At 46.6% G+C, this 57,618-nt stretch overlaps 1 protein-coding gene across 2 annotated transcripts; it reads left to right on the plus strand.

Annotated features, from left to right (window-relative positions):
* Positions 1–8,514: 8,514 nt before the first annotated feature.
* Positions 8,515–22,487, plus strand: DUSP5 (dual specificity phosphatase 5). Of its 2 annotated transcripts, XM_050804283.1 has the most exons (5): positions 8,650–9,093; positions 13,666–13,814; positions 17,874–18,093; positions 20,935–21,241; positions 21,280–22,487. In XM_050804283.1, exons 1-5 carry the CDS (start codon positions 8,715–8,717, stop codon positions 21,350–21,352), a joined length of 1,128 nt encoding a protein of 375 aa, XP_050660240.1. In that variant the 5' UTR covers positions 8,650–8,714; the 3' UTR covers positions 21,353–22,487. The 2 variants fall into 2 exon arrangements, with proteins under 2 accessions (XP_050660239.1, XP_050660240.1); XM_050804282.1 differs by having other exon boundaries at positions 8,515–9,093; positions 20,935–22,487.
* Positions 22,488–57,618: the final 35,131 nt, after the last annotated feature.

A 57,618-nucleotide genomic window follows, 5' to 3' on the forward strand; every position in this document is an offset into this window, starting at 1 on the left:
CTGTAATTTGGAAGCATTTAAGCCATATCTCCAAGGCTGGCTGCACTGTTGTTCATTTCTAGAGCCTTCTCCTTTACTCCAGAACCCACTTACTGTTTTCCCAGGCAGCCTTGGAGGCAGGAGAGGCAACTGCAAGTGGTGCATAGATAAAAGTCTCCCATTTGAATTGTCATATATTTTACTTTCCACTACAAAGCAAATAATAACAAAAACAAAAAACTGGACTAGATTATCAAACCACAGTTATTAGTACCTAAGACAGAATAAGGAGTTTGGGGCTTTTTTTTTTTTTTTTTTTTTTTTTTTTTTTTTTTGAGATGGAGTTTCGTTCTTGTTACACAGGCTGGAGTGCAATGGTGTGATCTCTGCTCAATACAACCTCCACCTCCCGGGTTCAAGTGATTCTCCTGCCTCAGCCTCCCCAGTAGCTGGGATTACAGGCATGCGCCAACACGCCCAGCTAATTTTGTATTTTTTAGTAGAGATGGGGTTTCTGCCTGCATGTTGGTCAGGCTGGTCTAGAACTCCTGACCTCAGGTGATTCGCCTGCCTCGGTCTCCCAAAGTGCTGGGATTACAGGTGTGAACCACCGTGCCTGGCGGCTGATTTTTTTTTTTCTTTTAATGAGTCTCTATAACGTCGATTTAGGGAATGATAAAGGAGGCCATAATACAATGGCAAAATCCGTGAGGGTGGTGAGAAACTGGAGTCTAGGAAATGCCTCCAGACACCATAGTAGAGAAAAGGAGAGAAATGAAAGGAAACAGCCAGGGGCTCTCTACCCAGAGGCTATTTACATTTAATATATAGTTTTCTCCCAGTGGCCCACCCAGGTTCTTACTATGGAGTAAATACAATGCTCACTTGATGGCACAGACTTCCCATTTAACAAATAAAGACCTTAAAAAAAAGAAAAAAAAAAAAGAAAAAAGAGGCCGCAACAGTGGCTCACACCTGTAATTCCAGCATTTCCAGAAGCCAAGACGGGAGGACCGCTTGAGGTCAGGAGTTTGAGACCAGCCTGGGCAACATAGGGAGACCTCATATCTACAAAAAACTTAAAAATTAGTGAAGCTGGCCAGGCGCGGTGGCTCAAGCCTGTAATCCCAGCACTTTGGGAGGCCGAGATGGGCGGATCACGAGGTCAGGAGATCGAGACCATCCTGGCTAACACGGTGAAACCCCGTCTCTACTAAGAAATACAAAAAATAGCCGGGCGAGGTGGCAGCGCCTGTAGTCCCAGCTACTCGGGAGGCTGAGGCCGGAGAATGGCGTGAACCCGGGAGGCGGAGCTTGCAGTGAGCTGAGATCCGGCCACTGCACTCCAGCCTGGGCTACAGAGCAAGACTCCGTCTCAAAAAAAAAAAAAAAAAAAAAAAATTAGTGAAGCTGTGGTCCCAGCTACTCAGGAGGCTGAGGTGAGAGGACTGCTTGAGCCTGGGAGGCTGCAGTGAGCCGCGATCATGCCACTGCACTCCAGCCTGGCCAACAGAACAAGACCCCGTCTCAAAAGAAGAAAAGAAAAAGGCAAAGTTGTACTAGCCATTTGTCTTTCTGGCCAGAATCTCTAGGGCAAAACAGAGAAGACAAATATTCCCCTAAACTCCTCCCACCCCAGCCTACTTCCTGTAAGCTTTCAAGGTTGCCTGAGCACCATCCAAATTGGAGTGAAACCACAGAAAGGAAGTGCTGCCTGGGGAGGCTGAAGCTGGGGGATAAAATCCTACTCCTATGCTCCAGGGATAGCCGGTGGCTACTCAAGGGAGAGGGAACACCCGCATCTCTTTCCTTTCAGGTGTTCGCACTCTTCCACCTCTTCCTTTCTCTAATGCTGTCCAGGACACTTAGCAGCCCCACTATTTTATATTTTATTTTATTTTATTTTATTTATTTTATTTTGAGATGTGGTCTTGCTTTGTCATCCAGGTCGGAGAGCAGTGGCGTGATCATGGCTCGCTGCAGCCTCAAACTCCTAACCTCAAGCAATCCTCTTGGCTCAGCCTCCCAGGTAGCTGGGACTACAGACTCATACCATCGTGCCAGGCTAATAACTCTTTTTTGTAGGACCTTTGAACTTTAAGTAAATGGACATGTTCTGCTATATCCTGGTGTCATTCAGGGATTACAAGTAAAGAGTTATGGAAAATAAGCAAAAAGTCTTCTAAGAATCTGGAAAACAGACATTGTAAGGAACAAGGACTGTTATTTTAGAAACCAGAAAGTGAGGAAGGGATAAGATCACCATCTTCAATATTTCAAAGAGGGTCTAGATTTACACTGCATTTTTCTAGACCTGAAAGCAAAAGGTAGAAGACACACGGAAGTCCGTTTCAGCGATGTGACCTTGGCCAACTGTAAAATAGGGACAAAAGATAGTACTTACATCATAGGGTAGTCGTGAGGATTAAGTCCTAAGGACATATCTAGCATCTCGTAAAATGCCAGGATACACTTGTTTCCTTTTTCGGCCTCATTCAAAAATGTCTCATGAGGTGGTCAGTTCCCCTTCTGGCAAATTTCAAGGTAGAATGATAATTCCTTACTGCCAAAATTCTGAGCTTTGGTGCTGCCCATGACTTTTCATTAAAAAACAAACAAACAAACAAAAAAAAACAAAAAAATTGTGGCTCACATGGAGCCTTCGCCATGCTCCAGGAGCGCAAAGAAGGGCTTTATGTAGGTACTTTCTGATCTTCTTATCAGCCCTATGAGGTAGGTATTATTATTATCCTCGTTGATTTGTTTCGTTTTGTTTTGTTTTGTTTTCCAGATGAGAGAATCATTGCTCACAGAGCTGAAGTAACTTTTCCAAGGTCACACAATCAGTAAGTGGCAGGCAAGGACTGAAATCCAAGTTGTTACCCTCCAAAGTCCCTGCTCTGAGAACTGGAGGGATTCTTTATCAAATCTAAAATCCTCTTTTAGGCCTGTCTGCTCTAATATTCCAGTCTTTATTGATCCTTCTCTTCTCTAAAACTTCAGCTGTCAGTATAAGAAGAAAGGAATTTAGCACTTACTATTGTGTGAACAGCTTCTTGTCTCTCCTGCACTGTAAGTGGGTCTAGGGATTTTTATTCTTTAAATATTCCCCCTGTACTCAGTAGATCTTCGGGAGAACAAGCTTATAGGCTTCTAATAATTCTTTCTCTGACTGCCAGCTGAATTAGACAGAAGGTAAGTCCTGCTGCCGTGTCGTGCCTAACCCCATCTTTATTTCCTGTACTGTTAGAGAACAGTCTTTTCTTGGCTGGAACAAATACTACAGCCTGCTCAACTAGCTAATATGTACTGAGTTCTTAATATGTTCCAAGGACTGCTCTAAGTATCTTATATGTATTAACTCACTGAATTTTAAGTACCCTATGAGCTAAGTCCTATTTTTATCCCCATTTTACAAAAGAGGAAACTGAATGTACCAGTGCATCAGTATTTGAGTAAATGAATGACTTCTTTGCTGATGGATAGTATTATTAGCAACAACCCTACAAATATGATGCTATGTTTGCATCATGCAATACAGCTTTATGTACCTTATGTCATTGTCACTCATCATTAGCAAATAGGGACGAACATCCTTATTTTATAGAAGAGGAAACCATGCCTCTAAGAGGGTGAGTGATTCTCAACAGTCACATGGCATGTGCTATCTGTACCCTTCAGTAAAGAAGGTATTTGTTAAATTCTAGGATCGGGGGCAAGACAGATGGGAGGGTCTCAGTGAGAAACACTCATATTCACAAAAGGTACTAGGTAGACAGATAGATAAATAAATAAACAAATAAATAAACAAACAAACAGAGATAAAAGCTAGTAATAGCAGAGATTTGATGGGAATCCAGATCTTTGATTCCTAGTCCAGTGCTCTTTCCTTTATGTAAGGTGGTGGGAAGCAAGTCTTAGGTCCAGATCTGGCAGCTGCTTTAATTTAGGATCTTAAGCCAGAAGCAGCAGCACCCTAAACAAAAAGCATCATTTTAACTTCTCTGCATTTCCCACATTTTCAACAATGAGCATGCCCCTACTTTCATAATCAAAAACAAACAGAGGGGGCAAAATGCATCCTTCTGAGTGGGCTGGGGCTTGTAGAGGGATCCTTGGATTTGCTCTGGGATGTCTTTGGGGCCCTGCACTTGTGGACACTCTGATTCATCCCCACAGGCCACCTGGTCCACCTTATGGGCTGGGGAGGGCTTGATGGGTGGAGGGAAGCAGAGCTGAGGAGCTGGGGAGGAGCTGGAGAGGACTGCTGGAAGGTTCCACTGAGGTTACAATGAGTAGAACCAGACATGGGAGTTTCCAGGATTCTGCAGACCCGTGAACTCCCTGAATTGTAAGCTGTATGGTGTGTGTGCAGTTTCCAAGGAGGGGGCCCATAACTTTTGCAAAAGGGCACCCCATGACCTTCCAAAAGGTAGCCCCGGATTATAACGATGACCCAAGACATGAGGGTTAGGATGACTGGTCAAATGAGGGCCAAGAACCCTAAAACACTTACTGCCCCTCTGAAAATAACTGGTGCGGGGCAAGATGAATGAATAGGACAAGGTCCTGCCTCATGGACTCACAATATTAATTTAGATCTTGCTTTTTTCCCTGAGCCCATTCTCACCCCCATTCCAAAGTATTTCGGAGACAGGCAAGAGATTAGTTGCTCCATTAAGCCCTTCCATTCTTAGACACTCTCCTCTTCCTCCTAGACCTGTGGCCGATGGACTCCAGGTCCTTCATCTATGGACTGTGCACCCCCAGTTTTCTATTTTGCCTTTTACCCAGTGTCTAGAGCCCTGATTTGTGCTGTTACCAACTTTCTCCCCAGGTGCCTCCTAAAAAGCTGGCCACTCTCATGTCTCAACAAGCACTGATTCCATTCCACCAACACTGATTCAGCCCTCACCGTGTGAGGGTGTTGTGAAGGAGACACAGATGGTTGGATAAGGCCCCTAAGTCTAGCCTGGGAGGCTGCAGGCTAATAGCAGGACAGATAACACTCACGTGCCAGGCTAGGGGGGAAGGGAAGTGAGAACCCCTTAAGAGGGTGACAGCTAACAGGCTGGGGGTTAAGGGGTGGCGTCCTGAACGTGCTCCAGAGCTGTGTGAAGGTGGAGAAGGATTGCTTTACAAAGGATGGGGGTGGTGGGGGGAGGGGTGATGAGAAGGAAGGTGAGAAACGTTAGAGGTGGGTTGTGACCAATTGGCCAGACCAAGGACCTTAGTGTTCCACTAAGGAATTTGGATTTTATCAAGACAGTGCATAGGTGGCATTGAAATTTTTTTAGCAGAGGAGGTGGGCTCTGTGCTTAGATGTAAGCTTAAGACCACATTGTAGAGGATGAGAGAGCAAGGAGGGGGCTTTGAGACTGGGATATGTGATGCTAACGTAGGGTCCAGTGGGGATGGCGGATAATGGGGCCCTTTCACTACAGCAATGGGCAGGACCAGCTACAGAGTTCGTGGGGCCCAGTGCAAAAGGAAAACGCAGGGTCTCCTGTACAAAATTAACAATTTAGTAACAACAGAGCATTAAAACAAGTGGGGGTCCCTTCTAAGTATGGGTCCGTTTGGCTGCGCAGGTCACATACCTGCAAAGCTGGCCTTGGCCGTGGGACTAGGCAGGATGAGTCAGACAAGAGCTCTGGGAAGCCGGGCCCCAGAATTTAGTAATCTGTTGGACATGGGACGTGAGGAAGCAATCCAGCTGACAGATAACCCTCCTACACCGGGTGCCAGGCCACCCTTCTGCTTTCTGGGCACCCTCCTTGGTGTGACCAACTCTAGCTTATTAACATGTATAAACTTCACCCACTCCTCCTTTTCCTGCTACCCTCACCCCAGACCTGCTCCTGTAGAGTTCCTATCTAAAGGTTAAAAACTATGGTGTGTCAGCTGGGCATGGTGGCTCACGGGTCACACCTATAATCCCAGCACGTTGGGGGCGGGCGGATCACAAGGTCAGGAGTTTGAGACCAGCCTGACCAACATGGTGAAACCCCATCTCTACTAAAAATACAAAAATTAGCCTGGCGTGGTGGTGTGCACCTGCAATCCCAGCTACTCAGGAGGCTGAGGCAGAAGAATTGCTTGAATCTGGGAGCCAAGATCGCACCACTGCACTCCCACCTGGGCGACAGAGGGAAACTCTGTCGGCCCCCCCCCCCAAAAAAAAAGAAAGTAAAAAGAAAAGAAAAATGCTAACTGGGTGTTGGGTGTGGTGGCTCATATCTATAATCCCAGCACTTTAGGAGGTTGAGGTGGGAGGATTACTTGAGGCCAGGAATTTGAGACCACACTGGCCGACATAGTGAGAACGTATCTTAAAAAAAAAAAAAAAAAAAAAAAAAAATCTTTGGTGTCAGTCTCCAGTTCTCTCTCCCCATCTCACCCCTCCCAGCATCTTACTTCCTCAATGTGCTCCCATTCTTATGGCCTCCCCATAGCTGCTTTTCTGGCAGGCCCATATCAGCTCAGCTCTAGATTACCCATGAAATCCTCCCATCCATCCCCCAGACTCCGGACTCCTCCCCCACTCTCAAATAAAACACTCATCCCGCACACAGCCGCCTCAGCGATGTTCCCAAATGCTATCCGGATCTGGTCACTGAGTAAGATCCCTCATTGGGGACTGTCCGGGCCAAAGACTAAGACCCAATTGAGTCAAACAGCACAAGGCCCTCTGTTGCCTGACCCTGCTTAATCTGCTAATAAATACCAGAAGGGCCTTAGTCTCCCACGTACCTCCAGTACGCACCATGCTGGGTTTTGTGTTTTTTTGTTTTCTTTACCTCAAGCAGTTTCCTCTGCCTGGAATCACCCCTCCTACTTCGTAGTCTGGCTTACAATTCCTCGGAATTGGCCTCAGCCCTCATCTCCTCTGGGAGGCCTTCTCCAGCCCACGCCCCACCCTGCCACACCCCTGCTGGGCGCTGTTCCCTACGGAATACAGGCCCTCCCCTCCCCTCTGGGCTGGGGGCAGCTGGAGCTGAGTACAAGTCTTACTCACGTTGGTGCCGCCAGCCCCAAAACAAAGCCTGGCCCACGTGGGTGCTCCACGTACGTGTGTGGCTCTGGGCTGAGATATCGGGGGTGGAAAGAGCCGGTAACAGAAACAGAACGTGCTGGAGGAAGAGCAGGTTGCAGGGAAGGCTGGCACAGATAACCACAAAGAGAAAGAAGGCCCCCGCATCACGTCTTCACCAAGACCCCACTGGCAAGGCGAGGACAGCGCCTTTTGGTGAATGCAGCCGTGACCCAGAGGCAATGCCGGCTGTTCTGGTGTCTGATTTGATTGCATCTGATTTCAGAATTTGATCTCTGCTTCCTTCTGAAAACCTCCTTCCCTTATGTCAGTTGTCAACAAGCCCTTGTCTAGTGCGGGCAGACTGTTTTCCATCAAGCAGTCCCAGCCAGGCTAACAATAAAATGGTTGGCAGTGAGCTTGGGGGCAGCAACCTGTTTCCATCCACTTGTCCCCACAGCTAGGGGAGCCCTGGCACACAGCTGACCCTCAATAAATGCTTACTGAATGGGTGAGTTGTGTCTGCTTCCCCAGGAATAGGGGTGGAAGGCCTGAAGCCCCTGGGAACCGGTGGGGGCAGACAGCCTGAGATTAAACTTGATCCACAGATAATCCCCCAAATCCAGAAGCCACCTGGACAACAGTTGGCTGAACTGAGCTCCACCGTGGGATACACGCTGATGCTACTGATGAGTTCACCACGGATTTCCCCGGGACCAGAAAACAGCTCCTCAAAATACAACTTATTATTCTAATCATTATTGGAGAGTGACAGAGAAAAGAGCGTCAATCCTTTGAGGGCAGAATCCATTTAGGGAGATTAAATGGCTTTTCTCACCGCCGATCCCCAACCCCCGTTTTTACTTTTAGAATCTTTATTATGAAAAATTTCAAACATACAGAAAAGTGGAGAAAACAATATAACGAATTCGGCCACCCATCACCCAGCCTCAGCGATGACCAACCCGCGCCCGACCCCTCCAGTCATCCATACCCCACCCCTCGAGGCAAATCTCCCACGTCCTCCCCTTACACGCGCAGACCTCAGTAGCGACAGGAATCCGTTCCGGACTCCTCTGCGGCCCTGGCCGGCTCCCTCGGCCCTGCTCAGGGCGGCACGGGCGGGTTCTCGGCCCACGTCCGTGAAGCCGAAGGCCGGATCGTGCGGCGCCGCCCCGCCTCCCACGGCGCTTCCTCCTCGGTCCGCACCGCGGGGGTCACTGTGGCCCGGAGCGCCTCGACACACGGCCGGCAGCCGCGGGTGATGCGCGAGTGAGTCCCTCAGCGCAGCGCAGAGGAGAAAACGAGGAGGCGCCTTCCACTTCCTCTTGCTCTAATGCCGGCACCCGCCCCGCAAGTCCCTCGCCCCCGCTGCCCCGCCCCCGGTAGGGCGTGGCCACGGCCCGAGGGGCGGGGAAACACCCATATTTGGCCTTATATGGGCAGCCGCGTCACGGACGGTACTCATTCACATAAAACGCTGCGCGGCCGGCGGAATCCCCGGCTTCTGTGGCGGCGAGCGGCCGGGGTGGGTATCGAGCGCGCGGGGCGAGAACGCGGAGTTGCGCCGCCGCTCGGGCGCCGGGCTCCGTCGCGGCCGTAGCCCCGCGGGTCGCCCTCCCGTGCCTCGCCCGCGGGCATCCTGGCCGTGGGCACCCGCGGGGCGCGCGGCGCGGGGCCGCTGGCCGGCGGCGGCGGCGGCATGAAGGTCACGTCGCTCGACGGGTGCCAGCTGCGCAAGATGCTCCGCAAGGAGGCGGCGGCGCGCTGCGTGGTGCTCGACTGCCGGCCCTACCTGGCTTTCGCCGCCTCGAATGTGCGCGGCTCGCTCAACGTCAACCTCAACTCGGTGGTGCTGCGGCGGGCCCGGGGCGGCGCGGTATCGGCGCGCTACGTGCTGCCCGACGAGGCGGCGCGCGCGCGGCTCCTGCAGGAGGGCGGCGGCGGCGTGGCGGCCGTGGTGGTGCTGGACCAGGGCAGCCGCCACTGGCAGAAGCTGCGGGAGGAGAGCGCCGCCCGTGTCGTGCTCACCTCGCTGCTCGCCTGTCTGCCCGCCGGCCCGCGGGTCTACTTCCTCAAAGGTGAGCGCGCGGGGTCCCTGCCACGCTCGCCCCTCCGGCGCCCCCGGGTCCCTTCCCTGTGCCGGGGCGCCATCCTACACCCTGGGACCGGGAGAGTCACCACCTGCCGGAGTCTGCACTCTGGGGCTTGTTGTGCGTTTGGGAGGGCACTGCAAATGTCAACACTCAGAGCTCCCCCTCTTCCCCACCCGAGTTCCTCGAAAGCGCCTGGCAGCCGGTTTGTCCGCCGGGCTGGGTGGAGTTGGTTATGCTGCGGGGTTGCTGCTGCTTAGCAGTTTGGGGACCGTCGGCCCGTGCTGGGCACGAGCCCCCTTTCAAGACCCGAGCTTCGCCGCTGTCGCTGGGGTCAGGGCTTGGGGCCTTCCTGATAGACTGATCTGGTGGGATCAGCAGGTCGCGACCCCTTCCCCCATGGTGTGGCGCCATGGTGCCCCCCTTCCTCCCGCCTAGCCACCTGTGTCTTCACCGACCCCTCTTGACTTTTTGACCTGGCGAGTCCCTTCCCTTTCCATTTCATTTTATTGCTTTTTATTGTTTCCCTCCGGCCTCTTCTCTCCTAGATCTTTCTCTAGCTCAGTTTGGAGCTCACATCCTTCCCACCCTTTTCACCTCCTCCCTCCTCCGCCCCAGGATTATCCTTGGGACCCATCCTGAGCCGAGCCTACAGCCGGCCAGCCAGGAAATAGAGGTGCGCGGGGGCAGGGTGGTGTGGAGATTCTGCGGCCTTTGATTTGACACCTCCCGGAGCTACCACCACAGGCCTGCCCATTTCACCTGCCGGGAAGATAACTTTGGCTTCTAGTGGTGGGTGGGTGATTGACTCTCAAAGTCCAAAGCACTGGTTTTTTCTGGGTCACTTCCTATGACTGCTCCTGCTTTGTATTTGAGTCCTTTGTAACCTCAAATGACACCCGGGGAGACCTGACCCACATGAAGAGATGAGGGCTCAGCCCCAGCAGGGCCCCAAGGCCGTGCCAGCCCTGGCGCAGGCACCTTGGAATGTAACAGTGATGGGGATCAGAGCTCGGTGCAGGGAGCCGGCGCCGAGAGTTAGGAGCCTGTTTTAAAGCCGTGCAACTTGAGTTTCACACACTCCGGGCCTGGAAGATTCTGGAGACAGTTCCCCTCTCTGCTAGCACCTCCTGCTGACTGGTCCCCTGTTGATTTCCTGTTGAAGAGATAACAGAGGTAGATGGTAATCGTCTTTCTTCTGGCAGCCTAGCCCCCAGGGGATAGAGGGATGGCCTTCTGGCTCTGCAGAGGTTTCAGCGCGGCTCCTGATTTCTTTCTCTTCCCAATATGGTTTTTGTCTCCTGTTCTTAGGAAAAGTTTATGCCTCCTAAGTAGCATGAAAGAGGTTCCAGGAGACCCTTCCTGGTCCCCGCTCTGCTCCCCATGCTTCTCTAAGCAGGCCCTGCTGACAGTTTAGAAGTTACCGCCACAAAGTAGGCAACTCTGTAGACTCACATCTCAGGAAAACTGTTCAAATGTTTTTTAAAAGAAGGTAACATATACACAGGTACAAATTTGAACAGCATGAAGGCCATATGATGAGAAGCGGGTCTTCTGCATATCTTAGAACCCAGTTCCACTCCCCAGAGACAGCCAACTATTTCTTGTTTACCTTTAGATAATTTTTCATAAGAATCTTAGAAATAGATTGATTTTGTATAGTTCCTGTCTTGCCTCTTGTAATCCTAGATCAGGGAGACTTGTCCATATCTGACCATACATGTCTGTTTCACATTGAACCGGTCTCCTGTAATGGCCATTAGGTTGCGTCCGGCCTCACTGTTGCAAGCAGTGGGGTAGATCTCCTTCTCCATGTGCTCTTGTGTGTGCAGTGCCTTTCAGTGAATCATGAGAATTGCCAGGTCAAGAATTATATGCATGTTAAATTTCAGTAGAAACTGCTTCATGCCTACCCTTATAACACTACTACTAAACTTTAAATTGTTGCCAGAGAAAATTTTTATTTCTTAACTCATGTGCAGATAGGAGTTCAGGTTTTAATCTGGTGGCATCTGAGATCTTGGCAGGGTCAATGCCTTTTTACACTTTCCATAATCCCCTGTCTCCCAAACAACCACTAAAATGAAATGGTGATGACTGAATTGCGTGGTCAGTGCTTATTTATATATAGTTTCTGTGCTGTCTCTGTTCCCTGGTAATGTGGTGGTGATTGAAAGCAGACTCATTCCAAAAGAAGGCTGAAGTAGCTCTAAGAATTGCCATGGCTTTTGCAACTTAAGTGAGGCACCAGAGAGGAATGTTCTGTCTCTCCACACCTCTGATGGGAGTGGGTGAAAGACTGAGACCATTTAATCTGTAGGATTCCTCTGAATCCCAGCTTGAAGAGGCAGGGCCCTGTTTATCTGTCCCTGGACTAAATTTTGTCAACAGCAGGCAGGATCCAACCCATACCCGAACCTCCTATCTGTCCTCCCGATAGCCAACTCTGAAGTAATCTATTTAAAGCCAGAAGATGGGGTAGCCTGAAAATTTCCTCTTCCCCAACCTTCATTCTGAAGTTTGGGAGGGCCCAGGTCATTCTTAACTCCAAATTCCCATCCAAATCCTTGTTTGTCTCCTGGAACCCATAATGTTGAGGTCTAGGCACAGGAAGTGATCAGGTGGTTTACTGACTAGGGATACCTCTTCCAAGGAAGCTGTGGGTCAGTGTGAGCCTGTGTCTTTCTCTCTTGACTGCTGGAAGGTAAGGGGCCCAGGGGCTGTGGCAGAGCATGGGAAGCTAAACTGCCTATAGCACCACCTTGCACCTCCGCAGTGGCCTCCCGTTATGGTGGGGAGCATGGTCATTGGGGAGGACCGAGAGCTCACGGGCAGGCGCAGTGGGCTGCTAGTGAGGTGACCACAGAGGAGATCTGGGTGTACTAAGTGGGGGCGGGGCAGTTCCAGCAAGCTGAGAGGAAGCAGTAATGGCAGGATGACTCATTCTAGGAATTGGCTGCAGCTTCTGGGAGGGAGTTGGAGACTGCCTTGTAATCCATTAACCATTTGTCTACTGCAGGGCTTTAAAAAAGCCAGCATCACAACACCCAAAGTCACAAAAGAAAAAGGGGGTTCTTTGGAAAATTTGTGGTCTCAGAATGCATGTTTAATGGATCTGACTTCAAGTGAATTCTCTAGGCCAGAAAAAGACAAGTGGGCTTTCTGGAGGCCCTGGGAAATGCCTCAGGTTGCTCTCTGGGTTACCAGCAAAGGAGTTTCCCAAGCAAGGGTGGCCTGTTGCACCTGGCAGCCCTTAGCATTCTGAGGGTTCTTCCCCACTCAGATGGGCCCAAGAAGGCTTACTTACATTTGCAAGTTTCTGTGACTTGCTCAGAGGGTTGTTTTTTTTGTTTTTGTTTTTGTTTTTTTTTGGTCGTTTGCTTTTTTGTTTTGTTTTGTTTTTGTTTGTTTTTTTTTTTTTTTTTTTTGAGACAGAGTCTCTCTCTGTTGCCCAGGCTGGAGTGCAGTGGCATGATCTCCGCTCACTGCAAGCTCCGCCTCCCGGATTCACGCCATTCTCCTGCCTCAGCCTCCTGAGTAGCTGGGACTACAGGCGCCCGCCACCACGCCCGGCTAGTTTTTTTGTATTTTTAGTAGAGACGGGGTTTCACTGTGTTAGCCAGGATGGTCTCGATCTCCTGACCTCGTGATCCGCCCACCTCAGCCTCCCAAAGTCCTGGGATTACAGGCGTGAGCCACCGCGCCCGGCCTCAGAGGGTCGTTTTTACCTTAAATCCATTTGGAGAGGTGTAAATGTAATATTAAGGATTCTGAGAGTCATACATGCTATAAGTTGACTTATTGATTGGTTGGGGGGGGCGTGCAGGAGGAGTAGAGGAGAAGTAGGAAAAGTGGGGATAAGAAGATAGGGTGGTCACGAAGGTGACAGAGACAGTTTTTGCTCAGGAGGGCTGAGAATTAAATCCAGAAGTCCTTATTCTTTCAGTTGATTTAGAAGGTAGTTAACTGGATTGATGACTTCAAATTGGACCTAGAAAGGATTGTCAGCAGTGTTCTTAGCACCTTGGGAGTGAGAAGCCAGGCTATTTTACTGCCCTGAGTTGAAACCTCATATCAGCCTCCATTTCCTTATGAATGGAGGAGGTACCAGCTAGAATCCTGCTTAGAGCAGATGGGCTGGGGAAGAAGGCACTTTAGGAGCCTATCTTCTCGCCAATTAATGAAATTTTGCATAATCACGCCTTCCTTTTAGATAAACAAGAGAGAAAATAGCCTTTGTTTTCTGGAGGGGTTTGGTTAATATTTGCCAGATGCTAGATACTTTCTTTCACAGTTTAAGCTGCTTCTGATAGACACAAAAAGTTAATCATTGCCTCTGAAGGAGTTCTTTTTAGAGGTTTGTGTGTGCGTAGAGTCCCTTTCTGTTCTAAATCTGTTTGCTGGTTTTGCTCAATTTTTAATGACCACAATCTGTATTGGCTTATTATTATTATTATTTAACTGTGTAACCCTCAGAGTATTGATTACCTATGGGTATTTTCTGACAGGGTGAGAAATTGATGCTAACCATCTGTCTCACCTTTTTGTTTTTTTTTGTAGGGGGATATGAGACCTTCTACTCAGAATATCCCGAGTGTTGCGTGGATGTAAAACCCATTTCACAAGAGAAGATTGAGAATGAGAGAGCCCTCATCAGCCAGTGTGGAAAACCAGTGGTAAACGTCAGCTACAGGCCAGCTTATGACCAGGTACATGATGGGGAAGAGGTATCCTGAGTGGTATTCTGGGCTCCTGTCTGCCTTCTTTCCTCAGCACCTGACTGTTCTCTCCCCACTCTGCAACGATGGTTGGTTCTTTTGTGGATCAGGGTGTTGGCAAAATCCCCTGGCTTTAGGGAGCCTCTGTTGCTTGCCAGCTTGAGTTTCCATCCAAGAGTAAATGGGCCTCCTTCCAGCAAACAAGCTGACAAGAGCAAACCAGCCACAGGATGCTTGGCAGCTTCTGCGGAAAAGGGGAAGTGAAAGCTACATTATTGTCATCTGGCTTCGGAGGTTCAGAGAAGCTTTGAAATACTGGTCTAGGTTTCCCTGAAGACATTTCAGAGTTGACTTTCAGGCTTCCTGTGTTGCTTTTCTCTGTAATTGTCCACGCTCTGCAGTTTCTGCAAAGCATCCCGGTACCTGTCAAGGTGTGTCTTGTTGGTATGTTTAACTGAAACTGGTGTTGGTGGGGGTTCTATAGAGGAAGTCCTGTTTGGGTGGCTAAGTAGGCTCCTCTAAGGGGTTCTAATGCTTACAGTTCCACAGATACTGAAACCAGAGGAAATCAAAAGATACTAGAGGGCTTCATGTTTCTGTAAACTAGTGAGTTTTTATGTTTCTTCTAAAAATGAGTGCTTTGTGATAACTCATTAAAGGGAAAAATAAAGTGGAAGGGGGTTACGTAGTACCATCCAGGAAAATGAAAAAGCAGATGAGAATCCAAATCTGGCAGAAACCAGAGGTAAAAACCTGCCTACTCATTTTATGGAAGGGAAGAGAAGTGTTCTGTGACAAGTGAGATTCTTGATTTTGCAGAGTCCTGCAGCTGGTTCAAGGCAGCATCAGGCTCAGAACCCCTTTCTCTCAGCAACCTGTTCTGATTATTTCAGGACCTTGTTCTGTTTTCCGCATGGCCTCTAATCTAGACACCTGACCTGGTGGGAGTAACCTTTCAAACTTTTCACGTAAACCAAGAACATATCCAAATCATAAGAAGAAAGATTGCTAGATGCTAAAATGCCAGCTCCCTGCCATGAGCAAAACCCTGTCCCTGGGGATAAACTTCGAAGCAAAGCCAGGCGACCTTTTCTTGAACGGGCTCCTTGGTCAGGAAGCCTATTAGCTTGTCCAGATGCCAGGGTTAGGATTTGTTTTCCTTTATTAAACACCCTTACAGTGTATGACGAACCCATGGCTTTCAAGCTGTGGACATCTGGCCTCGCTAGATTTCTACTTTTGTTTGTTTGTTCGGGTTATATTTTCCCCCCATTTCTCAGAAAGTGAAAGAGAAATAAGAATTGGCAGAATGTTGTGAAAGCATAGCACATCTCTGGCCAAGTGAGGGGTGAGAAGGCCCTGATGTGTCTTCAAGATTCATCTGGGGAACCCCCTAATGCTATTTCTTAGAAACGCTTCTGCATTTAGAGCAGCCAGGCGAGGTCATGTTAACTTTTGGGGTTTCTGAAGGCCTTTGGCTTCTTCCCTCTTGGTCTAAACAGAAGTTCAAAAAGGGAAAGAAATGTAGTTTCAGGGGTGTGTTCGGCTAAGCTCCAAAAGAAATTGGATAGATTCCAGGTCTGGTGTATCAGCAATTTCCAGGCACTCAGGAGAGGAGGAGATCTTGATTCAACCCTCCAGCCTGCTCCTTAAAGGGCGAGCCTGTTAGTGTCCATTGGTGGGGACCCGTAAGTCATCAGTGGCCACATGAATCTGGACTTGGAACTCTGACTCCTTTCCCAAGAACTTTGTACCACCTCTGCTGTTTTCCTGATTTCTAGCTGGTGAGGATGCTGTGCCCAGGGAGTGGGTCCAGCTCAGGTCAGGACTAGACCTGCTTGGATTGCCTAAAACCCTGTGTCTTCCCCGTGGAGAGAAGCCACGTTCTGTTCATTCTTCAATCCCAGTGACAGTGGCAGCTATGTAACGTGCCAGGTTTTAATGCATTCATTATCCCATTTACACCTTACCAATTATCCAGAGAGGATAGGTATTATCTCCTGTTTAGAGACAAAGGTCATAGGTTAAAGAAACTGTCCAAGATCACATCAGGTAGTAAGCATGGAGCTCTGGAACTTAACCCAAGAGCTCTGCTGTCTGACGCCCAAGCCCAGGTTCTTAACCGTTGCACCACTTTGCCACCAGGAAGGCTGCTCTGTATGCATGGAAGTTTGGAGAGGTTTTGAAGAGGGGATGCAGATGGACATTTTATCTCTAGAGGAAGAGAGGAAAGCAGGGAATTTTTTCCTTCCTGTCTTTACCTGAAATACTTTCTCATATTGATCACTATTGAAATGGAGTCAGACAAGGCCTTGCATCTCATGCTACACCATCAGTTTTGGGTTTCAGCCCAGCTCTATCACTGACTAGCTCTGACTTGGACAAGTTATTAAATGCATCTGAGCCTCAAGTTGCCCATCTGTAAAATGGGAATAATGTTACCTACCTCACAGATTTTGTGAAATTGGTATGATGTAGGCACATCTAAAGGATTAAGCCCCCAGAAGCCAGCCACAGTAGATGCTGATAAAAATACCAGTTGTTATTATTACCTTATGTAAAATCCTCTGTAATTTTCTTCCAAGTGACTGAACTGGCCTTTGCTTAAACACTTGAGTTCTTAGGAAACAAAAAGCTAACGCCGGGTGCGGGGTAAATTGAGAATTGCCTGTGGCTGGCCCCTGTCCCACGCACCCTTCCCTGTTATGGATCTGGCTGAGAGTTTCCATTCCGCTCTTATTCCAGGACAGGAAATGGAAACACAGGAAGCAGATGGTTGGCATGGGAAAGGCTCCCAAAGACATAGCCACTGTCACCCAGCCCCGTGTTTCCCTCTCAGCCTCTAAGGGCTCCCATTTTTCCAATCATCACTGACTTTTCTGCAACCTTTAGAGCCCTGTAAATGCTGAGACTGCCAGAGTCTAACCGGTGGTTCATTTTAGTTTTGCCTCAAGGTGGATGGTCTCTGGTTCCCCCTTGACTAGAAACCTGGGGTGTGGGTAGCCTCCCAAAAGGATGGCTCTGTAAGTAGGTCTCACCAGCACCCCCAACAAACCTCCGTGTGAAGAAGGTCAGAGGCGAGGAAGCCCCTCTGCTTGTGGCCTGACAGCATTTTTTATCTAAAGATTCTGAGTAGGTAGTGGTTATTTTCATTTCTAAAAAGCATACTTTTTTGTTGGGGGTGGAGGTGCATTTTAACATCTCTAAAACCTGGATGCATCTTAGGATCAACAGTGTCTTAGGTTTGATGAAATACACTATATAGGCTAGGCTTGGTAGCTCATGCCTATAATCCCAGCATTTTGGGAGGCTGAGGTAGGAAGATCGCTTGAGGCCAGGAGTTTAAGACCATTCTGGGCAACATAGCAAGAACTCAGCTCTACAAAAAACAATTATAAAATTAGCCATACGTGGTGGTGCATGCCTATAGGCCCAGCTACTTGGGAGGCTGAGACGGTGGGATCTCTTGAGCCTAGGAATTTAAGATTACAGTGAGCTATGATTGTGCCACTGCACTCTAGCCTGGGTGACAGAGCAAGACTCCGTCTTTCCAAAAAGGGGAAAAAAAAAAATACGCTATATAAAATGCCAAGGCTGTAAAGGAGGACACACACCATGTTGAGTCCTGGTCCATTTTAGCTGTAAAGAAAGTGAGACTGTCCCAAGGCAAAGAGGCTTGCCCTGGTACTCTCAGGGCAGCTGTAACTTCAACACAGCCCCATAGATATTTCCCATGATACCACATGGCTTCTCATCCTTGTCAGCACAGGAAGAATGCCATCATATCCTACCTCCTTGATGTGTGCAAAAATGTGAACTCTTTGCTGTGTGGATTTTGCTGTCATTGAGTCACAAGGCAGCCACGTAAGGTAGAGTTGGCCAGGAGATACCACCCACGCTCAGTTGAACTGCCCTGGCTCTGAACTCTACTGGGAAACCAGAAAGGGAACCACCCATCTTAAGCAGCAAATAGGTCAGAGTTGTTTTTTCCTCTCTCAAATGAACAAGCTAATCCAATATTTCCTGATTGTCCTTTGTCCCTGCTTCCAGGGTGGCCCAGTTGAAATCCTTCCCTTCCTCTACCTTGGAAGTGCCTACCATGCATCCAAGTGCGAGTTCCTCGCCAACCTGCACATCACAGCCCTGCTGAATGTCTCCCGACGGACCTCCGAGGCCTGCACAACCCACCTACACTACAAATGGATCCCTGTGGAAGACAGCCACACGGCTGACATTAGCTCCCACTTTCAAGAAGCAATAGACTTCATTGGTAGGTTTAGCCATTCCCCCTCAGTTATTTTGGGAGCCCGTTTGGGGCATGTGTTCTTGACTTTTGATGCCCTGATGGAAGCTACCTTCACTGAAAGAAAAGTGTCTTGTATATGCTACTGCTAAGAGTTGGAGCCAACATGGGATGCAGCTACCAAAAAGGTGGAAGGGAGGATTTAAGTTGCCATTAATAGGAGCTTTAATTTGCAAGATAAATGAATTAATATAATTTTATGGCAGTACTCACTGCCGATTTTGTTATTGTTTCTAGCTGGGCAGAAGCTGAGCGCATCCCTGCGTAATGCTCCACACAAGGAAAGCAGGGGAAAGAACCTCCCTAACTGTGCTTCTACGTAGATTGGGTTTATTTTTAAAAGCAAACAGAAGGATTCAGAGAGCACTACTTACGCACTGAGCCCCAAGGGCCCCCAGCAGCTTTCCATACTTTTGGCGAATGGCTTGGGGCAATTTGTTTTGCATTTTCAGCTAATTTTGGATTAAAGATAGCACTTGACTCAAGCTCCGTGCTGTATGCACAGAAAAGTTGGCATCTTTTGCCTTCTTTCTGCATTCTTGTTAGGCAGTTATGTATTCCATTGCATAGACCTAAAAACCAAGGCCTTGGCCTCTGATCCTTCCGCCAGGAAAGGGCTATGGCCTTAGGGTTTCCAGGTGCTCTGTGTTGCGTGGGTTGTTCTCCCATATGGCATCTTCTCCCCCATCCATCTTGCTAGGAGGCTGCCCTGACTTTTTTCTGTTTCAGATTTGCAAGTACCACTCTCTAACCTTGTGGTCATGCCCCGCTTTCCAGCGCCCATCTTCCTCTTTAACATACGTAGTTGTTGAAACTGACGCATGAATTTTCTATATCTTGTTCCAAGGGATGTTGGAGGAGGAAAGGCAGGTGTTAGCACAGCAATAATTACTTAGCGCAGGTAGCAATTAAAGGCCCCCCTTGAGCCACATGGTGGCTCTCTGTTCACCACACAATTTCTGCTCCCCAGGAAACCTGACGAGAAACTCATCAGAGGCAAAAGGCCGAGCCTGTCCTGCTTGTCCCCTGAGCCTCCGGGCTAAGATCATTCCTTTGGAGTCTGAAAGGCAGCCAAAATGATGCGTTCAGGGTGGGAAACCCTTGACTTGTTCTCCCTGTCCCTGGGAATGCCTTGCCCTTCTCAGCCTGTTGTTTAATTACCTGGGTAGCTACTTCATGAGGTCATGAAACACGCCCCCATCCAGTTCTCAGAACCTTCCTTCCCCATCCTGTGTGTGTATTGTGTCTGTGTACACACAATCCACAAACCCACAGCGTTTCGAAAGCACAGGATGCTTTTTCTTTTGGCCCTTCCATTGCCCTGCTAATGGAAGGAGAGACTGGGCCTCCCCAGTGAGCCATGTGCTGAATATACACTGACCCCTTCCAAGGGAAGAGGGCCATGTGGAAGGCAGGCCCCGAGGTGTCGAGCGGGCTCCAGAGACAATGCACTCTGGACCCTTTGCATTCTTGGATGTGGCACTAGGCCAGTTAAAAGCTAAACTTCGAAGGAGGCCAACAGAGGAGTGAAGGGAAATAGGAGTCTGACCCTATAATTCCAGGGACTTGGGGGTCAGACCCCTTTGAACTAATTTGAAGAGACTGTTTTGTTTGTTTTGAGTCAGACTGAATTGGAGGACACCCCTATTGAACTGCTTTGGGGTATCCTGTGGGGTTTTTGTTCAGATGGGGAAACTCTAGGATTCCTCCCTGATGCCTCAGAAATTTTACCTTTTAGATTTTGCAGATTGATTTGCATCCTTTGACCTTGGGGCAGGGAAGTGGAGGGTGGTAAGGGGAATGACTTTTTTTTTCTTTTGGCCCTTCAAAATCTTAAATGTGTTTGCTTACTGTAGCCTGCGTAGTGCCAGCTACATCTAACTTCCTGTGATGTAATTGTTTCCTCGCTAGCAAGAGAGGGAATTGGAAAGACTGTATTTTTTGTGGATTTGATGTGTATGTATCTTTAACCTTTCATCCCTTCCCATTTTTAATAGTTGTAGCTGGTTTTCTGGGGGCGGGGGCTGGGGGGTAGAGCAGGAAGGGAGGCATCCTCCCCTTTTTGTCATATTGAGCTAAAGAATGCTAACTGATGGTGGTAGCTTTATAGCAGCAACTCCCATTGTTGAGCAAGATGGAATTTGTGAAAGCCATTTATATCCTCCGTCTAGTAGGCGTCACTTAGCCAGGGCTATAATTAGTGGCCATGTGCTATTTATTGTGTGTTTGGTGGTGAGAACCCTGGGAGCTGAGCCAAGCATCCTGCCCTGGCACAGCAGGACAGGGTGCCTGGAGAGGCCGGAAGACCTCTACCAGGATTGGGGTTAGGTTATTACCCTTAGAATCAGACCTGGAGAGGCAAGAGTTGCTTCTCCAAGTCAGTCTTTGAGCCTGGGATGCTCTCCTTAGAAAAATGTGCGTGCCCAATAAAAATGTGCACAATTTCAAGGATGTTCCAGTGCCCTCTTGGAACCATCAGTGGAACCTAGGTTAAGATGGCATCCCCAGGAAGGGACTTCTCCAGGGCCATCGCCTCCAGAGGCAGAATCTGCAAGTATCCTGGGGAACTGTAAAGCCACTGTAAGGAACATAAAGATCCTACTTGGGGATAGTCTTTGCTGGGATCCCAAAAGCTCTGTCCTCACCAGTGGGGATTAAAGACTGGCAGAAGTGTAGTGTAGGGCCACGGCTCTTAACACAGGCACAACAGTTTCATATCTAGGTTACTCCAGTGTTTGATTCTTACGTTTTGCCATTGCCCTTAGATTCTAATCCCAACTGACTCCCACCATCTTTTCTTCCTTCCAGACTGTGTCAGGGAAAAGGGAGGCAAGGTCCTGGTCCACTGTGAGGCTGGGATCTCCCGTTCACCCACCATCTGCATGGCTTACCTCATGAAGACCAAGCAGTTCCGCCTGAAGGAGGCCTTCGATTACATCAAGCAGAGGAGGAGTATGGTCTCGCCCAACTTTGGCTTCATGGGCCAGCTCCTGCAGTACGAATCTGAGATCCTGCCCTCCACGCCCAACCCCCAGCCTCCCTCCTGCCAAGGGGAGGCAGCAGGCTCTTCACTGATAGGTCATTTGCAGACACTGAGCCCTGACATGCAGGGTGCCTACTGCACATTCCCTGCCTCGGTGCTGGCACCGGTGCCTACCCACTCAACAGTCTCAGAGCTCAGCAGAAGCCCTGTGGCAACGGCCACATCCTGCTAAAACTGGGATAGAGGAATCGGCCCGGCCCCAAGAGCAACTGTGATTTTTGGTTTTAAGACTCATGGACATTTCATACCTGTGCAATACTGAAGACCTCACTCTGTCATGCTGCTCCAGTGAGATAGTGAGTGGTCACCAGGCTTGCAAATGAACTTCAGACGGACCTCGGGGTAGGTTCTCGGGACTGAAGGAAGGCCAAGCCATTACGGGAGCACAGCATGTGCTGACTACTGTACTTCCAGACCCCTGCCCTTTCGGGACTGCCCAGTCCTTGCACCTCAAAGTTCGCCTTTTCATTTCAAGCATAAGGCAATAAATACCTGCAGCAACGTGGGAGAAAGAAGTTGCTGGACCAGGAGAAAAGGCAGTTATAAAGCCAATTCATTTTGAAGGAAGCACAATTTCCACCTTATTTTTTGAACTTTGGCAGTTTCAGTGTCTGTCTCTGTTGCTTCAGGGCATAAGCTGATCACCGTCTAGTTGGGAAAGTAGCCCCTAGCCCCACAGGGTTTGTAGGGACATGATCAGCATCCTGATTTGAACCCTGAAATGTTTTGTAGATACCCTCTTGGGTCCAGTGAGGCAGTTGGTTGAAGTAGCAAGATGTTGGCTTTTCTGGATTTTTTTTTTTTTTTTTTTTTTTTTTTTTTTTTGCCGTGGGTTCTTCACTGACCTTGGACTTTGGCGTGATTCTTATTCATACTTGAACTTGTCTCATTCCACCTCTTCTCAGAGCAACTATTCATTTGTGAAAAGAGTTTTTCAGATCATAGACCAAAAAAAGTCATACCTTCGAGGTGGTGGTAGTAAATTCCAGGAGGAAAAGGGTCCTTGCTGGGTATCCTGGGTCAGTGGTGTTGAAAACTGGTTTCCTCAGCTTCCTGTCCTTCTGTGTGCTTATGTCTCTTGTGACAATTGTTTTCCTCCCTGCCCCTGGAGTTGTCTTCAAGCTGTGGACTTCTGGGATTTGCAGATTTTGCAATGTGGTACTACTATTTTTTCTTTTTGTCTGTTGGTTATTTCTCCAGGGGAAAAGGCAATAATTTTCTAAGACCCATGTGAATGTGAAGAAAAACAGTATGTTACTGGTTGTTGTTGTTGTTGTTTTTTATAGTGTAAAATAAAAATAGGAAAAGGAAAAAAGCACTTCTTCTTGGTGAATTGGGATAAGGTAGAAATACCCTTGGGTGGGGACCCAGCTTGCTTCACTGGGATTTATTTCTAAATGAACAACAGGGTGATGGTGGTGGAGGTGCAACTATAGGTATGATGATACAGAATGTTGCTTTCCAAGTGAGGGGTTTCCCTAAGTTAACTTGCAAGAGAATTCCTTAGTGTAGGCCTCATAGGGAGGTGGTGAGAGTATCTGCCCACTGAGGGCCCTTCACTCCTATCACACTAGGCAAAAAGCTCTACTTGAACCTCAGATTTCTCACCTGTGAAGAGTGAGCTGAGTTAGATGATCCGAAGAGTCCCTTAAAGCATAAGGCCCTTGATTCCAGTAAGCCTGAGTGCCAAGCTTGTGGCCAGCCTCCCCAGTGCTTGGCATGTGGCAGACTCAGAAAAGGCTGGGTAAGTGGCCAAGGGATGGAGAAGTGAATGAGGTGAAAATTTGCCCTGCCTGCCTACCTGACCCCTCTTTCCACTCTTGCAACTAATTCTTCTAGATAATTCCCCGGGAGTTCCAAGGTAAATCCCTCAATGAGTAGGTTTAATCGACTTGCTTTGTAACTTCCTCTACATAGGTGGAGGAAGGAAGGGGCAGTTGTCAGCTTCTCCCCATGATTGGCTCTGCCTAGGCTCCAGCCTAACTCCTGGGGCCTGTTCCTAATCTGAGGGAACAGGGAGCTGGTTGGGGTTTATGCCATCCCAGTCACCTGATAAACACGGGGATTCCAGCCATACTTCTCAATGCTGGAGGGTTCAAAGGGCGTCTAGTTCTCCCGACATGCACTGTGTCAACAAATAGCAAGATGGTGGTGGAGCACAGGCAGCCCAGCTCTCTAAATTCCTCACCTCAAAGGCTTTGCGTGAGGTCTCCACCTGCCTTTCCTTTCCCCACCTCTCCATTCAGAGGTTCCTTGGAAAGTCCACAGATGAGAAGGTCACCCAGGGTTAGGATGCTGATTTTTTTTTTTTTTTTTTGAGATGGAGTCTCACTCTGTCACCCAGGCCGGAGTGCAATGGCGCCATCTCGGCTCACTGCAAGCTCCGCCTCCTGGGTTCACGCCATTCCCCTGCCTCAGCCTCCCTAGTAGCTGGGACTACAGATGCCCGCCACCACCCCCAGCTAATTTTTTTTTTTTTTGTATTTTTAGTAGAGAGGGGTTTTCACCGTGTTAACCAGGATGGTCTCGATATCCTGATGTTGTGGTCCGCCTGCCTCGGCCTCCCAAAGTGCTGGGATTACAGGTGAGAGCCACCGTGCCCAGCCAGGATGCTGAATTTCTTTTAGCCCACTCCCCTCATCTGTGTAACCAACGGCTTTCACAGTGAAGAGCACTAGACCAGAGAGGGAGAAGTTCTGGGTTCTAGCCCTTGCCCTGCGCCCAGCTCTCCAGTGCTTTAGAGCTAATCTCCAACCTCTACGGACTAGATTTCTCCAGGGTTCTAGCTGGTGCCTAATGCCTCTTGGTGTCCCATCTCTGAGCCTCTGACCAGCCTTGGAGTGTGTCCCTGAAACCTGCCCATTGTGTGGGCCTGTGCAGTTGTGGAGTGGCTGAAGGAACCTTGGGTAGGGAGAGCCAGGGAGTAGGAAGCTGGATGCAGGCTGGGGTGATGTGCTAAGCTCAGCCCACTTGCTGACATTTGCTTTATTGCATTAAAGTATTTCTCTGAAGGGTGAGTAAGTCCTCTAAATCAGGCATATGAGGATTGCTCATCAGCGGGTGAGTCACTGGAGGGTAAGCCAAGTGAAGCCCCACAGCTGGGGATGGCTCTAGAACCCTCACTCCACTTAATAGTCTCTTCATTAATTACATCTCCATTCTTGCCAAGACCAACTCTACACTGGCTTCCAGTGCCAGATGGGGAATTCAAGCTGATGGCGTTATAGATCCTTCATCCCTAAGTTTTGAGAAACACCTCTGTCGGTCTCCAAGCATCATCGCACATAGAGATGTGTTCAGGAAAAGAAAGATGTTAGTTCTGTCTTTCCCAGCTGTACCTGTAGGCAAACCCCCTCAGATCCACCCTAGCTTATGAGCTAGGCCCGATGGGGCAGGAGTTGTGTGAGCAGTCTCTACTCAGGATCCAGTGTGCTGGCAGAAGCACTGTGTACTGTGGATCTTCACTGTGTGAGGCCCTCAGGAAAATGCCTCCCCGATTTCAATACTCTGAACAGCTCTATCTCTTTGAGTTACTGGTAGTTCTTCTGAATACCATACAGGTCATGACTGCCCCTGTTTCCCTTCCTTGCTAAGGCCACCAGGCAGCTCAGAACTAAACTCTTAGCCCACTTCTGGCAGTTTTGTAGGAACTTAACATGAATTTTGGGTGTTGATTCCACCGTTTCCTTTAAAATTTCCCATCTTTATTTTTCTTTTACTTCCATTTCCTCATCATCCTTAAAAAAGAACAGCAAAACTTTTACACTCTCTTTAAATAGACTCCAGTGCGTTTATGGAATGAAATAGGGTATAAATATATAGAGAGTAGCCTGTGCATCCTCAGTGTTACTATTCTCCAGCTCACTTTGAAGGGTTCATCCATAAGACTGGGTTCCTTTACCTTTTCAGTGAGTCTGCCGAGTTCTGTATTATTTCTGAAATAGATTCTGTCCAGAGCCCAAACCTCATAGCTGGGGCCCTGGATCCTTGCCTCAGAATCACTGGCACTGCCATCTACTTTCAGCCTTGTATTCTGCTGCCAGTACGATTCTATGGGGAGTGCTGGCACTGATGGACAGATGCTCAAAGCTCCAGCACTGGCCCTCCTGACCGTTAACCACTGGATGGGATGGAGGGGACTCCCATGCTTAGATAACCATCACCTATCCATTTGACAATCAACCCCTGCTAGAACCTGGGATTCGGGGGAAAACAGCCATACAGCCATATGGCCCCACCCTCATGGGTTCCATGAGTACTGATGACTGTTCACTGGCTTCCTGTCCCAGCCTGGAGCCAGACTCCTTAGTTGGACCAATGTCCTTAGCCCCACACAGTGCCCTTCTCCAGTTCCCCTCTTCTAGGCTCCAGCTTCATCTTCTGTCAGTGGTTCAGCACAACCTCATACCCAAGCTCCTCAGATTTGCCAGCCTGTGGTTATGGCTGTGTTACCTGTGCTAACAATCCACACCCTACTCAGCCCATCCATTAGTCTCTCTTGCATTCTTCATTAACTTTATTTATTTATTTATTTATTTATTTATTTTTATTTTTATTTATTTTGAGAGGCAGTCTTGCCCTGTCGCCCAGGCTAGAGTGCAGTGGCCCGATCTTGGCTCACTGCAATCTCCGCCTCCTGGGTTCAAGCAATTCTCCTGCTTCAGCCTCCCAAGTAGCTGGGATTACAGGCTTGTGCCATCACGCCTGGTTAATTTTTGTATTTTTAGTAGAGACAGGGTTTCTCCATGTTGAGCAGGCTGGTTTTTAACTCCGGACCTCAGGTAATACACCTGCCTTGGCCTCCCAAAGTGCTGGGATTACAGGTGTGAGCCACTACCGACTGGCCGTTCATTAACTTTTTTATGAACACCCCACCTCCACCTCCCACCTCAGAGTTCAAAAAGAAATGAGCTCTTATTGAGCCCTAGCCTTTTCTGGGCTATTTGGTTAGCATCAGAAATGTTTATAAAGCACCTACTGTGTGCCACAAACCAACCTAGACACACAGGCATCATGTCTAATTCTCATCACAGCCTTGTATAATTTTTTTTTCGTCTCACTCTGTCACACAGGCTGAAGTGCAGTGGTGCGATCTCAGCTCGCTGCAACCTCTGCCTCTCGGGTCCAAGCAATTATCTGCCTCGGCCTCCTGAGTAGCTGAGATTATAGGCGTCCACCACCATGCCTGGCTAATTTCTGTAATTTTAGTAGAGACGAGGTTTTACTATGTTGGCCAGGCTGGTCTTGAACTCCTGACCTCGTGATCCACCCACCTCAACCTCCCAAAGTGCTGGGATTACAGGCATGAGCCACTGTGCCCACCCATAAATGATTTTATATCTCATTTTTACAGATGCACAAACTGAACCTCAGAAATATTAAATAACTTGCTCAAAGTCATGCAGCTAGCAAATGGTAGAGCTAGAATGAAGCTATTTCATTGATCTTGTACCCCTCTGAACACCTGGGGTATATAATAGGTACTTCTGTCCATTGGGCTTTCATTTGCAAGGAAGTCTCCTCAGTCTACATTAAGGAAAAGGGTTTGTGGATAAATGCAAATAGCACTGAATGCCCAGTTACACTCCATTCCAGCCTCATTGACTTTCTGACAATCCCTTAAACATGCCAACCTCCCTCCCGCCTCAGGACCTTTGCACATGCTGGTCCCTTTAACTGGAACCTTTCTCCTATAAATTCACCCTCCAACCGATTAACTCATACTGGTTTTTTGCCTCTCAGTTCAAAATTCATCTTCCCAGGGAAGCCCTCCCAGATGAGGTCAGGTGTCCCTGTTGGCTCTCTCATAGTCTATATCTTTTCTTCATATTTAATCAAAGTTTAAAAATTATTCATTTCTCTGTGGTTATTTTATTAATGTCATCTCCTTCAGACTAGAAGCACCAGGAGAACAGAGATTATATTGCGTTTCAAGAGTAACCAAGCACAGGGTTTGACTTATCCTAGGTGTTCAATGATTACTGGTTGAGTGAAGGAGTGAAAAAGTGGCAAACAGAATGAAACGCTGATTAGAAGCAGAAGCTGTTCTCTCCATTTCTCTCAGAGCCCCTATGACCCTCCAAATGCGAGTTCCTTTATCCTGGGTCTATTTGCTGGTTCTTCCCCAATCCTGGAGGAAGCAGATTCCTAGCCTTAGCTAATTACTGCTACCTTATTGGTCAGAGGCCATGTTACCCCTTCACCTCATTGGTCACTGGTCAGCCTAGGGCTGGGCTGCCCTTGGGTCAGATGCCTACCCTGAGATCAATTGGTTTCCTCTAAGTTCAGAGACCTGCCTTGCTCAGATTCTGAGACTTGAGCGTTCCATAAGAAGTCTCCAGAAAACTGCCATAAAGAACAACCCTACAGATCACCTGAGCCCAGGAGGTTGAGGCTGCAGTGAACCATGATCACACCACTGCACTCTAACCTGGGCAATAGAGCGAGGCCTTGTCTCAAAATAAATAAAACAACCCTACCCTGCTTGCCCCAAAGTGATCAATTATGGTAACTAAATTTTTTTTCTTTTTTTCTTTTTTTTTAAATTTATTTTTGAGATGGAGTCTTGCTCTGTCACCCAGGCTGGAGTGCAGTGTCGCCATCTTGGCTCACTGCAGCCTCTGCCTCTCAGGCTCAGGTGGTTCTCATGCCTCAGCCTCCCGAGTAGCTGGGATTACAGGCGTGCATCACCACGTCCAGCCTTTTTTTTTTTTTTTTTTTGGTATTTTTAGTAGAGACAGGGTTTCACCATGTTAGCTGGACTGGTCTCGAACTCCTGACCTCAAGTGATCTGCCTGCCTTGGCCTCTCAAAGTGCTGGGATTACAGGTGTGAGCCACCGTGCCCGGCCATGGTAACTAAAATTTAAACCCTGTTTTATTTGTACTAGTAGGTCTGATTCCTTCCCACTGCCCCATCACCCATCCCTAATACACACCCATTCACTTACGAAGTTTATAAAAACCAAGAAGCCACCAAACAGGGGCTTAAAGCAGGCCCTTGAATTATCCGTGCATTTTTCATTCTGGGCTTCTTCCAGAGGTGAGGAGAAAATGTATTGCTTAAAAGGAACTAACCTCCCAGATGGTGAAGCCTCAAGTATGTCACCATGGTAGAAAGATGAAAAACTTTATCGGCCGGGCGTGGTGGCTCATGCCTGTAATCCCAGCACTTTGGGAGGCCAAGGCAGGCGGATCACCTAAGGTCAGAGTTCGAGACCAGCCTGGCCAACGTGGTGAAACCCTGTCTCTACTAAAAATACAAAATTAGCCAAGCGTGGTGGCACATGCCTGTACTCCCAGCTACTCGGGAGGCTGAGGCAGGAGAATCGCTTGAACCCAGGAGGTGGAGGTTGCAGTGAGCCGAGATCACACTATTGCACTCCAACCTGGGCAACAAGAGCAAAAACTCCATCTCAAAAAAAAAAAAAAAAAAGAAAAGAAAAGAGAAAGAGAAACTTTATCCTCACAAGGAAAGAACAGTGGACTTAGAATCAGGAAGCATGGCTTCTGGTGCCAGACCCGAGGGAACCCTACTGTCTGGGACCCAAAAGGGAAGCTGCTCCCAAAGGCAACCTGTATGTACATAAGTGTAAGTGTGAAGGTTGTGGAAGGAGGAGGGGGTGCCAGGAGCAGGTCCTGTAATGCCCTAGAGTTGCCAGACTGGAAGTAATTTCAAAAGTTCACATAGTTCTATCTCCTGCTTCAGAAGAACCATCCCCAAACTAGGCCAGAATGACCTGTTTTCTATAGAAAAGCAGAGGAGAGAGAGAACATATTGAGCATTTACTATGGTCCAGGTGTGTGCTGGGTGCTTTGCATACGGTCCCTCATTTAAGAGCTGCAAGAACCCTGCAAGATGGCTATTGTTAGCCCTATTTTACAGATGAGGAAATGGAGAGATGACCTATCCTGCCCAAGGCTACACAGCTACAGTCTGTGAATTTTAGAGCCAGGCTACCCGACTTGCAATGGACTTCCAGGGCTGTACTCTTTCGCCTAGACCAGGGTTCCCCAACCCCCGGGCTGCAGACTGGGTACCAGTCAGAGGCCTGTTAGGAACTGGGGCGCACAGCAGTAGGTGAGCGGTGGACAAGTGAGAATTGTCTGAGCTCTGCCTCCTGTCAGATCAGGGGCGGCATTAGATTCTCATAGGAGTTCAAACCCTGTTGTGAATTGTGCATGCAAGGGATCTAGGTTGTGTACTCCTTATGAGATCTTATGCCTGATGATCTGAGGTGGAACAGTTTCATGCTGAAACCATTCACTAGCCCCCCCACCCTGTCTGTGGGAAAATTGTCTTCCACAAAACTGGTCCCTGGTGCCAAAAAGGTTGGAGACCACTGCTCTAGACTACGCTATGTTCCAGAAAAGGAAATTTAACAGCTTCTTAGTATGTGTCTCCATGTCTATACCCCTGAAATGTGGTTATGAAATCTGTTAGGCCAGGTGTGGTGGCTCGTCCCTGTAATCTCAGCACTTTGGGAGGCTGAGGCAGGGGGATAACTTGACACCAGGAGTTTGAGACCAGCCTGGGCAACATAGTGAACCTCATCTCTATAAAGAATTAAATTTTAATTCTACAAGGAATTTTAAAAAATTAGTCAGGCATGGTAGCACACCCCTGTAGTCTCAACTACTTGGGAGGCTAAGGTGGGAGAATGGCTTGAGTCCAGGAGATCAAGGCTGCAGTTAGCTGTGATCACGCCACTGCACTCCAGTCTAGGCAACAGAGCAAGACTCTATTTAACACTGAGCACTGAGGATTGGACACGCAGAAGTGGGATTTCTATGGGAAAGGCTATTGTGGGAAGGATTCAAGTCTCGGAGACTTTGCACACCTCCCTCCCTCTGCCTCATCGCTTCCCCTCATCACCCTGCTCATTTATGGCTGTCCTTTGGCCCTCAGTCTTTTTTTTTTTTTTTTTTTTTGAGACAGAGTCTCGCTCTGTTGCCCAGGCTAGAGTGCAGTGGCGAGATCTCGGCTCACTGCAAGTTCTGCCTCCCAGCTTCACGCCATTCTCCTGCCTCAGCCTCCCAAGTAGCTGGGACTACAGGTGCCCGCCACCACACCTGGCTAATTTTTTGTATTTTTAGTAGAGACAGGGTTTCACTGTGTTAGCCAAGGTGGTCTCGAACTCCTGACCTCGTGATCTACCCGGCTCAGGCTCCCAAAGTGCTGGGATTACAGGCATGAGCCACCGCATCCGGCCTGCCCTCGCTCTTGATTCCCTTCCTCAGCCTTCTCGGATTTAAGGATTCTATATTAGGTGTCTTTCTGGTACCTATACCTTTCCTTCATAGTACTATCATGTGGGAATTAAATAATGATGCCTGTAATTTTTAAGGTATAATTTACATACAATAAAAATTTACTAATTTTACCTTTACAGTATAAAGTAAATTAAGTAAATAATATTAAGTCTTCTAAACTATGAACGTGGATGTCTTTCCATTTATTCAAGTCTTCTTTAGTTTCTCTCAACAATATTTTGTAGTTTTCAGTGTACAAGTCTTGCACTTCCATTGTCAAATTATTCTTAAATATTTTAGGATGCTACTGTAAATGGATTAATTCATTTACATGTAATTTCATAGATAAATTGATTTTTGAGTGTTGATCAAACCCTGCATTTCTGGGATAAATCCCACTTTACCATGACTTTTTTTTTTTTTTTTTTTTTGAGACAGGGTCTCTGTCACGCAGGCTGGAGTGCAGTGGTGAGATCAAGGCTCACCGTAGCCTCCACCTCCCGCGTTCAAGAGATTCTCCAGCCTCAGGCTCCCTAGCTGGGTCTACAGGCGCACGCCACCAGGCCTGGCTAATTTTTTTGTATTTTTAGTAGAGATGGGTTTTCGCCATGTTGGCCAGACTGGTCTCAAACTCCAGGCATCAAGTGATCCGCCCACCTCGGCTTCCCGAAGTGCTGGGGTTACAGGCATGAGCCGCCGTGCCCAGCCTATGTTTTTTACATGTTTCTGGGTTTGATATGCTGATATTTTGTTAAAGATTTTTGTACTCATGGTTATGAGGAATATTTGTCTTTGGTCCTTTCTTTTTTTGTGATGTATTTGTCTGGTTTTGGTATCAGGATAATGCTGCCCCCATGAAATTGTTAGGGAGAGGTCTTTCCTCTTCCAAGTTTTTGTTTGTTTTTGAGACAGAGTCTCGCTCTGTCGCCCAGGCTGGAGAGCAGTGGCACGGTCTTGGCTCACTGCAAGCTCCGCCTCCCGGGTTCAGGCCATTCTCCTGCCTCAGCCTCCCGAGTAGCTGGGACTACAGGCGCCCGCCACCACATCCGGCTAATTTTTTATATTTTTAGTAGAGGGGGGGTTTCACTGTGTTAGCCAGGATGGTCTCGATCTCATGACCTGGTGATCCACTTGCCTCAGCCTGCCAAAGTGCTGGGATTACAGGCGTGAGCCACCGCACCCAGCTCTTCTTGCAAGTTTTTGTAAGAGAGTGTATAGAATTGGTAGTATTTCTTCCTTAAATATTTGGGAACTTACCAAGAAGTCATTTGGGACTGAGCTTTTCTTTTTGTGAAGCTTTTTAGCTATAAATTTGATTTTTTGTAGATAGATAGAGAGCTATTCCAGTTACTTAGTTTTTCCTTGAGTGAGCTTTTTTCTTTTCTTTCTTTCTTTTTGAGTTGGAGTCTTGCTCTGTCACCCAGGTTGGAGTGCAGTGGCACTATCTCAGCTCACTGAAACCTCTGCCTCTTGGGTTCAAGCAATTCTCCTGCCTCAGACTTCCGAGTAGTTGAGATTACAGGCATGCACCATGATACCTGGCTATTTTTTGTATTTTTTTTTTTTTAGTAGAGATGGAGTTTCACCATGTTGGCCAGGCTGATCTCCAGCTCCCGACCTCAACTGATCCACTTGCCTTGGCCTCCCAAAGTGCTGGGATTACAGGTATGAGCCACCGCACCCACCCTCCTTAAGTAAGCTTTGGCAATTTGTGTCTTTCAAATAATTTGTTCATTTCATTGAAGTTGCTGAATTTGTTTAGCATAAAGTTGTTAACATTTCCTTGTTATCCTCGTGAGGTCTTAGGATCTGTATTGATGTTCTCTCTCTCATTCCTGATAATAGTAATTCTTGTCTTTTCTGTTTTGTTTTTTCCTGATAAGTCTGGATAGAAATTTGCCAATTAACTAGCATTTGGTTTCATTGATTCTTCTGTATTGTCTATTTTCTACTTTACTAATTTTCACTCTTTATTTTTTCCTTCTTCTTGTTTATTTTGTGTTTAATTTGCTCTCCTTTTTAATAGTTTCTTAAGGTGGAAACATCACTGATTTCCTACTTTCTTCTTTTATAATATAAGCACTCAGAGGTAAAACTTTGCCTCTAAACCTCCATAAATTTTGATACGTATATTTTTATTTTTATTCAGTTCAAAATATGTTCTAATTTCCCTTATAATCTCTTTTTGATCTACCTGATTAATTGCAAAAATTGAAGAGTTTTCCAGGTATCATTCTGTTGCTGATGTCTAATTTAATTCTGTGGTGGTTAGGGAACGTACTTTGTGTGATTTCAGTAGCTTCAAATTTACTGACTAATTTGATGGCTCAAAACATAGTCTGTCTTGGTGAGTATTTCATGTGCCATGGAAAACAAATGTGTAATATGCTGGCTTAGGGTAGAACGTTATGAAATGTCAATGAGGCCAAGCTGATTGATGATGTGGTTCAAGTCTTCTATATACTTACTGATTTTCTGTCTACTTTTCCATCGATTACCAAGAAAGGAGTATCTTCAACCAAAATTGGGAGTTGCCTATCTCTCCTTGCAGTTATTAGATCAGTTTTTGTTTCATGTATTCTGAAGTTCTGTTAGGTGCAGCAATGTTTAGGGTTGGTGTGTCCTCTTGATGAATTGACCCCTTTATGATTATGAAATACCCTTCTCTTATTTAAAACAATTTTTTAAAACATTTTTTTTTCATTTTTTGAGATGGGATCTCACTATGTTGCCTGGGCTGGTCTTGAACTCCTAGGCTCAAGTGATCCCCTGCCTCGGCCTCCCAAAGTGCTGGGATTACAAGTGTGAGCCATTGTGCCTGGCCTGAAATGTTCCTCTTTGTCCCTGATAATATTCCTTGTTCTGTTGTCTATATTGCCTGATATTAATATTGCTACTCTTTTTTTCATTTTATTTTATTATTTTATTTTATGAGACAGAGTCTTGCTGTGTTGCCCAGGCTACAGTGCAATGGTGAGATTACAGCTCATTGCAGCCTCTGCCTCCTGGGCTCAAGCCGTCCTCCCACCTTAGCATCCCAAGTACCTGGGATTACAGGCACACATCACAGTGCCAGGCTAATTTTATAAAATTTTGTAGTGATGAGGTCTCACTATATTACCCAGGCTGATCTCGAACTCCTGGGCTCAAGCAATCCTCCTGCCTCAGCCTGCTTACAGGCATGAGCCACCATGCCCAGCCCTTATATTAATAAATTGGTTGGAAAATGAAGAAAAATGTTTCTTCACCCTTGATTTGCATAATAAGTGGCTGGCCCAAGGAATATGGGGATGGCCTCACTGTGGCATCTTGGCGGTGACTTCCAGTGAGAGTAATGAACAGTCCTTGAGTCTCTGGCTGCTTACGGCTGCATCCTGGGCCACATGTCCTCCTTTGGATGATGATGATATCTCTTAGTTACTGTCCTTTGTTGGGCTTCCTTCTGAGTCTCCTTTCCCGATAGATGTCTGCAGCCAAGGACAGCTATCATATGACCTTAAACTCCTTTTAAAGTTTACAAGGACATTGGCCTTTATACCAGAGCATTAATAATCATGATGGCTCACATTTATTGAGCCCTTTCTATATGCCAAGCACCTTGCTAAGCCCTTTGTGTGCATTTTCTCTTAATTCTCACTGCAACCTGAGGAGGTAGATACCACTCTTTTTTTTTTTTTTTAGACGGAGTCTCGCCCTGTTGCCCAGGCTGGAGTGCAATGGCACTATCTTGGCTCACTGCAACCTCCGCCTCCCGGGTTCAAGCGATTCTCCTGCTTCAGCCTCCTGAGTATCTGGGACTACAGGCGTGTGCCTCCACGCCCAGCTAATTTTTGTATTTTTAGTAGAGACGGAGTTTCACCATTTTGGCCAGGCTGATTTCGAACTACTGACCGCGTGATCCACCCGCCTTGGCCTTCCCAAGTGCTGGGATTACAGGTGTGAGCCACCACGCCTGGCGATATCACTCTTATCTCCTTTTTACAGATAAGAACATGGAGGCTAAAAAGTTTATGTAAATTGCCCAAAGGTACAGCAAGATCAATAAGAGAACCAAGGTTTGGTCCTCAGTGGTCTGACATCAGGGCCAACCACTCCTCACTACTGAACTCTGCTGTCTCGTCAGCGGTCTGCCCAGGGACACTTTGCTGCTCTCTTAACACACAACCCTTCGCCAGTGTTATACACCCAGAGAACCACTGGATCTAGGGCCACATCGCTCCCTGTTCCATTCTGCACATCAGTTCATGTAGCTGAAGTGCACATACACTGTTGATGGGCGTGGTTTGGTGGCAAGAGCACTGGACTGGGAGTCAGGGGACTTGGCTGTCATACTAGCTCTGTGGTTTACCTGTCATAGCACTTTAGGCATGTTATTCAATGTCTCTGGGTGTGTAGTTTCTCAATGCTGAAGGTAAGGGGATTGAATTAGATAACCTTAAAGGCACCTTCAAGAACCAACATCCTATGAGTCTATGAATCAGTGGCCTTGCTGATAGGGAGCTAATCATTACCTAACCTGGCAGGGCATTTAAGATTTATTTACTTTAATAGTATTTATCAAAACCACAGCACTTAGCTGCTCATTTTATGTTCATATATCTTCTCTGGCTTCCTGTTTATCCCAAAGGTTGTCTTTTCAAACTGCCCTTTGGGCTTATAAAAACTCCTTTGTGTTCATAACATGTTATTAAGTGAACAAAAAACAGGTTACAAAACTGTATGTATCTCATTTTATTAACAACAGTTGTGTGTGTATGCTAGTGTATATATATTATATATATACACACACGCAAGTATATATACACAAGTATGTACATAATATGTATATTGTAATGTATATACTATAATATATAAAATATAAGTGCCTGTACTTATTTTATATTTATGATTACTTACATAGTCTGAAAGGATACACATCAAAATATTAGAATGACATTTTCTGGATGGTGTAATAACTGGTGATTTTAATTTTATTTTTTATACTGTTTTTGTCCTTTATAATTTTTACCCAGGGGAATTGCTTTTTTTTTTTTTTTTTTTTTTTTTTTTTTGAGACGGTGTCTCGCTCTGTATTTTTAGTAGAGACGGGGTTTCATCTTGTTAGCCAGGATGGTCTCGATCTCCTGACCTCGTGATCTTACCGCCTCAGCCTCCCAAAGTGCTGGGATTACAGATGTGAGCCACCATGCCCGGCTGCTTATATTTTTAGTGCTTATTGCTTATAAGTAATAAACTTACAAACGATAGATAATATCTCCTTTGGATCCAGAACTTCCTTGCCCCTTTAACTTTGTCTCTGGAATCTTTTCCTGGGTTGGCTACCTGTCTTTCTGTCTTATATTAGAAGACAGTGGGGCACAGAGCAATCTAATCCCTGCAGGGTTTTCTTCTCCAGACCCAGCTTTTAGTTATCCCCTCTTCCCCCACTTCCATTCACTTGTTTTCCTGTTCTTTTCTGTCCTTTTGTGTCAACATGGTCTTCCCTTTTTCAGTTTTTCCTCTACAATCACTCTTGAGTACTCCCAGCATTTATTCATTCATTCATTCATTCATTCATTCATCATAAATTATGCACAAATCAGGACAACAGTGGAATGAGAATAACAACAGTAAGTTGTTTAGAGTTGAAGACTGAGGTTCAAGTCCTGAATCTGCCCTAGGTAGAGCAAAATGATGTGAAAAATTCTTGGAAAATTATAAAGGCTGGATCAGTGAGAACTGTCATTGCCAAGGCCCTATGCTGAGCCCTATGGGGGAAATGTCGGTAAGGAACCTCTGTTCCCAAGGAGCTTAGAGAGTAGAATTGGACACGCAAAGCGGGAGGGCAGGGAGGGATGCAGAGATAATCTCCATAGACATAGAAATGACTAGATTCTGCAGAGGAGGAAGAAGGATGAGTCAAGTATCACCATGGGGTTGGGGCCCAGGTAACTGAGAAAAGTGGTGTCCTGAATCCATTTCTCAATCCATCATTCATTCATTCCACAAGCACACACTGAGCATCTGCCATCAGCCTGGTACTATCAGAGGTGCTAGAGATGTAACAGTGAGGAAAACAGGTAACAACCTCCCACCTACCCCGTTGTGTTTACATTCTATGAGATGACAGAGAAAAAGGAAGTCAAGAAGTACATAAACAAAATCAATTCCGAAGGTGACAAGTGCTATGAAAAAAATAAAATTGGATAGTGTGTCAGAGAGCACCGGGGGAGGCGACATTGGTGCTGACGTGTCATTAGCTGAAATAGAAGTCAGGGGCTGGTCTGAGGAGGAAGATGATGATTTCCTGTTAGAGCTGTTGACTCAGAGATGCTAAGATTTACCTTCTGGTGAGATATTTTAACCTCCTCTCAAACTCTACATCCTATCAATCTCTGGCTGGGAAACTTCCAATGGGTTTTCACTGCCCTCTGGACAAAATCCCAGTTATTTAACTTGGCATTCAAGGACCTTCACAATCTTACCCAGTCTGCTTGCCTGCCCCTGTCCCCAGGTGAGCCTTCAATTCTGGCTGTGATGGGATCCTCACTGTCTCCACCTAGGCTACATCCCTTTGTGTCTCCTTACCTGGGTCCGAGGAGAGTCTCCTGAACTCTCCAGTCCACAGCTGTCCTGCTTTTCTTAGGACCCAGGCCTTTTTTCTGCCTGCTCGCCCTCTTAGATTGTGTAAGTATCTTACAAGCAAGGGCCCAACTCTCCAATAAGAATGCAGTCTCCTCGAGTGACAGGCTGGCCCCTTCAGGATCTTCTCTTCATTGGATTTGCTCCATATACTTGCCCAGAATTGCATTGAGTGGCTTTACAGATAAGTATCTTCTTGTATGAAATGAAGAAGGAGAGACAAAATGGAAAGAACCCAGAAGACCAAAGAGCTTCCCCTCCAAATTCAGGAGCCAGATGACATAATTCAGCTGTGGTTAAAAGTGTTTGGAAGCTCAAGTCTGCAATCCCAGCACTTTGGGAGGCCGAGGGGCAAGGATCACTTGAGGCCAGCAGTTCAAGACCAGCCTAAACAACACAGTGAGACTCCCATATCTACATTAGTTAAAAAATAATTTTTAGGCTGGGCGCGGTGGCTCACGCCTGTAATCCCAGCACTTTGGGAGGCCGAGGCGGGCAGATCATGAGATCAGGAGATGGAGATCATTTTGACTAACACGGTGAAACCCCGTCTCTACTAAAAAATACAAAAAAATTTGCCGGGCGAAGTGGCAGGCACCTGTAGTCCCAGCTACTCGGGAGGCTGAGGCAGGAGAATGGCATGAACCCGGGAGGCAGAGCTTGCAGTCAGCCGAGATCGTGCCACTGCACTCCAGCCTGAGTGACAGAGCGAGACTCTCAAAATAAATAATAATAATAATTTTTGAAACATAAAAAATTACAAAAATGTGTTCTGAAGCAATTATCAAAGAATTGATTCATTTTGCTGGAGGAATCAACAATTGGTATGAATTCCATTTGCCTTGAGCATATAGGCATAAACCCGCCTGGCACTGGTAAGCAGAGCAATGGCCTGAGCCCAGGAGTCCTAGAATTCCTTCCAGCCCTCTATCCAAAAGAAAGACAGAGTCCTGGGCTCCAAGATGATGGCACAATCAGGAACTGGCCCAGAGTAATCCATTACCCTTCTCTCCAAGGCTTCCTTCCTCCGCTTCCTAGGCTCTGTCATGATTTCCTCCATTTAAGCTCTCGGGGGATGGAACACCTGTTTACCCATCTGAAATGCAGGATGATAGGAGATCACCTGCCCCCTGCTCTTCCCCCCTTCTCTGTCAGGACTGAGTCAATACTGATGTTCAACTTCTATGCTTTGAGGTCAGGATGTTCAGGTGGTGGGAGGTTAGGTGAGGGACACGTGATTGTCATGACGGGCATTTGGGATGAAAGTCAGAACCATAAACACATATTCATTAGGACTCTCCTTCTGCCGGGTCTTTCATCTGGGGAATCTCAAAGCCCTGGACAAATGGTAATTAATTTTCACAACAGCTTCCACAGGAGGATGCAGTGGTGTCTGCCAAAGGCCAACAGGTATTTTCCCAGTATTCTTCCCTCAACCTTTCCTGCTTACTCCCAGCCCCTGCCAGCCCCAAGGTGATGGTACAAAGTGGATAGGATTCCTGGGCTGAAGACTCCTTCCTGGGACCTCTCTGTCCAGAAGGCTACAGGGGCAGATGGAGACTCCTCCCAACTAGCCTCCTGCCCCTACACCCTACCCTACTCTCCCAGAGCGTGACTAAGAGTGAACCAGGCAAGAGTGGGAGAATTTCCTGCCTCCACTGGCAGGCTGAGACCAGACAACAGGTTAGTTGACTCAGGAGAAACCACATGGCTCCAAAAATACAACTGCCTCTGCCTGGTTCCATCTCATGCTCCCTTCGCCCTTTAGATACAGTCACCTGCTCCTTCCCCCAATCCCACCCCCGGGGAATCACTTGAAGTAATTCTTGCCCTTAATTCTGATTATAGAAGAACTATATATGCATCATAGAAAACCTAGAAAATGTAGAAAAATACAAACAAGCATTTGAATAATCCTATAATTCCACTACTCCCAAAATAACCACTGCTGAAGTCTTGTTATATTTCCTTTCTATTTTTCTGTCCTTTGAGTTTCATTTAAATATTAATATATACTCACAGCAAAAACACAATTATACATACATATATGTATGCGTATATATATATTATATATATATATGCTCATAGAGAACAAAAGGTTATAAAGTGAAAAGTCAAAGTCCACCTCCAACTTTCTAATCCCATGCAGGGGGAAACCACTGTTAAGAGTTTCTTGTGTATCTTCCAGAAATTGTCTATTACATGTTCAAGCATGCATATGTTATTCATTTTACATGGCTGAGGTCATACCGTATGAACAATTTGGTCTTTTCTTCACTTTACATGAATACATGAGCATTTTCTATGCCATTAAAAATTATTGGATAAACTATTTTTATAGGCCAAATAACATTTTATCTTACTGATATGCCATAGTTTATTTAACCTTTCCCCTCTTGCTGGACATTTACTCAGGAGAGGAGGAGGAAGAAGGAATTGAATCAAGATGAAGTGTCAGGAGGAGGAAGGGGGCTGGCCTGTACTGAGGGCCTACTGTGTGCCAACCACTTTTCACATCTTCCCAATTGCTTGGTTTAGAGTTAGGCACTGTCCGCATTCTTCAGATGAGAAAGCTGAGTTCAGAGAGGTTAAGGAGGAATTTGCTTGTATGTAAGAGAGCCAGGGTTTGAAGCAAGATTTATCAACTCCAAAGCCCATGGCTGTTCTATTTTGCCAGGATGCTTCGGAAAAGTCCCAGGGTTCATGGTTGTGCACTGCTTGGCACGGGGATGGGGAGAGCCCTTCAGGCATTCCTTCCCTCATTTACTCTAATAACATTTATATGCCTGGCATCGAGAACTTGGGTGAAAAAGCTGCAGTCCTTATCCTCTAGAAGTTCACAGTCACATGGGGGTGGACATGAAAACAAGCTCTCACCACCTAGAGGGACATGCAAGGTACAAGGGGGTCCAACCAGGGTTTCCACTCCCAGACTCCAAAGGTAGAGAGGCTTCCTGGGGGAGGAGGCCCTTGACTGAGTCATTCCTCTGGCACCAGTCAGGAAGTGCCAGGGAGGCCTGAAACGCCTCTGCGTCCTCTCCTCCCCAGATCCAGTCTAGGCCCCAGTCACTGGAGCCTGGGTTGGTTCCTCCCTGACCCAGGTTTTGCCTCAGCTTCCTGCCTTTAACGAGATGGTTTTCCAGGCGCCCACGACAGTAGGGTGGGCAGTAGGCCTCCAATTTCTGAGAAAATCTTCAAGAACATTGTTTCTGGTTTGTTTTCCAGAAGTTCAGGAAATGTTTATCATACTTTTGGGGAAGAGTGGGCAGCACTGGAAGATTGGGTCAATGCTTCGGGCTCTGGATGGACAGATTGGGATTGGGGTCCTGCTCCTGCCATTTGCTCTGGGACTGCTGGAAGGTCACTGAGAGCTGTCAGGGCCCTGGGTAACAAGCCACAGAAAATGGACCCTGACTGTCTCAAACGAAGAAGGGAATCCACTGCAATATAATTGGCAGGGGTTCAGGAGGGAACAGTCTTGAGAAAGCGGTAGAAACTTAAGCAGCTCTCCAGGCCTGGAGCAGCAGGAGGCAGAAAACCATCACTTGAGCTGGAAGAGTCTAGTCATGACGTTGCTGCCACTGCAGCCAGATATCACAGCAAATGGCGTGCTAATTCCCCAGCACACAGGGAGTCCAGGAGCCAGGCCTCAGGCAGGTGCATCTCATGGACTGAGCCTTGGTCATGCACTCATACCCGTTGCCAGGAAACAGGACGGGGAGGATTTGCCTTCGGACTTCAGTGGTATGAGGCAGGTGCTCCTCCCTCCAAGTCAATGCCCAAGGGGAGTTCTGCCCTTTGGATGAGGGGCTTTAGATCCTGTACAGCCAAAAACTCAATGCCTATGACATGGCCTAACCTCTCAGAGCCTTTATAAAACACAGACAATAATCATACCCATTTCACAGGATTCCTACGAGGTTTTTTTTTTTTTTTAAAAAAGCAAATTAAGTGCTTAGCATGGTGTCAGACACCCCATAAATTCTCAGTAAATGTTAATTTACTACTACTACTATTAATATTGTTATTACTAGTGTTATTCACTTTCTCTCTTTTCAGATAAAATCCAGATCGTTTTCACTGTAAAAGTAATAGATGTCATACATAGAAAAGTTGAAAAATGCAGAAAAGTTGAAAGAAGAAATCACCTAACACCCACAGAAAACCACTGTCAGCATTTTGGTATTTCCTGCCAATCTATTTTCTATGTACTGGTGTTGGTTGTTTCATTCTTTCTTCCTTTTTTCCTTTCAAACAGCTGGGATCATTCTGTACGTATACAGTTGTGTACCCTACCTTGTGGTATATGAATTTCTTTCTGGGGGGAGAAGGGGAATTTCCCTCCATCACCTAGGCTGGAGTGTAGTGGTGCAATCTTGACTCACTGCAACCTCTGCCTCCCAGGCTCAAGCGATCCTCCCACCTTAGCTTCTCAAGTAGCTGGGACTACAGACGCGCACCACCACGTCTGGCTAATTTTTTGTAGAGACCGGGTTTCATCATGTTGGCCAGGCTGGTCTTGAACTCCTGAGCTCAAGAGATCCGCCTGCCTCGGCCTCCTAAAGTGCTGGAATTAGAGGCGTGAGCCTGTAATTATTCTTAACAGCTGCGAAATATTCTGTGGAATGGATAGTGTTGCTTCCACTGTTTGGGGAGGGGGAGTGTGTTGGGGGGCGGGGTTCATATGCATTTATAAATTATGAGCGTTTTTTTCAGAAACCTTTTCAGATTCTGGAATGCTTCTTTGAATACTGATGAATGCATAATTGATATCAGTTAAGCACTTTGTTCCGAAGGGCCCTTAGGAAGCCATTTCCTAAAATTCTCACAATTCCGATGCAGGTGGGGGGTGGGGCATGGCCCACCTGGATGCCTGTCACCTCATTGTGTTTTGAGGGGGGCATTTTCACTGCTGCTGTGAACGTGACAGTCCCATAGTCCCGTGTCGCCTTGACACCACTCGTCTGCCCACAGCTTTCTCACGTTCCCAATTTGCTCAACCACTGATTAGGCTGGGGTGGTTTATCCTGCCTGTGAAATTACCTGCCATTAGTGTAGTGGAAAGTGCCGGAGCTCTGCCTCTTGCCAGCTTGGGACTTGAGGCAATTTTCTTACATTTCTCAACCTCTTCTGTAAAGTGAAGAGTCATGTCCATCCTCCAGGATTAAAGAAAGAGGGATACATGAGCCTAGATAGTAAGCTTTTTTCTTTCTTCCTCGACGGTTCTATAGTCTCTTCTTCTCCCTTACTTCCACCCCTCAGCCCCGCCCCACCCCCCACCAGCCTCCCTGCCTCTTCAGGTCCCAGGCTGGGTTCCAGGAATTGGCTCGCGCCTGATGCTGGCTCCCAGCGGCTGGGGTATCAGGTGACCCGGCTCCCCACCGAGGTGACTAAAATCCCAGTGATGCTCATTATTTGGACTTCCTGGGCAGGGCCGGGCACCCGCCGCTGGTGGGGCTTTGGATGCAATAATTAGTATTTTGACGAGTGTGATTCCGATCGCCCCACCAAGTAGGAGGTCCCACCCTGAGCAGGGAGCCCCGTGGGAACTGACCCGACCACATTCTCCGCTGCAGCGATTGTGCAATGGGCGCCCGGGCCCAGCCAGGGCGGGCTCCGAGGGAGGAGCGGGGCGGGGCATGCAGAGGATGCTCCAGGAGGGCGGGGCGCTCACCCTTACTCCCAGATCTCCTAGCCCGGGACAACGCACGTGGTCCTGAATCCACCCTGGACCTGCCTAGGATCTCAGGCTGGGCGGCCTGGCTCTGCTCTGGCCACGGATGCGGGAGTGAAGTGACCGGGGCAGAAAGGACATCTGAGGGGCACAAAGGGAAATGACTCCCGGCCCTTCCAAAGCACCATTAGAAATTGAAAGGTGCAAGGCCGGGAAAGACGCAGGGGCCAGTGCAGAGCTTCCTTTCATGGAGGCCCAAGAAGTGAATTGCTCTACCCCAAGTTTCCATAAGAAATAACCAGGCTGGGCAAGGTGGCTCATCCCTGTAATCTCAGCACTTTGGCAGGTCGAGGCAGGAGGATTGCTTGAGCCCAGGAGTTCGAGACCAGCCTGAGCAACATATGAGAGACCCTGTCTCTACCAAAAAAAAAAAAAAAAACCTTTAAAAATTAGCCAAATATGGCAGTGCAAGCCTGTAGTCCCTGCTACTGGAGCGGCTGGGTTGGGAGGATTGCTTGAGCCTTGGGAGGTCAAGGCTGCAGTGAGCCATGATTGCACTACTACAATCCAGCCCAGGCAACAGAGCAAGACCCTGTCTCAATTTTAAAAAAAAGAAAAAGAAGGAAAGAAATAGGCAAAGAGAAGAGCTGCAGCTTTAGAAAGCACTGTCCCTAATATTGTGTGATTTCAATGACTCCAAAAGACTCTCTGACCCACAGGTTCTCCTGTATCTGACCCCCAGGTTCTCCTGTGACTCACCGGAAATTCCTCCACACATCCTTTACTTTAAGGTTTTGATGCCAAGTAAAAACTTGCCTAAGCTTCCACAGGCAAGGATCGAAGTGTGATGGAGAGAAGGGAAGACAGCATATAAAACCTCAAGGTGCCAGGAGCCCTCCTATGGCCTCCCAAGTACGGCAGTATTCTGTTTTTAAGGCACTTGCACTGCAATCTCCAGTGGCCTTTGAAACCATGCTGTAAGCTGGGGGTACTGTTACCTGTCATTCCCATTCAGCAGAGCAGGAAATGAAGGCTCAGAGAGGTTAAGTAACTTGCCTAAGGACACACAGTAAGTGCCCATGTACTGTTGGAATCATGGCACTCAACTGCTTCCCACGGCCCAGCATAATGGTGTGGTGTTCGTATTTTGGTCAACTAGTTTTTTAAAAGTATGAAACAAGTCCTTGGCTCAAGTTCTTATTTTTTCTTTCTTTTAGAAAATATTTTGTAGAGACAGGGTCTCACTATGTTACCCAGGCTGGTCTCGAACTCCTGGCCTCAAGCAATCCTCCCAGTTCAGCCTCCCAAAATGCTGGGATTAACAGGCATGAGCCACCATGCCTGACCCTTTGGCTCAGGTTTTGAGAAGACTTGGACTAATACAAGGCAGAACACTTGCTGTCTCTCATAAGCTTCACAACAGCCCTAAGCAAATAGCACCCTGTTTTACACGGGTAAAAATGCAAGGCTCTGAGATTTACTACATCCACTCAGTTGTGACTACCTCCAGGGTAAGGAATGAAGTCGTGTCCATCTTTCTATGTTTGATCCATAACTTTATCTATGAATCTTTGTTGAGTATTTGCAGAGAGAACCCTGCCAGGTCATCTAATAAGGCCTGTGCGTTTTACACATGAAAAAACTGAGGCCTGGAACAGGTAAGGGATATGACTGGATCACATAATTATGGTAGAACCTGGACCTCAGAGCTCCCGATTCTATCTGGTGTCCTTTCCGCTTCATTCATTCATTCATTCATTCATTCAGTCAGTCAGTCAGCCACTCATTTATCCAACTACAGGAACTGAGCTGATATACCTCCAAATGCTGGGCTCTAAGAATGAAAACAGTAGGGAGAGGAGAGGGCACACTTGATTTGAGGGAGGGTTCCAAAAACCTCAGTGTTCAAAATACGTGATACTTTATTTTACTTTATTTATTTATTTATTTATTTATTTATTTATTTATTTATTTATTTATTTTTTGAGACAGAGTATTGCTCTGTCGCCCAGGCTGGAGTGCAGTGGTGTGATCTCAGCTCACTGCAAGCTCTGCCTCCTGGGTTCACGCCATTCTCCTGCCTCAGCCTCCCGAGTAGCTAGGACTACAGGCGCCTGCCACCACGCCTGGCTAGTTTTTTGTATTTTTTTAGTAGAGACGGGGTTTCACCGTGTTAGCCAGGATGGTCTCGATCTCCTGACCTCGTGATCCACCCGCCTCGGCCTCCCAAAGTGCTGGGATTACAGGCTCGAGCCACCGTGCCTGGCCTATTTTACTTTATTTTTGAGACATGGTCTCACTTTATCACCCAGGCTGGAGTGCAGTGTCGCAATCACAACTCGTTGCAGCCCCGACCTTCTGGGCTCAAGTGATCCTCCCGCCTCTATCTCCCAGGTAGCTGGTACTATGGGCACATGCCACCATGCCCAGCTAATTTTTTAATTTTCTGTAGAGATGGAGTTTTGCCAACTTGCCCAGGCTGTTTTCCAACTCCTGAGCTCAAGCAATCCACCCGCCTTAGTCTCCCAAAGTGCTGGGATTACAGGTGTGAACCACTGAGTCTGGCCCAAAATAACATAATATTGTAATGCAATATTTTAAAAAATCAAATTAGGAAATGATATCCCACAGGCCTGCAGCCTAGCTTTTTTTTTTTTTTTAATTTTAAATTTTACTTTAACATCTGCATGCACAAGGCAAGTTGCAGCCTGTTTTTGTAAATAAAGTTTTATTAAGAGTAAATCTCAGTCCCTGTTTTGAGGAGCCACAGTTTACTCTGGGGAGACAGACTCGAAGAGGGTATTTATAATCCTCTGTGATTATCCTCAGGCAGCGAGCAGGGGCTGAGGGGAAGCCTTTGAAGCAGGGAGGGAAATGTGCAGAGTCCCAGCTGTGTGGGCTCATTGCAGCAAAACTCGTTGGTGTAGGAAAAACAGGGGCAGGAGCCAAGGGAGGAAGTGGTGAGTGACCAGGTCTCAGAGATTAGGGGGAGGACATGGGGACGGTGCAGAGACCACCAGGCCGAGAATGTCCCATAAAAGTTTTGGACTTGACACCGTAGACATGCCTAACTCCGGCTGACACTGAAACTGGGGAAATCAAACACAAACTGGAGGGGCAGGTCCTTTCTCAGAAATACATTTAAAACCACAATGATAGAAAGTAATAAAAGAAGCTGAGCATGGTGGCTCAACGCCTGTAATCCCAGCACTTTGGGAGGCCGAGGTAGGTGGATCACATGAAGTCAGGAGTTCAAGACCAGCCTGGCCAGCATGGTGAAATCCAGTCTCTACTAAAAATACAAAAATTAGCCAGCCATGGTGGCATGCTCCTGTAGTCCCAGCTACTCTGGAAGCTGAGGCACAACAGTCGCTTGAGCCCGGGAGGTGGAGGTTCTAGTGAGCTGAGATAGTGCCACTGCACTCCAGCCTGGGGGACATAGCAAGACTCTGTCAAAAAAAAAAAAAAAAAAAAAGGCCGGGCGCGGTGGCTCAAGCCTGTAATCCCAGCACTTTGGGAGGCCGAGATGGGCGGATCACGAGGTCAGGAGATCGAGACCATCCTGGCTAACACGGTGAAACCCCATCTCTACTAAAAAATACAAAAAACTAGCCGGGCGAGGTGGCGGCGCCTATAGTCCCAGCTACTCGGGAGGCTGAGGCAGGAGAATGGCATGAACCTGAGAGGCGGAGCTTGCAGTGAGCTGAGATCCGGCCACTGCACTCCAGCCCGGGCGACAGAGCGATACTCCGTCTCAAAAAAAAAAAAAAAAAAAAAAGGAAGAAAGAAAGAAAAAAGAAAGGAGGAAGGAAGGAAGGAAAGAAAAGAGAGAGAGAAAGAAAGAGAAATCAAGTTATAAAAGACTATTGAACCTTAAAAAAAATAATAGTAATAGGAAAGAAAAAAAAACCCACCATGAATGTGTTTGGCTGATTGGTCCCTCCATGTACTGGGGGCATTTGCCCACCTGTAGTCCTTTGCCCCCAGCCTTGTGCTCTGGAGGTCTCACCTGTGATTGAACCCTTCCTAAAGGTAAAAGGTACCACAAGCTGCTACTTCCTTGGTTGAACTGCTGGAAGCCAGGGAAACCCTTGGCAGGACATAAGCTGCCAAGGAATTCTCTTGACTTCCTGAGAACATTATAAGATGCATGGTTAAAGATATCCCATGTAAATCACTTAAAAGAGAGCCTGGCAGAAAATAAATACTCAAAAAACTTTCTGTTATTATGTTCTGTTTATTATTAAAGTACTTTTTATAATTTTCTAAAAAGAGTTACGGTTTGAAAGACCCTTCCTCATGTTTAAAGGACACTGTTCCCTTCTCCATATGTCTGTGGTGATTGTTGATGGTTGTAGAAGTATCTGCTAGATCAGGATGTGGGCTGATAGCTGAAAGGGTGTGATGTTTGGGAGAGATTAGAGTCCTGGGGGGAGGTTTAATCCAGGAGGCCTTCCCGGAGGTGGGGAAGAGTTGAGGACAGAGTTTTAAAAGGATACTGATGACAAGATGAATGGAAGCATTATGAATGGCATGGCATCTGGAAAATGGAGCAATTTTGCCTACCTGGTATGAGAATGAACTGATATATCACAGACATAAAATGATTGGCACATAACAAGGACGCAGTGAAGGTCGATGATGAAGAAGGAGCAGGAGCGGAAGGGGCAGAGAAAGAGAGAAAGGGGCTGAGCAGGAGACCGTGGTTCTAGGTACGGCTGTGCCTCTGATTAGCTATGTGAGACCTTGGGGACATCATGCCCCTCTTGACACCTCAGATTTCTTTTCTTTCCTTTCTTTCTTTTTTTTGAGATGGAGTTTCACTCTTGTTGCTCAGGCTGGAGTGCAATGGCATGATCTTGGCTCACTGCAACCTCCACCTCCTGGGTTCAATCGATTCTCCTGCCTCAGCCTCCTGAGTAGCTGAGATTACAGGCGCCTGCCACCATGCCCAGCTAATCTTTGTCTTTTCAGTGGAGACAGGGTTTCACCATGTTGGCCAACTGGTCTCGAACTCCTGACCTCAGGTGATCCACCCACCTCTGCTTCCCAAATTGCTGGGATCACAGGCATGAGCCACCGTGTCTGGCCTCTTTTCTTTAAAATGGACGACTTAGGCCTAAGGTTTCCACCTCTGAGAGTCTCTGAGTATAAATATAAAATAATGACAGTTTCCGGGTGCGGTGGATCATGTCTGTAATCCCAGCACTTTGGGAGGCAGGTGGATCACCTGAGATCAGGAGTTCGTGACTAGCCCGGCCAACACGGTGAAACCCTGTCTTTACTAAAAATACAAAAAATTAGCCAGGCATGGTGGTGGGCGCCTTTAATCCCAGTCACTCCACAGGCTGAGGCAGGAGAATCACTTGAACCTGGGTGGCAGAGGTTGCAGTGAGCTGAGATCATGCCATTGCACCCCAGCCTGGGCAACAAGAGCGAAACTCTGTCTCAAAAAATATAAATAAATAAATAAATAAAATAATGACAGTCATTGTTTATTGCCACTTACTTTATACGAGTCTCTCTTATAAGCCAGGTACCTGTAACATCTCACTTGATTTTCACAATGACCCCATTCATGGATTCCACTAGTATTCTCACTGTATTGAGAAAACAGAGACTCAGAGAAGTAAGGTAACCTGTCCAAATGGTTGATCGAGTAAGCAGGGTTCCTGACTGCAGGAAGACAGAGAGATGCCGCCTCCTGGGGCGTGTTTGTTTCTACAGAGAAGCATTTTCTTCATGACTGAGATTGGGGGTGGCCCCGGTTCCCTGGAGATACCAGTGTTGCAGAAGGCTACTCTTCTTCCTGATCTCACTGCCCAGTTCTGTGGCAGCTCCAACCCATAACTTGAATGTCCCCCCACCCACACACACACCCCCACCTCAGCACAGTGACTTTCCCCCAAGGCTGTGTCACGCTTAACGGATGACACTCAGGGAAAGGCTCTGTGGTTGAATCACAGTGACCACTTCCTGTTCCATTCAGGGTCCCCTGTTCTCCAAAGCCCTCACTCTGCCATGCCCTGTTTAGTAAATGCCACAAAGTTTGTGACTCCTGGACTGCTAGGGAAGCTTAGTCACCCCTTCCTATACCCTGATTCTACTAGACTTAAAGGCATCAACTCTCAGCTTCTGCACCATTTCACTACCTTGCAACAGGAGGCTGGTGGGACACCCTGTTTGTCCCGGGGCTGCACAAGTAGGCAAAAGGACGATCTCCATTCCTCTAGACTGGTGATGTAAGGCTGACCGGACAGGCGGGCAGATGTCCAAACCTCAGCCATGAAGTAAGGGAGCTAGTCACCGATCCTGTGGGCTCCTCAGAGGCACCTACTCACTGGATGTTGTTGTCTCCAAGCACATGGGTCAGGACACCAAGTGGAAAGAAATGCCAAGGGGGCTGTATGTCTTTGGGGGAAACCCCAATTCTCTTTCATTTGCTCAGAAATGGCTTCCTGGAGGCTGAGAGCTATTGCTAATGTTGAGTCTGAGGGCCGAGGGAGTCATCAGATACTAGGGGGCCATCCAGAGGAGGAGACTTCCTCTGGGTAAATGCACAGAGCAAAATCTAGGACCATCGGGGCAGGACTAAGATCTTCAGCAGTACTCAACCTCTAAAGATTATGCTACAAGTATTTCTTGCCCCACACAAACCCTCAATAGATAATACAAAATAAAACAATCTAAATTCTAAAAATAAGTATGTCCTTATCAACATATCAATGATGTTACTTATGAAAATGGAAAAAAGATCTGACATTCGTATGAAACCCAGAAGACTCCAAATAGCCAAAGCAATTTTGAACAAAAAGAACAAAGCTGGAGGCATCACACTACCTGACTTCAAAATTTACTATAAAGCCGTAGTATGGTACTAGCATAAAAAGAGACACATAGATCACTGGAACAGAGTAGAGAACTCAGATATAAATCCACACATTTGTAGCCAACTCATTTCGACAAAGGTGCCAGGAGCAAACAATAAGGATCATCCCTTTAATAAATGGTGCTGGGAAAACTGTATGCAGAAAAATGATTCCAGACCCCTATCTCTCACCATAAACAAAAATCAAATCAAAGTGCATTAAATACTTACATCTAAGGCATGAAACTATGAAACTATTAGAAGAAAACATTGGGGAAGTGCTCCAAGACTTTGGTCTGGGCAAAGATCTTTTGTGTAATCTTTTCATGTAACCTCAAAAGCAACAGGAAACCAAAGCAAAAGTGGACAAATGGGATTACATTAAGCTAAAAAGCTTTTGTACAGTAAAGGAAATAATCAACAAAGTGAAGAGACAACCTACAGAATGGGGGAAAATACTTGCAACTAGCCACCTGACAGGACATATAAAAAGCTCAAACAACTCAACAGGAACAAAACAAATAATCCCATTTAAAAATGGGCAAAATAGCTAATAGGCATCTCTCAAAAGAAGGCATACAAATGGCCAACAGGTATGTGCTCAACATCATTAATCTTGAGAGAAATGCAAATCAAAACAATGAAATATCATCTCACCCCAGTTAAAATGACTTTTATTTATTTTTTTAAAAAAAGCAATAACAGATGCTGGCAAGGATGTGAAGAAAGGAGAATTCTCATACACTGCTAGTGGGAATGCACATGAGAACAGCTACTATGGAAAATAGTATTGAGGTTCCTCAAAAAACTAAAAATAGAATGACCATATGATCCAGGAATTCCACTGCTAGGTGTACATCCAAAAGGAAGAAAGTCGATATATGGAAGAGATGTCTGCACTCCCATGTTTACTGCAGCACTATTCACCATAGCCAACATATGGCATCAACCTAAGTGCCCATCAACAGATAAATGGATAAAGAAAATATGGTACATACACACAATGGAATATTCAGCCATAAAAAGAATGAAATTCTGTCATATGGAGCAACATAGATGGAACTGGAGGACATTATGTTAAGTGAAATAAGCCAGGCACAGAAAAACAAATACTGCATGATTTCAGTCATACGTAGGAGCTACAAAAGTGGATCTCATAAAGAGAGAGAGTAGATTGGTGGTTACTAGAGGCTGGGAAGGCGAAGGGAACTGGGGATGAAGATAAATTGTTTAATGGGTACAAACATACCATTTGATAGAATACATAAGACCTAGTGTTTGATACATAAGGAGGGCAACTATAATTTATAATCATCTATTGTACATTTCAAAATAGCTAGAAGAGAATAATTTGAACATTTCCAGCGTAAAGAAAAGATTAAACATTTAAGGTGATGGACATCCCAAGTATACTGATTTGATCTTTATAAATTATATGAATGTATGAAATTATCATATGTCCCAAAACTATTTACACGTAAATATCATATATTAGTACATAATAAAAAGTTTAAAAAAGAAAAAATAAATAAAAACAAGCATAAGGAAATTCAGTAATGTTCTGATTATTTCCATAATGACCACTTCAGCCCTATTTTATCAGTGTCTTTTTTTCTCACTTTCTGTTGCCTCCACTTTGCTGGTGCCATAGCCCCGTGTGGTCTACCTGTTGGATAATCCTGCAGTGGATAGACGTCACTGGACCACATGTGTTGGCCAATATAGGGAAGCTCTTTCTAACCATTTATGTTGTGTGACCACTAAGAGGGCTTCCCTGGGAGGAAGTGCCCAGTCACTGTTGTGTTCCCAAAGAGGCCAGAAGTCCCTATGACGGGGACAAGATCTGTGAGAATCTGGAAAGAAAGTGGCTTACCCTATGAAGTCTTTTCTGGTCTGATGATGCTAGGGTGGGCATTCCAAGTACTTTGGAAGGGACTGCAAAGGCCTGCTCCAGGCTGGGGGTCACAGGCTGTGGGATGGACCTCTGGGGTCCCTTTGGGGACTTTGAGGAAAAGAGTTACCCTTTTCTCCAGGAAGGCAAGCTTACCCCTCGCTTGGAGGTCTTGCAGGAGCCCTGCAGCTACATCTGGAAAACCAGCCACACTGTCACAAGATAGCACCAGGGATGACTGGATCAGGACCAACTCGGGGGCACCAAGGGGCATTTTAGCCACCCATCAGGGCACTCTGTGTTCAGTCCTATTTACATGTATGTTCCCCTGTGCTCAGCTATGAGCTCCTTGAAAGGCACGACAGCCTTATTGGTTCTTGTATCCCTGGTACTGGCCCTTGGTTGAATAGAATGAATAGGGTCAGGAAGAATGAAATGGCGTGTTTCTTTAAGGCAGTATATAAATGCATATTCTATAAACAATAAATAAAATGCCTTCCAGGTGTCTAGTGACTTTGCACAAGGATACTCAGGAAACTGGTTATGTGTTCACCTCTGGAGAGGAAGGCCAGAGGACAAGGGTCTTGGGTGAGAGGGACACTATTCATCCCTTAATGCCATTTTTATCATGTGTATGTGTTAGTTATAGAAACTAAAATAAAAACACTGAGGTTAAAAAGTTCCCAAAGTGCTTCCAGCAACACAGTAGGTGATTTAAGTGGTGTAACAGAGTACCGGATATTGCAAGTGCGTGATGCTTCTTACAAGAGGCTCTTGACCTTTTTCTCAGATTTATAGACTTTCAGTTTACAAACCCTTTTCATAACACTGAAATGTTTACTTTCCAGTATAGAGCTCAATAACTCATCAGTTAAAAGTAGGCTGGTGATGAAGGCAGGCAAGAACCCCATCCCCCAAGAGAGGAGTCAGAGAAATGAGTCATTTTGGGTGCAACAATTGACAGCCACAAAAGGGACTAAAGGCTATTGGCAAAAGATTATATTGTTTTCTTCTTCTCTTTTCTTTTCTTTTCTTTTCCTTTCCTTTCCTTTCCTTTTCCTTTTCCTTTCTTTCTCCTTCTTTCCTTCTTTTTTCTTTTTCTTTCTTTCTTTCTTTCTTTCTTTCTTTCTTTCTTTCTTTCTTTCTTTCTTTCTTTCTTTCTTTCTCTTTCTTTCTTTCTTTCTTTCTTTCTTTCTTTCTTTCTTTCTTTCTTTCTTTCTTTCTTTCTTTCTTTCTTTCCTTTCTTTTCTTTCCTTCCTCCTCTCTCTCTCTCTCTCTCTCTCTCTCTCTCTCTCTCTCTCTTTCAGACAAATACTATTTAGTTAAAAGCAGCTCTTCCAGGCTGGGCAAGGTGCCTCATGCCTGTAACCCCAGCACTTTGGGATGCCAAGGCAGGAGTTTGAGACCAGCCTGGGTGGCACAGAGACTCCATCCCTACATACGGGAAACTGAACATTCCTCCCAATGCCCTGGGTTAACATATGCTGGGGCATCATCCAGCTACTGGTATGTACCAAAGACAGAGCTTATTTCAAATGACCCACTCCCTTCAATGGGAGCCAGAGTGAAGGAGGCTGGGCAGGAAACCAGCCAGGCTAGCCAGAGCCCACCAGCATGGCCTCGGGTCTGGCCCTATGTTAATCCACCAGTTCCTGCAGCCCTAATCAGATCCTGAGAGACCAATTTATTCTAAGTAATCAACAAGAGTGGGAATAATGAAACAGGAAATGGATGTGTTAGTTTATAAGCCAATTCCTTGAGTTCAGCAGCAACAAGATTACTGCTGCTGCACTATTGTTCTCTCCTGATGGATGAGGCAAGTTGAGACCACTGCATAAGCAAAAGGTTGCTCAGAATGTTGAAAGACTACAAAGGGACCTGGGAATTATTTAGAGGGAGGCAAGTGGTGTAGTAAAAAGCGGGTGGTCAGATGAAATTGGCTGGAAATCATGGCTCCAGCACTTACTAACTATGTGACTTTGGGCAAGTTACCTAAAAGTCTATGTCAGTTTCTCCACAAATAAAATGGGCACCATAACACCTAACTCACACAGCTGTTTTAAAGAGTAAATGAGATAACATATGGAAAAGTCCAGGCACAAACTAGATATCACCAAATGCGCACTTCCTTTTAGTTATTTTCACAGATAATTTTCAACTGCAAGGTGATACATCATGTTAATTACTGAATATGGAAAATGTTTGATAAGCCAAAAGGAAAAAACTCAAATCTCCCACAATTCCATCAGCCAGAGATAACTGTTAGTAGCATTTTCGTATGTGTCCCTCCAGGCCTTTTTATGTGTTATTGTTTTTAAAAACAAAAACAGGATCCTACTCCCATGGTGTCTTAAAACTGACTCTTTTAACTTATGACCATATATTAACATCATCTGATATCTTCACATCCTCTACCGCATGATTAAAAAGAAAAAGTCAGACATGATATGGCCATATCATATATATATATATATATATATATTTTTTTTTTTTTTTTTTGGACAGAGTCTCACTCCATCACCCAGGCTGGAATGCAGTGGTGCGGTCTTGGCTCACTGCAGCCTCTGACTCCCAAGTTTAAGTGATTTTCCTGCCTCGGCCTCCCAAGTAGCTGGGGATTACAGGCATGTGCCACCACACCCGGCTAACTTTTGTATTTTTAGTAGAGACTGGGTTTCACCAAGTTGGCCAGACTGCTCTCGAACTTCTGACCTCAAGCAATCTGCCCTCCTCACCCTCCCAAAGTGCGGGGATTACAGGCATGAGGCACCATGCCCAGCCTTATTATTTATTTTTTCAGACAGGGTCTCACTCTGTCACCCAGGCTGGAGGGCAGTGGCACGATCACACCTCACTGTGTGTGGTGTTGATCAACCTCCAGGGCTCAGGTGATGCTCCCACCTCAGCCTCCCAGGTAGCTGGGACTACAGGCATGCGTCATCACACTCAGTTAATTTAAATTTTTTTTTTTTTTTTGTAGAGGCAGGATCTCTCCATGTTGCCCAGGTTGGTCTTGAACTCCTGGGCTCAAGGGAATCCACCTGCCTTGGCCTCCCGAAGTGCTGGGATTACAGGCATGAGCTACTGAGCCTGGTCGTCATCTTTTATTTAACCAACCTCATATTGTTGAGCAGTGTCTCCATTATAAACAATGCAAAAATGAACATCTTAGCAGCTGAGCAACTTTCTTTCTTTTCCTTTTTTTTTTTTTTTTCTTTTTTTTAGACAGAGTCTTGCTCTGAAGCCCGGGCTGGAGTGCAATGGCATGATCTCGGCTCATTGCAAACTCCGCGTCCCGGGTTCAAGTGATTCTCCTGCCTCAGGCTCCAGGTAGCTGGGACTACAGGCGAGCACCATCACACCCAGCTAATTTTTGTATTTTTAGTAGACACAGAGTTCTACCATGTTAGCCAGCACTGTTGACCTCAGGTGATCCACCCACCTTGGCCTCCCAAAGTGCTGGGATTACAGGCATGAGCTACCTACCGCGCCTGGCCCTGAGCTGAGCAACTTTCACTACTCCCCAGTGATAAATTTCCTGAAGGAGAATCGTTGGTCCATATTGACAAACAGCCTTTCAAAAGTTCCAGCCATTTTCTGTTCCTACCTACCCAGTTCGTTATTTTTATTTTTACTTTTATTATTTGTTTTTGAGACGGAGTCTCCCTCTGTCACCCAGGCTGGAGTACAGTGGCATGATCTCAGCTCACTGCAACCTCCAGTTGCCAGGTTCAAGTGATTCTCCTGCCTCAGCCTCCAGAGTTAACTGGGATTACAGGCGCCCACCACCACACCCGGCTGATTTTTGTATTTTTAGTAGAGACAGGGTTTCACCATGTTGGTCAGGCTGGTCTCGAACTCCTGACCTTGTGATCAGCCCACCTTGGCCTCCCAAAGTGCAGGGATTACAGGTGGGAGCCACTGAACCCGGCCATCAGTTTGTTATCTTGATTGCAGGCCAACCCTGGGTTTTTTGTTTTCTATTCAGCAGCCAGTACCCTAGCAATCACTTTCTCTTCTAGAGATATTTCTGTACAAATACATAGATTTGGTGTCTGGGCCTCGCAAGGCCTCTTCTACCCAGTCTAATTCTGGAGACATAAGCTCTGGAGAAAATGGTCTCCTGCTAATTTCCCAGCCCAGTCACCAATCTCGTGTTACGGAGGATCCGTGGTCAGTAATTCGATTACTGCTTATCTACTTTTGGCTACATTTCTCAAATGTCATTAGCCACATTCACAAATCTTGTTGAAGGTGAGTGGTTTCTGCGGATAGCGGATATCACTCATTTTCTCTTTACACTTCGTTTCTGAGGGTAAGGGTCTCCAACATTGTTTGCAAAGGTGGACTGGGGAGGACAGCATTTTATCAAAGCTGAAAGTAGGAAATTTGGTCCTTGGGACAAATAGCAGGAAATGAGAACTCAGATCAAAGGAAGGGCACCCCTGGAGGAAGGAGATGTGGTACAAGCAAAGGCGTTGGTCACACATGTGCCTTGGCTCATTGGCCTGTGTCACTTCAACCTCTGCTTCTGTCATCACCTCTGTTTTCCCAACTCCCCTGTCTTCTTCTTTCCCTTATCAGGACCCTTGTGATTACACTGGGCCACTCCAGATGTTCCAGGATAATCTCCCCATCTCAAAATCCTGAATTTAATCAGTTTTGTCATGTAAGGTTTCATATTCATAGGTTCTAGGAATTAGGATGTGGACAGTTGGGGGATTATTATTCTGCCCACCTCACCTGGGCAAGCCACTTTCTCTGGCCTGAGTTTCCTTATCTGCAAACCATGAGTCTCCGATAAAAAAACTCTTCACGATCCTTTCCAGGTTTGGCTGGTAGAAATATTTTGAGTGAAATCCAGGGGGACTGAGGTATAAAAACTGTACTCAATTTCTTACGCGTTTCTTTATTTCCTCCTCTAGAACTATACTCTCTCCTCTGAATGCTACCAATGTCATTTGTATGTAAGTTTTTATTTAATTTATTTATTTTTTGAGAAGGAGTCTCATTGTGTCGCCCAGGCTGGAGTGCAGTGGCACGATCTCAATTCACTGCAAGCTCCACCTGCCGGGTTCCCGTCATTCTCCTGCCTCAGCCTCCCAAGTAGCTGGGACTACAGGCGCCCGCCACCACGCCCGGCTAATTTTTTTGTATTTTTAGTAGAGATGGGGTTTCACCATGGTAGCCAGGATGGTCTCGATCTCCTGACCTCATGATCCACCAGTCTCAGCCTCCCAAAGTGCTGCGATTACAGGCGTGAGCCACCGCGCCCGGCCTGCATGTAAGCTTTTATTCATTGAAGGAGCCTGCATAGAGTGCTTACTATGTGCCAGGCCCTGTTCTAAGCCTTTTGCAGATATGAAACCATTCAACTTTCCATAATAGCCCTATGAACCAAGTGCTATTGCTATCCTTATTTTATGGAGGCAGAGAGAGGTTAAATACATCTTGCACAAGATCACAGAGTGGCAGGACCGAGGTCAATCTTCAGCTGTCTGGCTCCAGAATCTGTACTCTTTAACCACTGGCCAACCAGCATCTCCTTAAAACCCTTGACCACAGTCATGAGGCCATTGCTTAAGTCTTTTCTCCGAGACTATGGGCAACTCAAGAGCAGGAGTCTTGTCTAACTCGGTGAATCCCAGCTCTGATAACAGCCTAGCACACAAATAAACCAAAATATAAGCATACTACTTGTCTACTCGAGAGCCTCTTGATCAGGGCCATGACTGCAGGACATAATTATAAACATTTATGGGACACTTCAAAAGAAAACATAATCCTCATGCCAGCACTGGGAAGGAGGTACTATTATGATCTTCATTTTACAGACTAGTAAACCGCCACAGAAAGAAAAAAGCTGAGTAACGTGCCCAAGGTCAGGAAATGGATTTGAGTTGAGATCTGCTTGACTTCCAAGCTTGCATCGTGAAGGTGAGCACAAACTCCTTGAGGGCTGCAATTTTAAAGTTAGAACCAAGTTTGACTCTGGACAACCACAGAGAGGAACAAAAAAAAAATGAACATTTTACTGGACAATGCAATATGCCAGGTTCTGGTACCAGGTGCTTAACATCACTCGGTTAGTCCTCAGAACAACCTGGTTGTTCCATTTCACAGATGAGAAAACGGAGGTTTAGAG

Source organism: Macaca thibetana, chromosome 9 (assembly GCF_024542745.1).
Source record: "Macaca thibetana thibetana isolate TM-01 chromosome 9, ASM2454274v1, whole genome shotgun sequence".
NCBI classification, from domain to species: Eukaryota; Metazoa; Chordata; class Mammalia; order Primates; family Cercopithecidae; genus Macaca; species Macaca thibetana.

Coding starts and splice junctions, on each gene's coding strand:
- DUSP5 (XM_050804282.1), top strand. CDS start 8,715: ATGAAGGTCACGTCGCTCGACGGGTGCCAGCTGCGCAAGATGCTCCGC. Junction 9,094..13,665: donor GCGGGTCTACTTCCTCAAAG/GTGAGCGCGCGG, acceptor TTTTTTTTGTAG/GGGGATATGAGACCTTCTAC. Junction 18,094..20,934: donor AGAAGCAATAGACTTCATTG/GTAGGTTTAGCC, acceptor TCTTCCTTCCAG/ACTGTGTCAGGGAAAAGGGA.